The 71,864-nt window shown below is 50.2% G+C and overlaps 1 long non-coding RNA gene across 1 annotated transcript; it reads left to right on the top strand.

Annotated features, from left to right (window-relative positions):
* Nucleotides 1-1,865: 1,865 nt before the first annotated feature.
* LOC129083695 (uncharacterized) lies at nucleotides 1,866-21,684 on the top strand. Its single transcript, XR_008530494.1, has 3 exons — nucleotides 1,866-2,074; nucleotides 19,095-19,281; nucleotides 20,434-21,684. It is a non-coding gene; the product is annotated as an uncharacterized LOC129083695 (long non-coding RNA).
* The last annotated feature ends 50,180 nt before the right edge of the window (nucleotides 21,685-71,864 follow it).

Genomic DNA, 71,864 nt, shown 5'->3' on the forward strand with positions numbered 1-71,864 from the left:
TGGACAATGGGGTGAGTTTAGTAAGATCGCATCCTTCATGTGCTTGGCACATAGCAGATCCTCAGGAGACAATGGGGACTGATAACTATCAATGATTGGCCCTTTGCCTTAGAGGGGTCTGACCTATTTCCCTGATGCCACATTTCTCCTCTAAATTGCTGTTAAAGACACCATTCCCCAGAGGTCCCCCAGCTGGAAGTGAGCCCAGAGACCCCCGCTGCAGCCATTCCCACCACCCCCCCTTGAGCACGCCCTCCAGGCTTCTGGAAATAGGGCTCAACAAGGGTGAAGACCCATGAGCAAGGTCAGTGGGTCACTGTTTTGTGTAGTGGATGCAAACCAGGACCACCTCTCCCCTGCCCCCGACAGGGGCGCCGTAGGCGTGCAACTGAAGCGGAAGGAGAAGTAGGGGCTGACTTGCCCGCTCCCTCTGTCTGGGGTCCCTGGGACCCACCTGATGCCATCAGGAGGGCCCACGGGGTGGGTTGACGTGTTTTCTGAGTGTGACATGCATTGGCCAACAGAGGACAGCACATACATTTTTTATGATCTTGGAAAGCTGGGTCCTGTCACGTTCACTTGAAAAGAGGCTGGGCGGTCAAGGGTGACAAGTCATGTCTCAGTTATTTGAATCCTCTTTAGGCAAGAGGGGACACTTCTATCATGATCTGGGGGTCCCTGGGCAAGGGCAGCAGGTGGGGGCAGACTTGGGGAGGTGGCTGAGTGCAGGGGAGGGTCGCTTTATTGTTGGAACCTCATGTACTTCATGGTGGGGTGTAGCTTACAGGGGGCAGGGGGCTGGTGGCAGCGCCAGAGGCCAGTCTCTGCCAGGTAAGGAGGGCAGCCTCATGTCCCATCCCAATTTCCCAAGTACCTCCCAGAGTATGGGGCTGTGAAAGCAATAATGAAGTGACATTAAAATGGGGAAAGGGGTAGCACAACTTTATCTTTTGGCCTGAAGGTGGGTTGGTATTTTGGAGCATTCTGGGGAATAGAGGACGTCCGTTGCGTTTCAAACCTGAAGTTTCCAGGGGATTCTGATCCTCCCAAAGGAGACTAGGGGCAACCGAGGGGTGAGTGGCAGAGTCTGGGTGCCGCTCAACTTCGATAGTTTGTTCCTGGGGGTAGGGTAGTGTAGAAAATTGGAGGAAGGGCTAGACGTCCCTGCTGGAACTGTCACTGGTGTTCCCAAAAAGGGGAGGCAAATCTGGGGGCAGGTCTGAATCTTAAGTAAATGTGTCCCCATTCGGGCATCCCTGCACCCCCAGCTGAGGGATCCCCAGAACGCATTTGAAGGAATCCTGCATACACGCCTAGGATGGAGGCCCCGCCTGGACTCCCTCCTCCAGCTTCCTCCCGGCCAAGGGGATATTGGAAGTGGGGAATGTCCCTACTTCCTCATCCCCCCCCACTTTGGAGAACCCCAGTGTCTGCCCCCGCAGGTTGAGGCTGACGTTGCCGCCGCGTTTCTAGGAATGCCCCTATCCACTGACTATATTTGGCGAGGGTTTCTAGGAAGGCACCCCCGGCCCCAGCCACAGCCCCCACCCCAGGCCGGCGGGCGCGCTCGCTTGGCTCCTGGCTCTTGCCCTCTCTCCAGGACCGGCCGGGGAGGAGCCGCCCCGCCGCCTGATCCACCGCCGCTGCCTCCCCAGTACGGCCAACCCGGGGCTGGCCCAGCCCCCGCCCCAGGCCGGCCATAGGGCGTGGGGGGAGCGGGGGAGGGGGGCCGGGCCGGGCCGGGCCGGGCCGGGAGGGGGGGACGGGGGCGCGGCTTTGTGGCGGCAGCGGACCGGAGACCGGGTGCAGCCCCGTCGTCCGCTCCGAGCTCTCTGCAGAAAGGGATTTTCTAGGCCCCCCGCCCCCCATCACTTGGATCTGGTCTGGGGAGGGGTGGGATTTTTTTCTGGAAGTCTTCCCCCCACACCCCACGGAGGAGGATTTGAGCCTGGGCTTCAATCAAGGCGGAGGCTGCAGGGCCCACGGGGCACCCCCCCATAACCCCTACACACGCCTCCCCAGAGCCCTGGAAGGCGCAGCCCCGGGGGGCTGCCCCCCGGAGGAGGCAGCAGCGGTGAGTCTCCCCTTTTTCCTTCATGGCACCCCTCCCCCGCGCCAGAGCAGGGGCCGCGGCAGGTGGGTACCCAGGCCCCCGGGGCTGAGAGGGGTGCGGGCGGCTGCCTGGGGGTGGGTGGGAACGGGAGCGGCGAGGTGGCGGCCGGCGCAGCGCGTGGCTCTCCCGGGACCGTGTGAGACGCTTGTCTGGGCTGCGATCAGCCGCAGCCGCCGCCCGAAGCCGTGGGGTGGACTGTCCCCAGCCCCCTCCCTGGCTCCTGAGAGGGGCGTGTTAGGCGAGGAGGTGGAATGGGGGCAAGGCAGCCCCCCTACCTCCCCGATGCTCGCGCTGGGCAGTTTGAAAGGCAGCCGCCCTGCCCCCACCCTGGAAAGCCCGTTCGGGAAACTGACTCGCTGCGTGACCCCGATATCAATGCTGTGCAGAGAGCAGGCCGCCCGCTTGCCGGTCCGCACCCTGTGCGCCCGCCACTCCACGTGCGCTCGGGGCGCGGTGGCACGGACAGGGGCCAGCGCCACCCTCCTAGGGACATCCAGAAGAACCGGGGAGGATAGTCCCCAGAGAGTTACCACCTCCCCAAACTAAAGTTGGCTGCCCCCTTCCTCCGTCCCTCCTGTTCTCCCAGGAGCAGGCGGCCATAGCATGTTGGCTTTTGCTTTCGCTGGGCAGGCGTCAAAAAAAAAAAAAGAAAAAAACTAGGTTCCGGGGTGCGGATCGGGGTGTCAGGGCCGGGGACCAATCAAGTTGCTCTGGCAAAAGTTAGGGGTTGGGGGAAGCAAAAGGCATTTTCATTTAGGGCTGGGGGAGTAGCGTTTCTGGTTTCTCCTGCTTCCAATCCCCTCCCGAGGAGCATTGGAATGTGCCGCTCAGATCCTCTGAGGACACATCCATATTTATAATTTATTTTTAGGAGAAGTTGTGGAAAAGGGAGGGGGTTTAAGGTGGGGAGGAAAGGTGTATGTACGGGGGTGGCCTTTCAGAACCCAGAAGCTAATTGAGCTATTAAGATAGAAATAATTTCCCCCAATCTGGGCAAGCAGCAAATTTGACTTTAATGAGAGACAATTAAAGGCACAAATAACTAAACTTTAGCTGGATGGGGATGGGGGGTGGAAGTGTACAGGCGCTTCTTTTGCGCTTTGCTAAGGGACATTTTGGGTGCCCAGTGTCTTACTTGGGAAAATTTTAAGGCCCAACTCTGGGTCTGGGGGCAAGAAAGGGAAAAGATCTCCCCACGGGGTGGGCAGATAATTCCCTCTCTCTACCAGGACCCCAGCTTTTCCGTGAGGTAACTGTCGTGCCTGCAGGAAAATCCTGTAATGATTCCTTCAATTATCCAGGATTCTCCAAAATCCTGCCTCCGACACAGCCTGCCCCGGTGCTGTGAGCTGGGAAGGGGTCACTTCTCCAGAAAGGAAATGTTGAAGGCTGTGGTCCCAGAATCGGGGTTTTGAGGGCGAGATGAGTTTATGTTTTATCCAACTGGCCCACAAAGTCCCGCTTTTGGGGTCATTCTCAACAGCGAGGGATTCGGGTCCCAGGAGCCCCTGGCGAGCAAGGGAGAGAGCTGATACCCCCAGGCTGTGCTTCTGAAAGTCCGGGGCAAAAGGGAGAGAGGGTTCCTACTTTGGGTAAAAATGAAAAGCTGTTTTGGGGGATATTCTTATATATGTGTATGTGTGTGTTTTCTCAGTTTGTTGAACCTGCTGTGTTTTCCAGGGCCTCTTTGCTTGAAAGGCCAAAAAGAGATATGAGAAGGCAAAAGTACAAATTTTTTTGCCCAGTGGTCTGATGAGATGTTTTCATGGACAGGATCTGAAGGAAATGAAGGGTACACTGGTGGCGTCAAAGCGTTTGACACCCCCCAAAATCGAACATAGCTGAAATTGTGAATCATAATTATATCAGATTTGCCTTTAGACTTGTCAGAAAAGCAATGCTCTCTGCTTGCTTCCACGTGGAATCACAATATTACTTGGCAATTCTTTGCTACCTCATTCTAAGTCATTTTATAAGAAACTGCATAACCTGGTCACAAAGAAGTTTCTAAGGCAAGGGTGATGGGGGCCAAATGCCTCTCCTGGAACATTAACTTTAGTAAGTTGTACTAATTTACACACACACACACACACACACACACACACACACACACCACACCCCCCCCCCTTCCTTTGCAGCCTACAGACATCCATGTACCTTAAGTTTCTTTGCAAACCTGGATTTCAGTCAAGTGTTCACGACAGGGAATAGAAAAGTAAGCTGTCCCTGAAAAGTTTGTGAGCACAGCAGTGCTTGGTAGACAGGGCACATGGACACAGCAGACAGCTGCACTCCCTGGGCCTTAGCAAAAGCAGTTCTTTACTTTCAGAGTTTCTTCTCTTTGTTATGGGACACGATGAAACAGCACAGTTTTCAGGAACCCACACTTCCAGCGAGGCTGGGCGATGGGAAATTGTCACGTAAATAATTGTGTTTGTGCTTTGCTGAATCGGTACCGCCATCGCACAGGCTGTCTGTCAGATCCTATTTGCTCTGCTAAGTAAGGATATCTCACCAAATTAGCCTTTAATGATACTTCTACAAATACGGCGTTTTCCGTCAATTACCCAGACTGGAACACCGAATGTTGCGCCAAGATCCAGAGCTATAGTCGGGGTGATGAAGCTGTATGTTGAAATTACTGAATTGTTAAGTGTGGAAAATCAGGGAGGATTTAGTGCTAAATGTGAACGCAAGCGTTTGCTCAGTACAGTCACTGCCTAAATTCAGCCTTCTGAAACCGGGCATGTAATTATGAATACATTTAGCAAACTTCCCCCCCTCTAAGCCTGGAAACAGGCAGAGCAGTATGATGAAGAGATTATAAATCAGTACTTTGCAAGTGAGAAGTTGTCATTAATTCGGCAAAGAATCACAGCTTCTTTTCATATTCTTACCACCGTCCCCTCCCCCTACCCAATAAGAAAAAATAACTCAACCTGGAACTGATGTACACACTGATTACATTTTGCCTTTTCTCCTTGTTTACTCCTCTGCATAAAATTTCATTAAGCAGTTGCTATCCCCCCACCCAAAAGAAGTATGGATTTAGAAGAAAAAAAAAATAGTAACTCTGAATTTCGTTCTTAGCAATACACAAGCCTTAGTGAATCTCGTAGGGAAAAAATGTTTCAATAGAAAAGAATATGGTATAGTCGAAGGGTAAAACTTTTAGAGGTGCTCTGCAGCGAAACTCATACTTCCTTAAAAAAATAAAACATGCATGTATGACTCAGGCCAATGAAAGTTGGAAAAGCCCCCACGAGGGATCACTCCCTCTTTTTGTTTCCCAGGCCCCCCTCCCACCCTATATTAAGAACAGAAAGAAGATTCTTGCCAGATAACAAACTTACAGCTTCCTAATAGATTGGCTCACCCTCTTTTAATTGGGATTGTAGAGTAAATTCAGCTATTTCCGACGTAGAAATAGCAATTAGTCTGATAGAAAAGTGGAGGCCAACTCCCGCACTTAACAATCACTTGCCAGAAAATAAGTGCATGTGCAAACAAAGGAACACCTCGTTGATTAGTTATTGAAGCTGGAAGTTTCTTTCTTGCCCAGCATCCCAAAGTCAGGAAAATGTAAAGTCCTTTTCACTTCTTATTTTTGGAATGAGGTGAAAATGAACCCTGAATAAAGACACCTACACAAACATGATGTAAACAACCATAGGCTTTTCAGGGCAAGTAGCCACGCAGGCTTTCCAGGCCAAAGGGTGGGTGTTGAAGAAGAGAGTTTGGAAGGAGTGGAATTGGGGGGTCCCACAGTCCCACCATCGCCCTGAGCCCCCCAGCCCTCTTCATGGTCTCTTTTCAGAACAGCACCCCCTCGTCAGGTGCTGCTTCCTCAGCGTCCTCAGTTGTAGGGAGCATGAGCAAATATTTACAAAGCCCACAAGTTTCTGATTTTGCATCATATTCCTTATATAAAACATTTAAGGAACCACAAAGTCAGATTGTTTCTCCGTGTCCTCAAATGGCTGCACCAGTAGATGAAAGGGAGACACACCTAGAAAATGAAGACTCATGTTGGTGTCACCAGAAAGCCATTTAAAAAATGCTTTGGGAAGATGAGGGCAGATTCAGACTTTGCCTGAGGATTTGCCCCAGGCAGGGGGGAGGAGAGTGAGCGGCTGCCTTGGGCCGTCAGTCAGCTGGGCGGCCTGGCGTGAGTTTCCTCCAAGGTGCGCAGAAAGGTAGGCTGTCTTGTTGGAATCATGAGCGAGATCGGTGCCCAGGCCTGTTGGCATCTCTGCCCAAGACAGCCTGGACCACTGCCAGCGCAGGCCTGAACGTGGCCTTAGAGCCACCCAGAGCCCAAACAAGCCCCAGACAGGTGCCAGGGGTCTCTCCCCCTGGGACCCAGCCTGCAGCATTTCCTGGCCAAAAGCGAGGTGTTTGGTTCCCCAGGGGAGCCTCCTCTGAGACTCTGCAGGGTTTACTCTCCAGTCACCACGTGGGCTCGGGTGAAGGCAGAACCCACTTTGCTAAATAAGCACAGTCTCCCAAATGCTTGAAGGGAAACAGATGAGGCAGTCCTCCGGGCTCTGAGCAAATCTGCCTGTGCCAGAGCAGCCTCAAGTCTAGAAGGTTCAGGAGCAGAGCTGTACTTTTACAGCCCAAACTGAGGCTCTCTGCTCTCCAGCAACAGGGCTCCCAGGGACCCTTCCATTTGGGGTGGGCCACGAGGGAGAGGCGCAGGAGCCCGCGACAAAGCACGCACACAGCTGAGCTACCTGTGCGTGTGTTTTGTCCTGCGTTCAGCCATCTACCAGGGAGCTGAGCCCTCTTACCACTCAGGAAAAGCCATCCAGGAGGGCAGTGTTGAAGCCTTGAGGTGGGGAGAAGGCTTTGAGGGACCATCCGTGGGCCAGCTGGGCAGATGAGAGGACTTCCAACTGAGCCCCCCAGGAAGTGTGCCAAGAGAAGGAGGGAGGAAGCGGGGGAAGAGAGGGAGAGAGAACCTGGATGAGCATTCTGGGGGGAAGTGCAGGAAAGAAGTGAGCTCTGCCTCGGCAGCAGAATGAACCTGCTTGGGGACAGTGCACCCAGTCCTGACTCAGCCATTCCCAGGAGACTCCCATTGGGCCCCAGGAACTGGACACCAGGCCACCAAAAGGCTTTGTGGGTTCCTGATTGTATCTTAGAATGGCATTAAAAGGTCCAGACTGGGAACTCGCAGGCCATGCCATATTTAGCCTTAGGTTCACCCAAAGAATATTTTAGGTGCTGCTTGAAAGAACAGATCTGGTTGCCGGCTGTCACATGGTGAGTGTAGAATCGCTCCCTTGCAGGCCTGTCCCAGATGGCTGGGTGCTCGCCGGCATCTGTGCCGGAGTCCCCGCCAAAGCTCCAGTGCCACGCGGCAGGTGCCAAGGAGCCAGCAAGCGCCCGGGTGGTTGGTTCTGTGTCGAGAAGGCTTTTCACCCCGTTTTTGTTCTGCTGGCGATAAGGACGCCTCCATTCACAGAACTCACAGAGGCTGTTTTCAGCCCCTCTCTTCTTCGATGGCCCAGTGCGATATGCCAGCTTGCTGAGTGAGCAGGCTCCGGCCTCCTCCTCCTCCGGTGTCAGTGACTGTGGGAGGGGTTAACCCTTTCGCAGCCTGGGGTGCTGGAGGTAGAGACCTCAGAGGCCACATGCCCCGAGGGGGCCTCTGCCCTGGACTCCCTAATCCTTAGGTGTTAGTGGTGGGACCTGAGAGATGGCACATGACCCTTAGCAGTGAATTTCACCTTTTTGCCCCATCAGTGACAGCCCCGAGTAGTCTCCCCTATCCAAGCCTTCGGCCTTGTGTTGACTGGACAGCCGTGGAAACTGTTGCTTGCTTTCCAGATATTTTCATCTGGGTTTCCCAGTGGATGAACTTTCCCACATTCCAGAGGAGGAGGTACAGATGGAATCGTGGTTCACTTAGGTCATTAGTGAGAGTTTGGAATAACCATTTGGGGTCTAGGGGCCTGTCACAGGCCCCAGCAAGTGGCCTGGCATAAGGGAATGATCTCTGTAACCGGCTCTGGGGTTCTAGATCCTGGTTTTCTGGGCACAGAGGAAGTGCATCTGTATTGAAGCCACTGCTTGGAGACGCATTTAGCCAAATAGCAGCCAGTCATTATCAGCCTTTGGGAGCCTGGGTGGAGCCACCTTACACCATGAAAGCCTTGGCTTGTTGAAAGTTTGCTCTAACTTTGTACATTTTTTCCTATTTAGTTTTGGCTCTTGGTGCTCAGAGAGCCACCACTTCCTGCCCAGCTGGTTTATTACCGCAGGGAAAATGAGGGACTTTTGGGGGCAGATGTGTTTCCATTCCACTATCATAATGCCCCTAAAAATCCTTATTGCTCTTGCAGTATTCCTCGGGGGTCCCGGAGCGGCCCCGCATGGCTGGGAAGACGGCAGGTCTGAGTTCCTCCAGCAATTAAAGGAAGAGAGGAAGATGTGCCCCATCCCCAATTCTCCCTTTTAGTCCCCAGTAGATCTCCCCTCACACCACTTAGAACTGGTCACCACCACGAAAAAGGAAAAGACGCCATCCAAAGACACGGGTGGCCAAAAGGGCTTTCCGCCTTGCCAGGGGCAGGGTTTGGTGACTGGCCCTGGGAAGCCCCGCGGCTGTGGCTACTGTCAGCATTTGCAATGGGGGTTCCTGGGGGGAGGTGGGGAAAGTGGGAAAGAAACAAGTGCTACCTGTTTGACAAGCTGAATTTCACACTCAGCCTGGTCCCTTCCAGCAGGGCCTCTGGGACCCTCAGTTGGCACGGCCCCTGAGCAGTCCTGGAGCGCTCGCAGCCACCAGGGCTTTCCCCATCTCTGCCTCAGTTTCCCCATCTGCCAGGGGAGGGGCAATACCCAAGCTCTGGCCTCAAAGGCCTCTTGGTTGTTCCCGTGTTCTAATGAGTTCAGGTGATATCCCGGCTCCAAAAATGCTTTGAAAATGGGGCAGTTAAGCTAATATGGAAGGTATCAGCGCTGATACTTATTTATTAATACCTAACGTGCTGAGACGATTCAGACAGGAGGGCAGGCTGCAGCCCCACAGTAAGCTCTGGTTTCTGCAATGAGCCCCCTTGAGCTCTGTGACTGTCTGTGCCGGCCCACGTGAGCGCTGCACCCTCCCTGGGCCTCCATTTCCTCGTACGTGAAACCCAGGTTTAGGAATAGAAGTTTCCCAAGTCTGACGTGCCCACCCATCTACTCAGTGATTTTTAAGTCGTACCTTACTAAACTATTCTAATAGACATTTCTTTGTACAGCTAACTTCTATTCATGGTGAGCAATTGGTTTTTAATTTCAGGTAAAGCTAGAAGCCCCACCCCCTTTTTTACATCAATTTACGTAAGTAAAAAAAGGGCGAGTTGCTTCACAGAAAAAATATTAAAGAGTACAGGTGGTTTGAGAGTGGAGCAGAAATCTAGTTGGCAGTTTGTCAAGTTTCCTAGGTCCACTTAAGGGTCTTGTTTCTTTTAGGAATTTTCAAGGTGACCCCATGTAGTTGGGGTGGGGAGGGATGGGACAGAGGGGTTGGTTGCCCATTCAAATCTGTGGAGCGCTCCACCCGTGACAACCTGGGTGTCATGTGTCTTCCCTTGATGGAGTAGGCCCACCCCTTCCTTGCTTACCAGCACCAATGAGAGCGCTCACACCTCCGCCCCAACACCCACCCGTAGCTCTTATTTGTCTCTCATTTTAGCACCATGATGCCCAGCACCCCCCTTCCCTGCCAGGGCACCTCTGGGTCTCAGTTTACTCAGTGAAATGGGGGGAATAATAAACCGTCCGTCTCAGAGCAGGGGCTCACTCAGGCAGCTCTGACGGCTCACAAGCAGCGCACCAGCGGCCCTGGGATGGGCAGGGGGCACAGCAGTGCGCTTGGCCTGCAGGGGCACCCCTCAGACAGGCCACCCTGCGCCTGGCCAGGGCTCCCGCTCCCTACCCGCCCCCTACCAGCCCCCAGGCACGGCGGCTTCAAGGGGAAACAGCAGCAGCAAATGCTGGGTACCCCCTGGGCAGGGGCGGACTTCACTTTCATTTTCTGCTGTGTCATGGGGTGGGGGTGGCACCAGGGCCCAGCTGGGGCTGGCACCTAGAGGCCAGCAGACAGCTGCCAGCGCACAGCCACACCCACCCCGGCCCAGCAGCCTGCCAGAATGGGGGCTGGGCCCCTGGGCTCCCCCTGAAATGCCTCTGCCTTACAAAGTGAGGAGAACCTCAGGTGAGAAAAGCCAGGAGAGGGGGTGAGATGGTTTCTGTTGATTCTGGATGAGAGTGCTCTGATGGGACATCTGCTTCCTGCCTCCTTTCAGAGAGCACGTGTCTGTTGAGGACCTACTGTGCGCTAAGCACTGGGACAGGTGCTGAAGGTACAGCAGGGAGCGAGACAGTCCCTGCCCTCGTGGGGGCTCCCAGTTGAGCTGGGGAAGACAGACAAAAGAGTAAGCAAAGAAAAAAGAATCCCACGTTATGGGGCAATTTCCACACTGTATGCTTGGTGTTAGCATCTCAGGGAAGGGGCGTGCATACGTGCCTGTGTATGCACCTGTGCATGTCAGTAATGTGTCAACTTCTGGCACACATAGCTAGATTAAGAACACTAACCTGGGGGCCAGATGTCCCCTGTTTGAGTCTGGATTCTTCCACTGACTGGTGTGTGACCTCAGGCAAGTTCCCGCTCAGTGTCCCTGTCTAGGTGCTAGAATAAATGCATCTATGTGACAGGGCTGCAGGGAGGGTGAAATAAGCACGCACCTAAAAAACCAAGGTCAGTGCCCGGCGTGGACCGTATGCCGTGTAAGTCTTAGCTCTTACCTAACAATAATAAACGCGCACTATTCTCACAGGAGGCGATGCGGCAGTCACAGCGGGCTGAGAACACCGGTAAGGCTGGTCAGTCCATCCGCCCTGCTAGTAAGGCACTTTACATGCCTCATTTACTAGCCACAGCCAACCGTCAGCTGGGCCTTAACACCTCCTGTTCAGATGAGGAACTGGGGCTCAGGCGGGTGAAGCAATGTGCCCCGTGGCACCCAGCTGGAAAGGTGTTTGACCTCAGGTGCAGGGCCGGCTTCATGGTTGGGGGCCCTGTCCTTGAGTTAATGCTCTGCTGTTGCCATCTTGAGATTCTTAATGATTTTTGGAATCAGGAGCCCTGAGTTTTCATTTTGTAAACTCTGGAGCCCGTCTTGCCCAGATCTGACTTACTCCAAATCTGCCATTCTTAACTCCACCGTCCACATATCACACAGCTAGGTCCAGGGTCATTTTCCAGGTAGGTCGTCAGTACAGTGTTTAGTGTGGGACTGAAATTCTGGGGAGAACATGAAGGTGTATTATGAGGCTGAATTGTCCAAGTATGTATTTGTTTGTCCATTGGCCCTGTTAGCAGTCAGGGCAGTTGCCAAGATCAAGGGCCCCGACTCCTTCATTGCTGTGTCCCCAGGACCTTGCGTGTATTAGCTGCTCAGTTAGTAGTTGTGATGCAGTCACAATGAATGAGAGGCTGCTGGATCTCCAGAACCACACCTATTGAAATGGCAGCTTCCAGGGAAGCAGGTTGTCAGTGGTGCAGTGTCAGCCCTGGCCACCTCAGCAGGCTTCGAGACAGCCCCTGAGGGGTCTCTTTCCTCTCCTTGCCCCAAACCTGTTTGCCAAAACCCTGTAGCAGATTACTATTTAACAGGTGCTTGTGGGGAGCTCAGAGACACCGTGAGTATTTAAAGGCATATGGGCCTGGATCCCTGAGTGCCTGTTATTGGGGAAAGCAGAGCCTTCAGCTGAAAGAATACTCAGGTGTTCAAGTCCCAGCCAGAGGTCATGGAGCATAATTTCTTGAACTGATAGATGAAAGGGTTTAAATTTTCGGGATAAATATCCTTTTTTCTCTGAAACAAGAGTTCTGTACTCTCGAAGCTTCAAATTATAAATATTACTAAAAAGCAAAGAATCATCTCAAAAGTTTTTAAGAGGTTTATAGTAATAGTAAACATTTAGATGTGTTTTGCCAACTATTTGCACAGGCATTATGCCCATTGCTTCAGATAACCCTGTGAAGTGGGAGTTACCATCCTCATTTTCTAAATAACATTATAATCACCAACATATATTGAGTACCAGGCATTTTATTTTATTTTTTTTAACATTTTACTTATTTTTAGAGAGAGGGGAAGGGAAGTAGAAAGGGAGAGAAACATCAATGTGTGAGAGATAGATTGGTTGCCTCTCACATGCCCCTAACTGGGGACCTGGCCCACAACCCAGGCATGTGCCCCAACTGGGAATTGAACTGGCAACCCTTCAGTTTGCAGGCCTGCACTCAATCCATTGAGCCATATCAGCCAGGGCTTATTTTTTATTTTTTATTTTTTATTTTTAAAAATCCTCACCAGAGGATTTGATTTTAGAGAGAGGAAGGGGGAGAAAGACGAAACTTTGATGTGAGAGAGAAACATCAATAGGTTGCCTTCTGCATGCACCTCCAGGAGGGATTGAACCTGCAACCTAGGTATGCACCCTGGCCGGGGATCGAACTCGCAACCTTCTTGGTGTATGGGACAATGCTCCAACCAACTGAGCCACCCAGTCAGGGACCAGGCACTTTACTCTATGAAGTCATTTTAGTTGTACAAGCAACATATAAGGGAGACACTGTTATTATCTCTGACTTACTGATGAGGACACATGCTTAGAGAGAGGAACGGATTTGTCCAAGGTCACACATCCAGCACGTGATAATGAGCTGGGCTTCAAGCCCAGATCTCCCATCCCAGGTGGCAGCAACTAAATATTGTGGGCATTGCAGGTCATATATATGGCCTTTGTAGCTATTCTACTCTGCCATTGTAACAAGAAACCAGCCATAGATGAACATATCTAAATGAACAGATGTGTCTGTGTGTTCCCATAGAACTTTATTTACAAAAACAGGAAGTAGGCTGAAGTTGGCCCACACGCTATAGTTTGTCCACCCCTGTTCCAGATCCAGAAACCTGCCTTTCAGTTAGGAAGAACTTGGCCTTGGCAACATTCTTTGCCACCTTTTGTCCCCCCGCCTGTGAGGTGACTTAAGAGTTTTTGATACTTTCAGAACAAAAACCACTGGTTCTGGAGAGGTTGAGTAGGCCTCTCTTTCCTTGAAGGAATTAAAAGCTCTTGTAATTTACAACTGTTAGGACTAGCTAGTGACTGCCATAATGGAACGCCATGGGAATTTTTAAATTGTAATTTTAAAAGCTGTCAACTGAGCAACTTTTAAAATAGAAAGTGTTGTAGAGGAAAATACCTCAGTGGGGTGCTTTGGCTGTAGAAAGATCGTCTCCTCAGAAAATGGAAAATATCTTAGGCACCAAAAAAGGTAACTGAAAGTGGGGATGGCCGCTGAGGGTGCAGGGTGAGGATGGAGGGAGGCAGTGGGTGTCCCCAGTGGGCAGGAGGCTGGAGCCTAAGGACTCCTGTCAGGAGGGCAGGGGAGAGCATGATTTTTAAAAACAGTTTTATTGCAACAAAATTCACTTATCATACATTTCACCCAGGTAAAGTATATAACTCAGTGGCTTTGGGTATATTCAGACTTTTGCAACCATTATAACAATTTTAGAACATTTTTATCACCTCACAAAGAAACTCCCTACCCTGTGGTGTTGCCCTCGTCCTAATCCTCCAACGCACCCTCTTCCCTGCCCTAAGCAAGCAGTAATCTGCTTCCTGTCTCTATAGGTTTGTCTGTTCTGGACATTTCATAGAAATGGAATCATAAAGCATGTGATCCTCTGTGAACAGCTTCTTTCACTTTGCATAGTGTTCTCAAGGTTCATCCATGCTGTAGTACATATCAAAACTTTATTCCTTTCAATGGCTGAATAACACCCATTTTATTTATCCATTTCTCGGTCGGTAGACATTTGGGTTGTGTACACGTTTTGGCTTCTATGAATAGTGCAGCTATGAACATTCACGTATAAGTTTTTGTGTGGATGTATGTTTTCATTTCTCTTGCGTCTACACCTAAGAGTGGGATTGCTGGGTCATATGGTAACCCCATGTTTAACTTTCTGAGGAACTACTAGAGGCATGTCTAACATTGCCTTTTCCATTTTTACATTCTGGAAATTTCCTACCACTGAAAGCAGACAGAACACTGTAAAAAGCACCCCATACTCATCAACCAGGTTCAATGATTGTCAACTTTTTGTCAATCTTGATTCTTCGGCCTTTCCTCCTCCACTTTGTTTCCCACTAAGTAGCTGGAAACCACTTCAGTTACCTCACTTGGTTGAGAGATTAACATTTGCCTTTGCCCCGAACCTTCAGTTCAAGTCTCCTCCACCCACACACTTGTGTGGATGGAATCTGGGGAGAATGGAGGAATTGGGGCAGACTCTAGAGTGGGTCAGCGTGGGGTGGGAAGGGAATAGTTCCTGAGTGAAAAAGGACTTGCTACATAATTTGCAAAATGAAAGTGTGGAGCCCTTTATTCAAAAATTATTAATAAGTTTAAGATGACAACAGCAGAGCATAAAAGCAAATGTTGGCCCTGTGTAACTGCACAGGTCACATACCCATGAGGTCAGCAAAAGGCTGCCCAAGCAGAACTGATTCATTGGACACAGGAATTTAGAGCCTTTGGTGCCTAGGAGAGACCTAGGTATCCCTTACCCCCAATTCCTGGAAAGGTTCCAAGGAGAGTTGGGTCTCCCATGCCATGTGGGACAGGGTTCAAACCCACTGCATTTGAATCTCCAAAAATAAGATGACCCCAGCTGACATGTAGGTTATAAGTACTTTTAAAAAATAGCCATTTGTCTTAAGCCTTCTCCCCTAAGAGCCTACAGTTGTTTGACTTGGCCACACCATCGTGCCCTGGACTCTGAGTGTACTTTGATATCACAGCAGAAGACAGGGCTGCAGTCCTCAGAACAGAGGCCCGCTGGTTAGCAAACAACCAGAGCAGCAGGGGACCAGAAATGCCCCTTCGCGGCAGGTGGCCATGGCAGACATTGGCAACCAGGCACAGCACCCAGTCTGTCCCCGCACAGACAGAGCTCCATTATCGTTCTCAAAGAGTAGCCTCTACCAACCAGTTGAACCTTATTTCCTGCACTTACCTAGACTCTCAACCCACGAATTCATCCAGAGATTCAGAGCCTTCAGAGATTCAGGATGACACCCACGGATGCACTTCCACTAACAACCTTGTCATGAACGGGTATACAACACATCTGGGAAGAGGGAGGAGAAGGACTCATTGAGGAGAGAACACATGAGGATGTTGCAGCTCCTCCTTTGCTCTGTGGGACATTCAATGAATGACCGAGTGTTCATTCATACATCCAATTACTTGAGTACCTACTATGCATAAGGGGCTGTGTACTGGGCTTGAGCAATATAGTAACCAACAAGACAGACATAGTTCCTCCCCACAGAGCAGGAGCGGCAATCATAAACCAAAAATAAAACATTTTAAGTGTGATTAAAGTAATGTAACAATTACAAAAAACTACACCAATAAGGTCTAAGTGAATTCTGGCAGCTTTGGGCTTTACAGACAGCGGGAGTGATTCTTAAAGCAAAGCCCAGCTCAGCAGAGTGAATGTAGGAGCAACACCCGCAGGAGAAGGCTTGGGAGGTAGGTGGCCCTGCTTTCGTTTGTTTTCCTGCCAGCACTTTCCCCCCCACTTCCGGTAACAGACGGGATCCCCAGTGGGAACGAGGCGGAACATGGCCGCTCATAACACCCATCCCTCAGCTACAGTAATTGGCCCAGGTGTGGACACATGACCGGATACCCCCACCAATCACTCCGACTTCGGAGCCCCAACCGCAGCGATTGGTCCAGGCGTGGTCAGGTGACCCAAGCAGGGCCAATTCACGATTGTCCTAACTGGATGCGGTGGGACGGTTGCTTTTTCTCCAGTGTCCAGAGCTACTGGTGGCCCCGGACACTGAGGCCAATAAGCAGAGAGGAGGAGAAATGAGAGGAATGGAAGTGGGGGAGTACGAGAGAGACTTGTGCTGCGTTCTGATCCGAGCGCCCCCCAGTCCTGGGATCTAAGAGCAGCTCAGGCTCTCCCTTTCTTCATCACGGCCACCCGAGTGAATAAATCACCCATTTTTACCCTGATAAGATGATCTCTGATTTCTTTGTGGCCCAAAATATCCCAGTTGCAGACCTGGGGACTCTTTCTGTCTCCGTGGATTGTGTGAAACTGAAAGGAGTAGGCTGTCCTCAAAACTCATTCTCCCCTAGGGGTGCTTGCTGGACTGGAGAATAAAGGAATCCCCAGACGCTTCTCCCAATTAGCCCCTCCCAATTAGCTTCCCACTGACAAAGCGCTCACCACTCCCACCCTACTCCCGACTGCCTCCATCTCGACTTCATCCCCAACACACACACCTCTCCGGCCCTGTTCCGCACCATGGACAGAGCATGAAGCTTGCCCTGGCCTCTGCTCTGATGCCCATGGTATATTTATAATGATTTGTGGATGACGGTTCGCCCCCATGAGTGGGGAGCATGAGCATGGGGACCTGGGTCCCACTCATCTTTCCACCCCCAGCTGCTGGCACACAACAGGGAGGCAGCAAGTGTGGGAAGGAGGAAGTCAGGGAAGGAAAAAGGAGGGGAGGAGGGGAAGCCTATTCCTATGTATTCTGGTCCAATGAATGAGTCACTCAGAAGGTCAAGTTATGTGTTGGTTTCCTCTACTCCAATGTCACCTTCCCAGTAAACTGCATTCTCCCAGTCCCCTTCCTGGCCCCTTCCATTTTCTATGCTTTCTCACTCTCTTTAGCACCTTCTACTACCTTCAGTTCTTCCCTATGTTCCATTTATTTCACTTTCTCTCTCTCTCTCTCTCTGAAATGTCATCTCAAGGTGAGCAGGCATCTTTGTTTTGTTCTCTGCTGTATCCTCAGCACCTGGAGCTCTGCCTGTCACCTAGTAGATGCTCAATAAATATATTTAGGATGAATATACTAATTCTTTGTGTTTGTCGAAACCCCAGTTCTACCAAACTTGTTTCTTAAAAGTCCTAGGCACCGCATACATTTTACAGGTGTAGTGAATATCAGTGATATATTTGTTTCCTAGGGCTGCTGTAACATGACAGTTGACCCTTGAACAACATGGGTTTGAACAGCAGGGGTCCACTTACACACATTCTGTTTCAATAAGTACCTGTACTGTTTTCAGTCTGTGGTTGGGCATCCACGGATGCAGAGGGCTGACTGCACGCACTGATGGACGTAGTTTGATATGCGGGACTTGAACACCTGCAGATCTGGGTGTCCATGGGAGGTCCTGGAACCAACCCCCTGAGGATACTGAGGGACAACTAAGTTTTGGGAAGTCAAATATTATACATGGATTTTTGACGGTGCAGGAGGTCACATCCCTAACCTCTACATCGTTCAAATGTCAACTAAACTACAAACTTAGTAGCTTAAAACAACAAAAACTTACTATTTCACAGTCCTGGAGACTAGAAGTCCAAAATCTGGCAGGCCTGCGCTCCCGCCATGTGCTCCAGGGGAAAATCTGTTCCTTACGTCTTCTAACTTCTGGTGGCTTCGGTGTTCTTCGACTTGTAGCCACATCGCTCCAATCTCTGCCTCTGTCTCCATATATTTTTCTCTCTGTGTCTGTCTCTTCTTCTGTCTTATAAAACTGCATATGAGATTGCATTTAATGCCCATCTGGATAATTCAGGATAAGCAACTCCTCTCAAGACCCTTAACTTAGTCACATCTTTGTTATCAAGGTGATATTCACAGGTTCCAGGGATTGGGAAATGAACATACCTTATCTCTCTGGGGACCACCATTTAGCCCACTACTAGTTATTTGCACAAAGACCTGAAAAGGAAAGATTTCCACCACCACTCCATTGGCCTGACAGCTAATATAATGAAAAGAGTATTATTTTTGTATTATGTTGCTCCAGAGTGTAGAAGTGATTTTTAAAACACTGTCTTTGGTTTTTTTAATTACCCCAATTTTAAAAAATAATAGCATGTTTAAGATAAGGAAAAAAAGTGCAGAAGAGTAGAATGTGGGAAACAAAGGAGACCCTTTGCAATTTTTCTTTAACCCCAGTTGCACTTTCTAAACAGTGACCACTATAGGTAGCTTGCACAATCTTCATAAATTTTCTAAGCATATTCAAGTGCCTATACTTTTTTGCCTCATAACATTAAGAAAATTAGGGGGTGTTATAATATATCATGAAGACAGGATAGCCCTCCCACCCACTTCATTCTTTCTAGTGACTTCTAGTGTTGCACCTACTTAATCTGTCCCCTCAGTGGCCCACATTTCAGTTCACTCCTAGATTTCGCTGTTATATATGTTCTTTGGCATATGTCCGAATATACTCATAAGACACATTGCTAGAAATGGAACCTCTCAATCAGAGGGTATGTGCCTTTTTAATTTCTACAGCTATTGCCTAGGGCCCTTCAAACAGGTGGTTTCATCCCACACCCAGCAACAAGGCACGTGTGAGGGTGCCTGTGTCCAGCCCCCTCGCACACCCTGGCAAGGATGCAGTGTGTCAGGGGAAGCAAACCCCAAGTGAGGTAAGTAGACTTTCCATGTGGGCCTGGGTAGGGGTGGACACAGCCTCCGAGGTCATCCCTGTCGCTCTCTGAAGCAATAAGCTATTCAGAGTTCTGGTTATCTTGGGTTTTACAAATGAAGGCAGAGTTTGGGGAGGTGAGCCAGGACCATGCAGTGAGAAGTGTTGTGTAACCCACTATTTATTTCTTTAGTACAGTTAGAACTTAAATATGGTCAAAACATATTTTTCTTTTAATTTACACAAACAAATATGTTCCCGGGCTGACACCTCTGGTGCCAAGTTTCTCGGGGAAATGAAATTCTACTGTGAGATTACAAACCACTAGAGAGAAGAGGAGAATGGAAAAGCCACGGCAAGTTAGCTTTATGCATCCAGATCTGGGCTGCTAAGAGGTGTTGCTTTCTGTCTTAGTTGCAGATAAACCTGCCAGTAATTTCAGCGAGTGAAACACAGACTGTGTAAAGACCAGAGGATAGAAAACGCTCCACTTTTGATAAAAGGAGGTCTGCTCTGCCTCGAATCCTCCCTCCTGCTGGTAGGAGACGCAAAGATATATCCAGAGGAGCTGATGAATTGAGGCAAAAGAAACGAGGCCAATGTGAGTTGCCTTTCAAGTGCTGTGCTAATATAAAAACCAAACAACTTGAAACTGTTCCAAGAGGGGATTAAAGCAACATGTTATTGTGAGTGATTGCTTAATTTATTGAGCTGTGGCAAGATCTGTAATGAAATACAGCCCTTGCAACTGATAACCTCCTGCTGCAATTGAACTTGACAATTAAGGAATATTTTCCAAGGATTTTTCTGGAACAGCTTAGAATTTTTTGTCTCCATGGTAGGGTGCTTCTCAGCACTCATTTTACCAGGCAATTTTTTTTTTTTTAAAGAATGAAAGGCTGACGTTAATAAGGGAATAAGTGGCATTTTATTGAATGCCTTGAGCACCCAGGCACTTAATATATGTTGTCTCTAATCCTGACAACAGCCCAATGAAGTAACTCTTTATTAGCCTCTATTTTAAAGATATGAGGTTTCTAGGTGTTAAATAAATTTCCAGAATGGCATTGTCCAAGTCAGTAGCTACGAGCCGCTTGTGGCTGCTTATGTCTAAATTAGTTCAAAATTGAAAAATTATCTTCCTAGTTTGCACTAGTAACTGGTTCAAGTGCCCACCCACTTGTGTGGCTACTGGATACCACATTGGACATTGTAGACATAGACCATTTGGATGACTGTGGAAAGTTTTAGTGACTAGTGTTATCCCAGAGTTTCACAGGTAGAAACTGGCAGTGCTAGAATTCAAACCGAGCCAGTGGGCTTCGAAGGCAGCACTTTCCTATCATTACCCCTTGCTTCTTTCTTCACTTCCTTTGGCTGAGATGTAAAGACTAGAGCTGTGATTGTAAACCCTGGCTGCACATTCAAATTATCTGAACTGTTTTTTAAAAAAATATTGATGATAGGGTCCTGGCCCTGGAGATTCTGACTTAACAGTGATTTGGGGTTGGGGAGACAGGCATAAGGGTTTTTTATAATTCCCCATGTGGACAGCCAGGATTGAGAGCAGCTAGATAAGACGGTCCACACAGCATGAGGGAAAGAACAGATTCATCTGCCAGGAGAATGTGGTCCCTTGTGGTCCCAGATGTGGCCTTCCCCCAGGGCCACATGTAAGCCTTTCATCAGACAGCTCAGATTCATTTCTGAAGAAAAGACTTAAGTGCTTTTTCATACGTTTCCTGCTTGATAGGAGACACAATGAGGAGCTCCGCTTTCAGAAACAGGCCTTGTCACATTGTTGTGGAAGAAAGGAGATGGGGATGTACGATCACAGAGACAACGTGGGACCTGCAGTCCCAAACTGGGATTGGAAGCACCAGGATGAACTCATGTCATGATTTGCCTTACAGAATAAAGCATGTTTCCTAGCTCTGTCCACAGAAAAAGTTAGGAATAATGAACAATTCAGCAGAGAGCACTGCCAGCGTTCCGATTAGGGTCTCTAAATACCACTTCTAGCAAGAAATCAGCGTTCAGTGCAGATACAGCCAATTCCAAGTCCGGATGCGTACAAAATGAGCCCCAAACATCTGTCATCCAGGTAGCATGGAAACTCTCAAAGGTTCCTGGGGTCATGTCAGAAAAGGTGAAGAGGACAGTGTGATAGGGCGGCTGGCCAAAGACGGGACAGTTTCAGCATCAATAAGAATAATAGCTGCCCTGGACTGAAATGTGTTGTATATGTCCGAATCTATGAGTTCACAATGACACTTAGAAAAAAGACATAAACATTTGTCATCTTCAGAGGACGTTGAAAACCAACTCATTATTTTGAAAACTGTCAAAGGGAAAGAATCAAGCATTTCTCTTTCCTGGAAGGTTCTTTTGATAGAAATATTCCAGCTAACAAAGATGGATAAAATTTATTTGCCGCCATTTTGCCCCCTCTAATGGATCTGGACAGTGATCATCAATGCTGCTGACATCGCAAGACCTTATGTGCCTTCAAATGGAGATACAAAACAGCCACTCGGAAGTCCTCATAAACATACACACTCACAAAACCAAGAATTAATCCAAGTATCTTACAGATCTAACTGATGACTTACAAGAAATATAAGGGGGAGATGAACATGTATAATATTAATATAGTGACGCAATAAGCAAAATCCAGACTGTAGGACGCTCTACAGAACAACCAACCCAGTTTCTCAACAAAGACATTACAAGGGAAGAAAAAAAAGGGTGAGAGAACCTCCAGATTGAGAAAGACCCAAGAGACCTATCAACCAATCACAATGGATGAAACTTGTATGGATCCTAATTTTAACCAACTATAAAGAAAGCAATTATGAGACAACCAAAGAAATTCAAACACTGGCTAGATACTTGCTGATCTTAAAGCATGACTGTTAGTTTTAGTAGGGGTGATAATGGAGTCATATACTAAAATATTCGCAAAAGAAATGATTGCTGTCTGGATTTTGCTTCTAAAGATACGAGATGAGGGAGTGGGAAGGGATATAGATGGAAGCAGACTGGCTGAGAGCTGGTGATTGTTAAAGTTGAGTGACGGGTAGCTGGGGTTCATTGTATTTTATACTCTGTGTGTATGCTTAAAGTTTTTCATAATAAAAAGACATTAAAAAAGTGAAGACCAGCCTTTTCCCTCCCTTCTCTCAAGGGTATTGGATTGGTCTGCCCACCCACTGCTGGCATCTTTGAGGCAAACCTGGGTAGCAGATTCAAGATACACCTCAGCATGCGCACGCGCACACATGCACACACACACCCTCTTCCTCCTCCTGTCTCCAAGGCAACCAGTGAGGTGAGAGAGACAGCGGCATCCAAAAGGTCCCTATTCTCATAAGGATAGAGCCAGGCTGCCAGTGTCCTGCTAGGCCCACCATAGCTGCTTCCTTTAGCCCTAGTCAGATCTTCCCAGGGGGCACCCATCACCCTTGTCCTCCCTATGCTGCCCCTGAGGAAATGGAGGTCCATTAGTGGAGAGAACAGGACCCTGAATCAGATTCAGCTTCAAATTCTGACTTTACCGCTTACAAGCAGGACATTTAACCATCCTGAGCCTCACTTTTCTCATCTGTAAAATGGACACAGTGTGACCTCAACAAACTCAGTAAATATTATAGGTGAGGGAGAGACAGTGGCAAAAAGGATCTAATCTCCACCACATGGAACTAGACACTCAGAACATCAATCTCAACAGAGTATAAGTACCATGGTAAAGCACATGTTAAAATATTTGAGAGGTAAGAGTGCTTAGTCAAGTCCTATTTTTTTTTTAAAACTGGCAGCCTCTGCTTAGGAAATATCATACCTCTCAATCATACATTAACCAGAAAATCCACACTTTCCAGCTGCTGATTATCCAGCTATATGAGCATAGAATAATTTCACTTAACTTAGTGCTCACTCTTCCACATGGTAAGTACTATAATTCCCATTTTGTGGAGGAGAAAAGTAAGCACGGAGCGACGGAGTTTGACCTGTACCGTGGGTGCCCGGGCCCCGTCTTCTACAGTAGGCAGGCCCTCTGTGTCGATTAAGCTTTGAAGTACAACTTCAGGGCCAGGAAATCAGGAGGCCAACGCGCTCTCCAGGTCAAACTCCATTTTACAAATGAGAAAATAGTGGCCCAGAGAGGCCAAGAAATTTGTCCTGGGCCACACAGTGAATTAGCTGCTAAGCCTGTATTTAGCTTGCTTGAGGAGAAGGTGAAGGGAAGCTCCGTGCAGTGAGAGGAGCTGACTCTTACTGCCCCATTTAATCCTGTCCCAGAGCATGGTGACCAACCATTCCAGGTTGTCCTGGGACTGGGGACTTGGGAGCTAAAACCAGGAAAGTCCTGGGCTAACCAGGATGAGTTGGTCACACCGTCTCATAGTGAGGGGTCTAAATAGATGTTTTCCAGGACACAAGGCCCTGGGATGGAGCTGTCCGAGGAGAACCACCACCAAGGCCCGATAGAAGCGCGCGATTTCACAGCTGCGGTCCCTTGGGGTACCACCCACATACCATCCCAGTGGCCTCTGAAATGGCCCATCGCCAGCACCCTTCCTTATACCTCTTCAGTCTGCCCCTGCACCCAACATCTAGAGTTGTCAGTCTAGTTGCCTCATGCCTAAGTTTACAAGCCTAAATAGTTTCTCATTTTCCCCATTGCTTTTGGACAAACTCTAAATTTTGCAGGCCCAGGAGGCCCCCTTGGTGGGCTTGCCCAGGCCAGCTGTCCAGCCTCCCTCTTGAACCCACCCTCCTGCTACGAGTCCAAGCAGGACCACGGTGGCCAGAGACCTTCTAAGCGCACCCTCCCTAACCCACATACCCCTTCCCTGGCATCCCACCCTTTTCTTCCACAGAATCAGCACAGTTGTGGTCACATAGCTATTCATATAATTAACTGATTATGAATATCTAGTCTCTCCCACCCTGGGTAGACTCTCATCCCACAAGGACAGGGGTGTGTTGCTCCCTTCTGTTTTACAGCCCCTGACTCAGTGAGGGGACACATGAATGGTACTCAATAAACTGTCATCGCATGGACCAACCAGCGACACCGTCACCTCCAACCAGGCCTCCATGTGAAATTACAGAAAGCCTTTACAGCTACCCTGACCTCCAGTTCCGTCAGGCTGGTCCATGACGTCGTGTGACAGAAGATGATCCCCCAAAAAAGACTAGTAGCCAAGAGGCTCCCGGAAGGAGCTGTGGCAGCCAGGAGCGGGTGTGTTTTTCCCTTAATTATTATACCTGTCTGTACGCTCTTTCTTGGCTCTGTTGACACTCCTACCCGAGCACCAGCTCACAAAAAACAAAACAAAACCAAAACAAAACAAAGCATTAGCCCCAGAGTTTGAGACAAGAGAGCTGGCTGGTTTCCTCTCTGCTCATAATTAATGCTGAAAATGTTCATGACTCTCCTTGGCCGAAAAGGTAATAATAAGACCGTGCAGCCTGATCACTTGACTACTAATTACCTTCTTGGTTTTCCTTCCCCTTTCCTTAGATTAATTCCAGAGTTTCTCCAGATTTCTCGTTGCTAAGCTATAAAGTTCCAGGTCCCACAGCGCCCATGCCAATTGGCAGGGAGCTCCTGGGCAGCTCCAATCACGAGCAGACTGCCGAAAGACGCATCCACATCGCAGCTTGCCCTGGGGGGGTTCTGGCATTTTCTCTCTGACTAGGATCCGCAAAGATCTTTGTCTAACTGAAAAACCTGTTTTCTTGATCGCGGCGGCCTCTCTCTGGGTTGCGGGCTATCAGGGAGTGTTGGGCTTCTGTCCCCTGGAGTAATAGGGTTGCCTGGTGGGGGTCAGTGACACAGGTGCCCTGGGCCCATTCTTGGCTGACCATGGACTCCAGCATGATGCGCTGCCAGACTGGAGGCAGCTGAGGAAAAGTGGGTGCCAAAGAGTGGGGTTCTTGAGGTAGAGACCACATTTGTAAAGGACTTCAAAACACGTGGCTGGAGGGCCATTCTGGGGCTTCACCTCCAGAAGTCTAATGCAAACAGCCACCCTGCACTGAGTTCCTATTGGGCACCACAGACTTAATTTTTATTTTTTAGACCACTTTATTGAGATACGATCGACTTCCAAAATTGTATATATTTAATGTATAAAACTTGATAACTTTGGACATACTCATATACCTGTGAAACCATCACCAAAATCTATGCAATAAATGTATCCCTCACCTCCCGAAGTTTCCTCCTGCCCTTTTCATTAGTCTTATTTTTGTCAGAACATTTAACGTAAGATCTACCCTCTTAGCAAAATTTTAAGTACACAATACAATGCTAACTATCATCACATGCTGTACGTTAGATCTCCAAAACTTACTTTGCATAAATGAAACTATATCCCTTGGCCAGTGTCTCCTCATTTCTCCCTCCTCCCAGCCCCTGGTTCCGTGAAAGTGACGATTTTAGGTACTTCATAATAAGTGGAATCATGCAGTAAGTATACTGTCCTTCAGTGACCGGCTTATTTTACTCAGCATAACGTCAGCCAGATTCATCCATGTACTCACATATATGACAGGGTTTCCTTCTTCTTATGGCTGAATAATATTCCATTGTATGTAGGTACCATATTTTCTCTGTCCATTCATCTGTCATTGGATATTTAGGTTACTTCCATGTCTTGGCTATTGTGCCATATACTCTATCCCCTGCCATCCTGAAACTCCCATTGGACAGACCGAGAACGTGATGGACATCCTCTTGTTTTGATTGGACTGCTTCCATCTTAGTCACTAACAGAGAGCCATGCCACAGGGGAAAGTTGTGTGACCCAGGCCTGGCCACAGTGACTGGCTCTGGGGCAGGCACATGACCAAGCTGGGCCAATCGGAATCTTCTCTGAACAGTCTTTACTGCCAGAACTATAGGAAAAGGCACTGCCCCCCTCCCACCTTAGTGGATTTGCTGAGCCATTGACCACTGTGAAAAGGAGGTGCGTGAGGGACATATGAAGTCCTTGTGAGAATACTTGATCCTCAGATGCAGCCCAGGGAAGTCAGATCTACTCCATAGATTTCAGTTACAGAAACAGTAAATTCTTTGTCTGGTAAAGCCAATTTGTCTTGTGTAGCCCTGTGTGTATCTGACAGAGTATAGTAGAGACAGGCATTTTCTCCTCATGGTGCCTGGCTCTGGGTTGGGCAAGTTGCACACATTCCCATATAGGGTCTTCACAATCACCTGGTGAGATACTCCATTTTGCAGATGGGGAAACTGAGACTCGAAGGGGTGAGGGAGTCTTGCCCAGATAATCCTGTCAGTATATGCTCAGGGATTCAAATCTGGGCTAATTCTTAGACGTCTTGGTGGTCCCTCAAATCCAAGTTGTTAAAAATTGAATCCAAGGGACTCCCCTCCAAAATGATCTCCCTCCCAGGACCCCATATCAGGGGCAGCGCCCCCTTCAGTCTGGTAGTGCTTACTAGACACTAGGTGTCGTTCCTGATTCTTCCCTGACAACCTCCAAGGGTCAGGGAGTCCTGTCTACTGACCTTCTCGGCAGCCCTGAAAGCCGCGTCCTTCTTTCCCTGTTCACCTCTCCACCTTTGCCCAAGCGGCCCTCATCTCCCCAAACCTGCGCCTTTAAAAATTGCCTCCCCCCTGGTTCTCCTATATCCACCCTTGCCCTCCCATCCCATGCGGCTACCCCAGGCATCCAGAGGAGTTTCCCCCAAATGCCAATCTGATCCTATATTCTTGCTGAGGGAGGCTGGGTTTGAGGATCTGATGGTTCATATTTGCCTCTGGGGGTGTTCTGAGAATCATGCAACCCTTTTCTCCCATCTGACTTTTGAGCAGTAAGTGTTAAAGCTCACGAGCACTCAGGACACAGCGCCCTGCATGCAGCCAGGCCATCGTTTCTTCCACAAAGGATTTCGAGCACTCACAGGCATGGCTCACTGTGTCGGGCTCCCGAGGGGACCTGGGCAACCTGGGCAGGCCTCTCAGTGCACCTGCTACAGGCCGGGCCCTGCGCCCTGTGCTTCATGTCCACCAACTCGCTCGCTCGTCCAGCAGCCCAATAAAGCTGGGACCGGTATTAACTCCATTTTACGGATGGGAAGAAAAAGGTCACTGTTTCCATGAAGTTTAGATGTTAGTGAAAGAGAGACTGACAAGTTAAACACACACACCCCCCATATTCAGAGAGCGATGGGGCCAAGGGTTCAGATGCCTCCCTCTCAACTCAGCCTGTGACGTGCGCCAGACCGAGGCAAGAGCACAAATGCAGGCCCGTGCTCTGTACGACTACAGGTTTAAGAGTTATAAGTCCAGCTAAGAAACCAGGTAAATAAAAGATGTTCTAACCTCCCTCCCTGAAAACCTGCCTTCGCTACAACCTGCAAGGCCAGGTCTGACTTCAAAATTTTCCCAGATTCTTTGGACTTCCACAGAGCAGCCCCCTGGCCTCCCTACCCTTCTCCGCCCTGCACCTTGAAGGGCCTTGGGCACACACATACTCACTCCAGCCTGAAAGTCCGAGTCCTGTCCCGAGTCCCACAAATGGCTGCCCAGCCCCCCTTTAGGTTTAGGGGTGCACATATGGGAAATCAGTCTGCCTTCGGTCCAGCAGATCACAAGGAAGAGAAGATGAGCTCATGCTAGGTTAGGGTGGGCTCAGAATCCAATGACTAGTGTACTAAGAAGAGGAAAGGACGAGGACACACAGAGACATGTGCAGGGAGAGGGCCATGTGATGACAGAGGCAGAGACTGGAGTGAGGCATCTACAGACCAAGCCACACCAAGGATTACAGGGAGCCACTAGAAGCCTGGAGGAGGAGAGGAAAGAGTCTTCCCTCGAGCCTTTGGAGGGAGCACAGGCCTGCTGACACCTTGATTTGGGACTTCCGCCCTGCAGAGTTGTGAGAGGGTAAGTCTCTGGGGTTTTATACTACCGGGTTTGTGCATCTCTGTCATGGCAGCCCTAGCGGACAAATGCACCTCACTGCTCCGTCCCCACCCCCTGCCCACCCCTGCCACGCCCACAACCAATGTCAGGCTGCTGCAGGAGGCAATGTCACGAGCAGGTGGCAACATTCCCCACCATCTCACAATTCACCTGGCCAACCCCAGAGCCAAAATGGTCTCTCAAAGCCCATATTTTCCAAGAAGGTCACCTCCACACTTGCCTGTGGCAGCCCTCTGGCTCCGGGCCTGTATGCCTGGTCCCTGAAACAGGACCTGGAAGAGGCAGACTCTGCTCCGAAGCGCCAGCTGGGGAGCCGCCTCACTGCTGCCCACCCCAACCTCGCCCAGCCAGCAGCCAGCGCCTTGAGGAATGTGTGTCAACAAACTCTCTGTGCTCCAACCACGTGTGGTTTGCTGCTTAGCTTTCCAGTGGGAAACTTGTATTTGCCACAACTATTAGAGTTTGGTTATGTTTAACCAAGGCCTTGGGGGGCGGGGGCGGGGGCGGGGGCAGGGGCGTGTGTGTGTGTGTGTGTGTGTGTGTGTGTGTGTGAGAGAGAGAGAGAGAGAGAGAGAGAAATGTTTACCATCTCTTGTTCACAATGCCTGCAACAGAATTGCCTGACCCCCCTACTCCCTTCCCAAATACAAATGAGCAAGAGGTAGGTCTCTTTAGAAATCAGAGTGTTTGAACCCAATAGCAAAGAGCTGCTGTTTATTCTAAACTCCATGAAATGTGATGATTTTTCATCCTGAGGTAAATTATCAGACTATGTGCTATTTGAAAGCCAAAAGCCGTTTGTCTGTTCATCCATCCATCTATCCATCAATCCAATATTTGCTAAGTTCCCACTATAATTACTGTAATAATATTAACAGCAGTAATAACAGTAGTTCCTATTCAGTGGGCACTTTCTAAAAGACAGATTGTGTGCTAAGCACTTCACATGCATCATCTGTTTAATTCTCACAAACAATTCTATAAAATAGATGCCAACAGACCCAATTCACAGAGGTGAAAAATGAGGCACAGAGAAGTTAGATCACTGGCCTAAGACTTCATAGCCTACTCTGGTAGATTAAATATAGCCAGATATTCTGTTGTTCCTCCCACTAAGAGGTGGAATTTATTTTTCACTCCCCTCAGTCTAGGCTATACTAATGACTTGCTTTGACTAATAGAGTATGCCAGAAGTGTTGTGCAAGCCCCAAGTCCAGGTCTCAAGAGCCCTGGCAGCTTCTGTCTTTGCTGACTTGGAATGCTGACCTGAGGCCTCCATGAAAGGAGCATGTCTCACCCCCTGGAAGATGAGGGGCCAACTGAGGCCACCCAGCCAACAGCCAGCACCAGCTGCCGCACATGTGAGGGAAGCCGCCTGGACCTCCCAGCCCAGCTAACCCTCTAGCTGAGGGGGCCAAGGTGCAACCAGCAGTGGAACAGAGACAGGATAAGAAGAAGCTGGGAAAATTCCTTGGCGAGTGGAAGAGAGGAAGTGAGACAGACAGCTGAACACAATAACCAAGCAATTTATGGCCGGGTGCAGGTAGTCACCAGGGCAGAAGTCCTCCAGTGCCTGGCAGGGGGCAAAAACTGGGAAAACAAGGGCCCCACCCCCAGGATAACCTCTTCTCTCCTGGCCTTTCCTCCCTGGAGATAACATCTAGGAGATAAGGACTAGGACCCAACTGTATTTCAACTCTAGACCCAAAAAAGCAGCAAACCCAGGTAGGCAGCACTAGAAAGAACTGCAATAACTAAAGACCCCCTGTCCTGCCACTGACCTATCGGTGGAGACCCTGACCCTGAAAGGGCACACCTGGCGAACTGATGACTATTCTACTGAAACCCTCCCCTGAGACCTTGTCTCGCGCAAATGCTTCTCAATAGTCTTTCTTATAAGTCAGCCCTTGGTCCCTGCTGAGGTTGTCTGACACAAGCCTTAAAACCCAAAAGTGCCAAGCCACCTATATGGCCACCAGCCCTACGGGAAACGCCGGCACCAAGGAATAACAATGAGTCAACACAGGTGACTATGCTATTTATTCAGATTTTATTAACGTAGATTCAGTTCAAATCTATGATAACCTAATAACAATAATAATCACTCAGAAACACTCAGCAATAACATCACTTGAGAAAACTGGGGGATAACAAACCCGAATCCCAAGAGTCCAAATCAGGTCCAGGTCCATGTCCAGGTCCGGGAGGCAACCAGGGCGGTTCGTGTCCTGCAAGAGAGAGTCAGAGGGACGGGTTGCAGCGGAGCTCTTTCCCCAGAGGCGGAACGTGCAGGCTGTCTCGGGATGACTCGTTCTCTGGATGTGTAGTCCGTGGTCTGACATTCTCTGCTTTTATGCTTCTTTTTGTTGCAAAGTCATGTTGTTTTGGCACAGTCTCTTGCAAACATATTTTTCTTAATTTCGATAAACACGTGTTGTTTTCCTCAATCCTGATAGGCAAATATGTTTACTTTCTGAGAGGGTGGTGTTACCCTTCAGATAAGCACATGCCTACCACGCTGTACTGTGCATGCTGAGGGTTTGCATATCCCTCAGAGTTATTGCTCTGTTGTGCATGTTCTAAGCGTGGCTTCAGGTCCTGCTCTCCACAGACCTCCTCTAAGATTCCCACCTCCAAGAGAGAGATAAAAGCCTCAAGACAGAGGACCCAGTGTGTGCGTTCTCACTCTGGGGAGCAATTTGAACCATTCCCTTTCATCTCTTCTTCCCCCACTTCTTTCGTCACAGGCGCGTGTCTCCTAAACTCTAGCAGGGGTGTCCGACCTGTGGCCCACAGGTCGCATGCAGCCCAGGATGACTATGAATGCAGCCCAACACAGAATCATAAATTTACTTAAAACATTATAAGATTTGTGTGTGTGTGATTACGTGTCACAATATATTTAATGTATGGCCAAAGACAACTCTTCTTATTCCAGTGTGGTCCAGAGACGCCAAAAGGCTGGACAGCCCTGCTCTAAGGCAATGGGTGGCAGCAGCTCATCCCAGGCTGATCCCCTGAACCTGTCCCCCAAGGTTCCCTTTTCTCTGACTTGCCAGTGATCTAAGGCAGACCAACCTGGGCTCTCCTGTTGCTAAGCCCTTCCTTGTTTTACTGTCCCCAGGTTTAATAAACATTCCCTTATAGTTACCTGGGCTCATGTGAAATCTTTCCTACATGAAGTTGAGAACCCACACACTACAGCTGGCCCTAGGCAGATCCACTCCGGGCCAGGCCCCTGTCCAGTAACATAATGACCCAGCTAACCCTCAGAATCATGAAAGATGGTTGCTGTTTTAAGATGCTATGTTTGGGGGGTTGTTTGTCACGTAGCCCAGGTTAACTGAGACACACTGTAAGAAGCCAACCCGGGTCTCCCGGTTCTAGAATCTGGACCTCTCAGGCAGACACTTGGCAACAAAGCGAAAGAGGACACAGCCTCTGAGCATGGGGAACTCCAGGAAAGAGATTCTCCAACAAAAACCCTGCTCAGTCATCCATGAGAAGGGAGGTGTGACCCAGTGGGTGGGTCCTAGGACTTTGATCTATGTGTTTCACTTGTACAGCAACCAATTGTTGCACACTTACCAAGTGACGGTCACTATCATAAGTGTTGGGTACGTGGCAGCAAACAACAGACACGGTCTGTGATCTCAGAAAGCTTAAAATTTAAGAAAGAAGATGGACAAAAGTAAACCAGTAACCAAGCAATTACAAATTGTGGAGTGTTGTAAAAAAAAAAAAACCAAGAGGCCCTGGGGAGAGAAAATGATGGGGTGGAGCAACTCTAGGTTTGATGATCAGGAAAGATTTCTCCCCAAGGGTGATATTTAAGTGGGTCCACCAGCATGACAAAGAGACATGCAAAAAGTTATAGGAAAAATAATCCAAGTCCAAGGAACAACATGAGCAAAGGTCCTGAGGAAGAACAGAGGCTGGAATTTCTGGGAAAGCAGGAGCAGAATGGGTCAGGACAAGAGTGAATAAAGACAAAGAGGGGAGGGTGGGCCGGGCCAGATCATGCAGTCATGGAGTCTGTCTGAGTTCATCTGGGCAGCTATAACCAAAATACCACCGACTGCGTGGCTTGTAAACAACTACATTTATTTCTCACAGGCCCTGGAGGCTGGGAAGTCCAAGGTCAAGGTGCTGGCCAATTTGGTGTCTGCGAGGACCCACTTCCCAGTTCATTGACTGCCATGTCCTTGCTGTGTGCTCACATGGCAAAGGGAAGGGAGCGCTCTGAGGTCTCTCTATTATGAGGGCACCGATCCCGTTCACGAGGGCTCCACTCTCACGGCCTAAGTACCTCCTGAGGGCCCTCCCTCCTTATACCATTACACTGAGGACTTGATTTCAAAGTCTGAATTTTCAGGGGATGCACTCAGTCCGTAGCAGAGAGTACGGGAAAGAATTAGAAGTTTTCTCCATCTGTGTTGGGAAAACAATGGGAAGTTTTGAGCAGAAGGGCAGTATGATTTTATAGATTTGAATCTATAGCTCTGCTGTGTGGACATTAGACTGAAGGGAGGTCATGGAAGGAGGGGATATTAATCAAGATGTCATTGTGCTTGTCCAGGTAGAGACATTGGTGGCTTGGACCGGGGTGTTTGCTATGAGGTTGAGAAAAGGATTTGTGATGTGTTTTGGAAGAAGAATTGATAGGACTTAGAAATCAGATTGGGGGTGAAAGAAGTATCAGATGTTATTAGCTCGAGCTCCCCCAGCAGCTGACCCTGAGACAAGGGTTCGAGGGGTGGAAGTATCTGTGTGAAGGCCCAGGGGTAGGAAAGAGCTTGATGCATTTGAGAAGTGGAAAAATGCATGGGTGGAGAGGAGGAAGGGAGACAAGAAAGGAAGTAAGGGCCTGCCATGAAGCAAGCTACGTCTGTGGGCAACCGGGGATCTGTCCCACTGGGGAACCTGGGGCTACCAGGTTGAATACACACCTCAGAGTAGGTCCATCTGAGACGTGAGGGAGCTGGGATATTTCTATACCAGGTCTTTCCAGGTGCTGGTTGATGGCTACCCGGAAACATGTTAATTCCCCACACTTTACTGCCATGTAAGAGGGCAGAGCAGGCTCAGGAACTAGAGAACGTCCTCAGACAAAGAAATGCAGGTGCTACAGTTGGAAGCCAGGACAGGGCCCTCAAAGGCAGGCCAGGATATAGGTGGGTCACCAAAAACGTCCACCACCATCAGGAACGTTGTGTGAATTTTTGGCTTGAATACATGGAAGTAAATACTAGGTTCATGTAGTCCTCAGATGCTATTAGACAAATGGTTTACTGACATCCTTCCCCCACTTCAGTGGCTCTCTCTTCCCCTACTACAGGCCTGCTGTCACCAGACCCCTGGATTGCATTGCTTTGGACGCCCAGCCCCAAAACCTGCTCTTCTCCCAGGCAACGGCTCCATCGTCCATTCAGCACTGTCATTGAGACCGAAAACCCAGGAGTCATTCATGAATTTCTTCTCTTTCCAGTACCCCAACAACCAATCTATTGAGTCAAAATATCCTGAATTCAACCAAGTTTCTCTGCCTTCGTTGCCACCACCGTCGTCTAAGCCGCCACCACCACCTTTGGCCTGGAGCAGCCTCTCAGTTCCCCACCCTCCCTGCTTCCACCCTTGGTCTCCTCAATCCATTCTCTGCAGCACAGCTGGTGAAATCATTTGTGGAGAACCGAACTGTGTCACTACCATGCTGACTACCTTCAGTGGCGCCCCCCCCCCACCAAGACAATAAAATCTAAGCCCTTACCTTGGCCCATACGTTCACAGGACCAACCCCTGCCGCTCTCCTCTAGGTCACTCCCCCTGCACTGGTGCCTGTCTGTTTCTCAAATGCATCGAGCTCATTCCTGCCCCAGGGCCTTTGCATGTGCTATTCCTCCTGCCTGGAATACCATTTCTCCCAGCTTCCTACAAAACTGATTCCTTTTCATCGTTTAAGTCTCAACTCAAATACCAATTTATTCATTTGGCCATGCGGTGCTTTTGCCTACCCGCATGGGGATGTAAGATTCTGGTCTCCTCCACCACCGTACACCATAGGCAGTGTCTACAACGTGTCCGAGGTATAGTAGGCACTCAAAATAGTGAGTGAGTTATTATAGTGATGGCCAAAGACCTTATTTCTTTATATGGTTTCCAACCAGGGCTAGATATTTCCAACCATTTTTGAGAACAGCCAAGTTCTAATTTTGCCCCATCTGAAGTAAGCATGTTGGCATGGATCTTGCACATGACCCAGCCTCCTTAGTGCCATGAACATCCAATACCATTTGCTGAGGCTCTAGAGAGAAGTTGACCCCAACCACCACCACCAGAGCTCAGTTCACTTCGCTGCCTTGCCTGGTGCTGCCACCTGTGGGCATGGCCCCCCCAGGCAGGCCCAGGGCACTGGGACCCTGTGGCTGTGTGGGGGTGGGGAGAGAGGGAAGCTCTGCCTCCCAGACCCTCATGGCTTCTCACCAAGGGCTTGGAACAGGGGTGAGGAAAGGAGGGGATTGCGCACTGTGGCTTTTTCTCCCCCTCACCGCATGAACACTGACGCGCTAAGAGACACTAAACTGAGTGGGAAGGCTGGGACATTTACGCCTCAATCAAATATGAACAGCCACTCCCTTCCTACCACGTGTGGGCAGCCTGGCCACAAATGCAGGTGCTGGCTCCCAACCCTGATGTGGCCAAGGCTGTTCTCTCATCCCAACCCACTGTGGCCCCCCAAACATGGCAACTGGATAATGGGATGTAAGACCTCTCTCTGTCCCCAGGCACCGGCTTTGACGCTTGCCAGCTATGTCCTCTTGGGCAAGTCACTCATCCTCCCTGATCCTCAGCTTTCTCAGCTGAAAAATCAGGGTGATGATAGGACCCTCCCCACCCCCCCGCCGCCCCACAGTTCTCAGAACGCTCTGTGAGCGCGGAGTGCAGCGCCGGGCGCAGAACGCGCTGGACAAGTGCAGCCGCACTGCTGTTAGCATAGAGCCCAGCTTGGGCAATTTCTAAAAATCCTTTTTACTGGATTTTCCTTCCGAGCTTCAGAAGCAATACCTGCTCCTTGAAACACGCCGCACAGCAGAGGTGAACAGAAAGCAAGCTGAATCTCCTCCTTCCCCTGCACTTGAGTCCCTCCCATATCCCCACGTGTCCGTAGACCGGGGAGCAGGTGGGCATTTTTCCTTCCAAACGTTTCTCCTTGAACAGTCAGGCATTTCCCCATAGGTGGTTTCCTTGTATCATTTTTACAGAAATGAGGTAATCCCATCCATATTTTCTTTCCCAGGCCACTACAACAGAAACCAACCTCACTCTTTTCAGCACCTTCCTAATCTTCCCCATTGGCAATGAGTCGCCATGTATTTCAAGATATCACCAGCCCACCCCTCACTGAGGGCTATGGAGGCTGTTTGCAGTCGTTCCCTCAACCAACCACGCTGTACTGACACCTCGGATGTGTCTCCTCACTTCTGTAGGACGGTTCCCCAAAGTGTGGTCAGGCGACCAATGGGCACAGTGTGGTTTTGTGTTTTTAATTTTAAAAAGGTGCCACCAAGCATTTATTCCACTGTCTCCAGAAGCCCACTAGGGTCTCAGCATTAGGCAGACATCCCCTCCAGCCAACAAAAGGGACACAGCTTCACCCACCGAGGGGTTGGGGGGCAAGCCCTGTATTCCACTTTGAGAAAGAGCTGGAGAAGCAGGGAAAACCGGGAGCACAAGTGGGCGTAGGAGTTGGCCCCACCCCTGGATTTTCACGGGCATAAGGCTGGTCTCAGGGCGGTCTCCAGGCTGGACAGGAATGAAAATAAGCATCACCGTTCCCAGTGCTCCGGGGGACAGGCGGTGGCTCCAGCAGCGATGCACGTGAGATCAGGGGGTCCTATGAAGAGGGCAAAGGCAAGCTGCCCTGGGGAGCCGGTGGCCAGAGAGGCCTCTGAACAAGATTCTTTGACCCGAGGTGTCAGAAGATCTGGTGCAGGCCAAGCGTTTGTAGCCCCGTGGCAGGAAGAAATCGCAGCAGAATTTTACAAAGTGAGAGACTGAGGTGTGACCTCAGGCCAGGTGCCAGATGTACGTGTATCTTAGTCTCCAGTAACTGTGACGGGGGAGAGTAGTCGTGTGCCCCGCCCTCCAAGGCCTGCCGTAAGGATTCAGCAAGGGGGGCCGGCTGCAGCTGGCGCTAAGAGCTCCAACCCACCTCTCCCCCCACCTCCGCTCCTGCCATCTTCCTTGTTGACCACCCACAAACCTCTAGAGTCTTTGCTCTCCTTGTCCCCAGCACACCGACCTTCACCCTTTCTCAGCCTGGGATACACCCCAGTCCTTCCTATGACCAACAACTGGAAGTTATAGCCCTGGCCATCCCCTCCACCTCGGCCCTCTCATTTCCAAGCTTGCCCTCTGTAATCACCACACCCTTCCCCTCGCTGCGAGAAGCTCGGCCCCCAGAGCAGCAGCTGACGCGTAATAGGCCCAGAGCAAATATGTGTGGCATGGATGAATGAATGAACAAATGAACAAAGGTTTGGCAGCTACACCACAAATTGGGTTACAGCGCAAGGCACACATTCCTATAGGAAGTTGGTGGGGAGGTTAATTAGAAAGCGTGCGTCTGCCCAGGTGAGGCGGGGAAAGCCCCTGGCTCACAGTAGGCGTCAAGGGGCCTGTATGGCTCCATTCCTTCATTCATTCCAAACACACGAGGTGCTGGCGAGCAAAATAAACCTGGGACTTGCCCGGGCAAGACAAGGCAATGAGCCACTGGAGGGGTGGGAAGGCCGGGGGGTGCAGCAGAAGTAGGCAGGGAGGGGATGGCGGCAGCGGTGACATTGGGCACGCACCACCTTGTCGGTACAGGTGAGCGGAGCGTCACCGCCATCCCGGGCCCGGCCATCCTGAGCTCCGGGGGCGAGGCCGGGGTGGCCAGGGTGGCCGGGGTGGTCGGGGCCCTTCAGGAGGTCGCTGGGGTGCAGCTCTTAGTCAACAGTCTGAAGAGTTTCAACATTTAACAAGAGTGACCCAAGCCAGCAGTGTGGCAAGACAGAGCCAAGAGGGCGGACTGCCGTGGGCAAAGGCCTTCTGCTAGAGGCCTCTAGCCAGCCGGTCAGCCAGGAGCTGCGGGACACCCAGGCCAGGCCCTCCTCCCAGGTCAGAGCTGGGTGCCGACCTTCGAGTTTGCTCCCTGGTGGGGTCCGTTGCACCCTCCTTGGGAGGTTTATTTTGGGCTGATGGGTAAGAACAGCTGATGCTGGGGGTCACTGGGACCCCCCAGAGGGGAGGTGTCTCTCGGAGTTCCAGGTGCTCAGAGGGGGTCCCCTGGTGCTCTCTGTCTACTCAGGGTGAGCCCTCTCTGAGCCCATGGCTATCAATGTCCCCGGAGCATCCGTTTAAGGGACAAATGGTTTTGAGAAGGAGGTGGGAAGGGATGGAGGGGACCCAGGTCTCCACCCTGACCTGGGACAGTGGACCCGCTTTGGAACGAACAACTGATGTTTCCCCAGTGCCAGCACTTCCCAGGCTGGAGAGGGACAGGTTCCTGTGTCACACCCCACAGGCCTAGCACTGCCATGGGGCCCGGCTGGAGGACCTGAGGCGGGTGACTGGGGGTAGGGGGCGGGGGGAGCAGGCTCCCACCTAACAGTCCTGGTGAGTCGGCTTCCAGAGTGTGTTCTAAATGAGCCCACCTCCCCAGCCACCAGGAAGTCTTCCCTGCCCCCTCCTCTCGGAGCTCAGCCCTCCGGCCTCTTCCCCATTCCTGCTCCTTGCGGCCCCCGGGCCTTGGCCTCTGCCTGAAGCACACCGGGCCTGCTCAGAGACACCTGGGTGAGCCTGTCTCAGGTTGACCCCTCACCCATCATCTTGTGGTCACTTTTTCACAGCCCTTTGCTCTCTCTGAGAGGACCTCGAGGTGAGTCCTGGCCTCATCCTTTCATTCTTGAGATGGGCCATGCTGAGCGTCCCCGCCAGGAGACTCAGAGGGTCAGGAGTGCAGGGCCGCGCCTGGCCTTTTCGCTGCGCTGTTCCTGGACTTGGCACGGTGCCAGGCACACAGTCGGGGCTTGGCAGTGAATGTAACCAAAAGAAAAACCATCCTGCCACTGATTTGAGGAGAGGGCCAGGGCTTAGGGCATGACCTCAGAGCCACTGGGTTGCCACGTCGTTACTGCGATGACACAACTCCCTTGGCAGTACCTCTGAGAGCAGGGCGTCGCCCTATCTTGGTTGCCTCACTGGTCCTGCCCCCCACCCACATGACAGAAGGCAAAGGAGGGGTGACCCTAGTGAAGAGAAGGTGACTGAGGCCAGAGAGGACAGCAAAGGTCATGTGCCCTTTTCTTAGGCAGCCAAAGGCATTCGAGACCTTCAGGAATGCCGGGCCCATGAGGAAAGGTCAAGGACTGCCACATCTGGCCCACAACAGGAACTGGGCTCTGTCATGTAAGGCCAGCTTCTTGGTGGCCACTGCCCACACCAGGTAAAGCTCCAGCCCAGCACGGTGACTGTGTAGGCCTGCTGGAGCCAGTCTCCTGCCCCCCAGTCCCCACATAGGCTGCTCCAACCACACGCAGAACCTCCGTTCGTTCGTTTGTTCGTTCATTCTTAAATTTCTTATCGAGCACCTACTCAGTAAGCCAGGGCCCTAGATCAGGAGAACACGGTGGTGAGCAGACGAGGACCTGCTCACCCAGCTGTCACAGTTGTGACGGACTGAATAATAGCCTCACAAAGACGTCCCCATCGTAATCCCCCGAACCTGTGCATATGTTACCTCACATGAAAAGGGACTTTGCAGATGAAAACAAATGAGAGATTTTGAGATGGAACAATTATCCGGGATTATCTGGGTAGGCACAGCCTAATCACAAGTCCTCACTGGAGGGAGGCAGGGGGGTCAGACTCAGAGAGAGGTGAGGATGGAAGCAGAGGTCGGAGAGGAGAGAGGATGTCAGCTTTGAAGGTGGAGGAAGGGGCCAAGGGGCAAGGAATGCAGGCTGCCTCTGGAGGCTAGAAAAGGCAGAGAAAGGGACTTTCCCCAGCCCCGAGCCTCTGGAAGGAAGCAGCCCTGCAGCACGGAAGGCCTGCGCAACTGTGAGGGGCTACCATCTGTGTTGTGTTAGGAGCCTAACTTTGAGGTTATTTTGATGGGACTCAAAGGTTGGAAAACTTTTAGCTTCAGATAATAGCTAATAAGCTTGGTAATCAATGTATGTAAAAAGCTATTGTTTCAGGAACTGGAGGTATGACCCACCTTGCCTCCACAAGATGTAAGCAGTTCCCCCTTCGGGCCTCGGGAGCACTGCAAGCAGGCAGCCAAGATGGTATCTGCGGCATTGTGCTCCAGGGGGAGACGCCCACTGCTCAGGATGCGGGTAAAGAGCACCGCCCAGGGCACAGATGAAAGAATGCTGAAGCTTTTTATCTGATTAACTTTTTCTCTGAATTCCAAACCTACACTTTTTTTCTCCTTACAAAAGGGGTCAGTTGAAAATGGAATTTAAGACGGTCCATTAGGGTACAAACCCGCCGCCTTCTCAGACCACCAGCCATCTGAGTAAAACGCCCATCGAGCATCAATCCCCGCCTCTGCTTATTGGGGTCTGGTGGGTGACAGGCAGCACCAACACCGGCTTTTCCAGTTTCCATTTGTTAGAGCAGCCACAGGAAACTAATGGAATGATCTAGCAGGGGTAGACCCTCGGCCCTCGAAACCCACCAGCACTGGCTACATATCTTGTGGGGGGCCCTGGTTCAAAACGTATTAAGATTTTCAAAACAGCAACAACAGAGCATGCAACGCAGTGTGGAGCCACGTGGGCTGCACGGGTTTTGCACCCGCAAAGCCCATCCTGAATCTCCTACGGTACTAGTTCATTACAGGGGTGACAGGGGACCCTGAGAGTGTGTGAGGGCAAACGGGACCCAAGAGCTCTCTGAGGGAGGGACGCTTGCTTTGGACCAGATTAAGGGGAGGTGGCGGGTAAGGGCGCCCCAGGCCTCGGGAACCGTGACTGCAGAGGCCAGGAGTGGGGCGGTGACTGGCGCCGTGGGTCCTCCCTGGAGGGACCCCCTTTTCTCCTTTTCTCCGCCAAGACTCAGCCTTCTGCTCCCCAGGACACCTTTCCCAAATTTCCTGAGCTGGACTCAGCACCTCCCTTCCTTGATTAACTACAGCATTTTGAGCGCATCTACTTTACTATTTGTAAACAAACTTCACTTGGGAAAAAGTTTGGGTTTACAGAAGCGTTACAAAGATAGCACAGAGAATTCCCGCACACCCCACACCAACTTCTGCTGATGCGGACGTCTTGTGTTAACTATGGTGCTTCTGTCCAACTGAAGACACTAAGGTTAGTACAGTACTATTATCTGCACTCCAGACTTTATTCGGATTCCCCCATTTTTCCACCAGTGCTCCTTGTTCCCCACCCAGCACCCAATCCAGGGTACCCATGGCCTTTAGCTCCCCTTCCCTTCCCTAAAATTAATACCTGAAGATCACGACGGGCCAGGCCCTGCACTTGGCCTCAATGATTCCCATCATCACCGCCGCCCCCATTTTGCAGGTGAGAAAACTGAGGCCCAGAGGTGGTAAGTAACTAACAGGCCCTCAGGCACCCTCCTTAAATCTGGTTCCTGTGTCGCCCTCCCTCCCTCCACCCCAACCGTGTGACCCAGGTCTGCTGCCTCCTCTACTCCAGGGCTTCCCAAGCCTGAATCATGTATGATTTTTCCTCTTTATTTTTTAAACTCATTTCTGTAAACAAACAAAATTATTAAAGGAGTGGTCACGCATCAATCATAGCGGACAGCCTGGGCCACTGGCCCTAAGTAGAAGGCAACTAACTGTTCGAGTAGAGAAAATGAGAATGAAGCAATGGTATAAATTCCAGCAGAGCCTGGTGCCCAGGCTCCAGGCGAGGGATGCGCCAGCGCGAGCCCTTCTCCCCGAGTGATCGGAGGCGTGGAGCAGCCTCCCTGCTCCGCCCAAGACCCAGACCCTCAGGGGGCCACTGGCTGGTGGGGACACTAGTGAGTCAGCATAAGCACAAGGCAGTGAAGAAGGGACCCAGCAGAGGTAAACACTAAACGGCGCCCCATTTATTAAGCACCTACTGCCTTCCAGGCACTGCACACTCTCTGACTGAAGTGCTCAAAAAATTGTTCCTACTTATTACCCCTGCTTCACAGAGGAGGAAGCTGAGGCTGAGAGAGAAGTTCCACAGCTAGCCTGTGAACACAGAACGGAGCGGCATTTGAACGACTCCGCTCGCCCTTTCTGTCTTCTAATCAGCTGTCGGGTGGTTTACCTCAAGTCTCTCCCTGTGATATTAGAGTGTGATGCTGGGCTGTCAGTCCCGGTCCGTTCAGCACCCATGTCTGACAGGCCCGGTGCTGGGCACCTGAAGAACTTTGTGTCATGTGAGCCTTGTGGCAACCCTGAGCACGGGCGGTGTGAGTTTTCCCTGATTTACAGAATAGGCCACCAAAGCCCAGAAGTGAGGAATCTTTCACTCAAGGTCACACAGGCTGAAAGTGGCAGGACCAGGACTCCACCCCTGATGGCCTGGACCTCCGGGCAAGAGACCTCAGCCCACGTCTCAGTGCTTGGGAGGTGAAAGAGCTCTGATGTTCACAAAAGAGCTGTTGAGAATCTGGTGACCCTGGCAGCGTCCTGGGCAGGAGCTTTAGGCAAATCCCTCTAGGGAAATGTATCTTCCCCCAAAGGTAAATAAGGCCGTGAGATTTGACTTACAAAAGTCTTTGTGAAGGAGCAGTATTAAGGACGAATGTCTGATTCGCTTTTCCATCCTCTGGGCATCTTCTCCTTTTCCTCCTCACACACAAAGAGCTGGCCCCTGCCCACTGCCCCCAGGACCGGGGCTCCAGGGGGGAGGGAGGCAGGAACACACTGGGCCTTTGCCTTTGCAGCACTGGCTCCCAAAGGCCTCGGCCTGGGTCTGCCAACTACACCCTGGGGGACAAACTCAGACCGCTGTCCCTCCTTATTGTTGTTTCTGTTGCTATGAAAAGGACACTTAACATGAGATCTATCCTGCAAACAAAATTTTAAGTGCGTTATACAGTATCGCTAACTATCAGCACTATGTTTCACCGCAGACCTCTAGAAGGTCTTCATCTTGCATAATTGAAACTCTCTACCCTTTGAACAGCACCTCCCCATTCCCGCCCTCCACCCCCGCCAGCCCCTGGCAACCACCGTTCTGCTCTCAGTTTCTGAGTTTGACTATTTTAGATTCCTCATATATGTGGAATCATACAGTGTTTGTCCTTCTTTGACTGGCTTATTTTACTTAGCATATTGTCTTTAAGGTTCATTCATGTTGTCACAAATAGCAGGATCTCTTTCTTTTTAAGGCAGAATAATATTCCTCTGTGTGTGTATATATATATCACACACACTACATTATCTTTTCATCCATCAGTGGGCACTTAGGTTGTTTCCATGCCTTGGCTATTGTGAATATGCTGCAATGAACATGTATCTTTTCAAATTAGTGTTTTTGTTGTTTTGTTTTGTCTTGTTTTTCAGATACATACCCAGAAGTAGGATTGCTGTACCATATGGAAGTTCTATTATTAATTTTTTGAGGAACCTCCCTGCTCCAAGTTGATCATTTCTTTTACTGAGCTATTTTTGTAAATAAAGTTTTATTGGAATACAGCCATGGCCAACTATTTACATAGTGCCCGGGGCTGCTTTTGACCTACAATTGCAGAGTTGAGTCATTGCTACAGAGACCATACAGCCAGCAAAACTTGAAATACTTACTATCTGGCACTTGACAGAAAGTTTGCCAACCCCTGTCCAGGCCCTCAGGGGCTTTGGGGAACTGAGGCCAGGGAGCCATCTTTGGGCCAGGAACACACTGGAAGCCAAAGAGTAAAGGTTACATTGAGCAGGGGAAGAGTGGGAGGAAGGGGACAGCCATTCTGAAATTACATGAATTTACACAAAACTCTAATTTCAACACACCCAAGTCCCGAGCTCTGTCTTACACGCCTGCCTAAGTCTACCTTATTTTAACGAACAATCATGTGACAGGGTCACATTGACTCATATTTCAGGAACACTTCCCCTGGGTAAAGGCGGACACACAAACTAGATTGCACATCCCTTGGTCTCTATTCCCTGCAAAGTGACTGCCAGCCTCACCTTGTCCTCATAGGGGAGAAGGCGGGATGGTTATCACCCCCATTTCACAGGTGAACAAAGTGAGGTACAGAGGCTATTTATTCAGTAAAAGCAGTCCCCAAAGCCACGATGGGTAGAACCTTCTAGAAAAAGCCCTCGCTGGGCGGGAAGTGAGATGGCCCATGAGCTGAGTGCTGTGGTCTAGCACGCTGTTGTTCACTGCTTGGCTTTGGGCAGGCGGAACCCCTCTGTTAGTGTCAGCTGGCACGGCAGGAGGGCTGGGGGCAGTCATGAAGGGTGACATCATGGACTACACACTGGGCTCTTCACTCTTGGGGTTTCCAAGAAGTGGAGCCAAAGGATCAAAAAGAGCAGAAGGCCAAAGCTGGCTAACGGGGACTCCCCATTCTGTGCCCTCACAGAACATGTGCCCTGGCCAAAACGCGGAGCCCCAGCATCTGATGTTCCTGTGCCTTTAACTTCAGCCCTTCCCCCGAGCTCCCAGGCCGCACACTCAGGACTCAAGCCCGGAAGTCCCCCTACACTCCCCACCTTCGCTGAGCAAGGGAACACGGAGGGGGCGACCCCACTGTTGCGTCGCAAGTGGCTCCCTTCAGGCCCAGGCCCCTGCAGCAGAGCAAAGACACACCCCAGGCAGAGAGGACGCAGAACAGCTCTGGGGGTCACAGCCTGCGGCCTGAGGCCTGTGCTTTCAGGAAGCGCCCCCCCGACGCCCCCCACCACCCCGCAACTCACTCCTGTTGCCTACCTACTGCATACCAGGCACTGAGCACAGTTGATCTCATTTAATCCTCCCACCACCCAAAGTTGGAACTCTCCCCGCCATTTCATCAATGTAGGAACTGAAACAGAGAGGTTGAGTAACTTGCCCAACATTACACAGCCACAAGAGGCGGAAGCAAGACTCAGTATGACACTTGAGCCCACGCTGTTGCTTTAAAACACGCTTTGTTTCAAAGATACTATATACTTTTTCAATCTGAGATTTTGAGAAGTATTAAGTTCACATGGGTCCAAATAAAGAAAGAAGGCAATGAACAAATCTGTCCCCTCCCCTCCCTGTGTCCGCCAGGCACTAAATTTCACCCCACTTCCTCAGGTAATATTTAGTCATTCGGTGGGCGACCACAATTTATATATGTAAATATAAGCTAATACAGAAATATATATATATATTCTTTTCCTGTCCTTTTTATGCAAAGGTATATACTGTTTGAGCCTTGCTTTTCTAACCTAAAAAGCTTAGAGATGGTTCCTCACCGTTCTTTACATTTCCGCACACACTAGTCCATTACATGGGTTGTGTCAGTTTCTCTAATCAGCCCCTGACTCATTGGGGTTTAGATTGTTTTTAATCTTTCGTTTTTTACAGTGTTGTAAAAGATAACCTTGGACTTAAATAATGTCCCAGAAGTTCCAGTTTATCTGCAGGATTATTGTTGGGCAGCAGCCCAGCTGGGACAGAGGGTTCCTGCATTTGTAATTGGGACAGTGACTGCCAAAGACGACCAGGCTCCAAACGAGTCACAGCCCAAATTCCAAAGCCGAGGGCCTGTGGGGAGGAGCAGAGACTGGAGAAGTATCAGAAGTGTTGCCTCCAAAGGCCGCGGTCTTGAGAGGGGACCGGTCAGGGGGCGGGGCCAAGGCAGGAGCCGGGTCAGGAGGGCAGAAAGAACACCCTCCCCTCTTGACTGTCTTCTCCAGTCCAGCCAGCAGCTCACCATCTCACGCCCACCTGCTTCCTCTAAATCTTCCAGTGATGGCTTAACCGGTCTGGCAGCACATTGCTTTAACCACACACGCGATGAACAACACACAGACACACGGGTGAGGGGATCAGTGCCCAGCTGTATTATTAAAAGGGACCAAAGTGAGCAAACAGGCCGGGAAAGGACAGCCTTGCCACCCCTGTCCGTTCCCCAGTGATGACCATATGCAACAAGGAGAGGTATCATTTACTGGACTTTCCCCGACTAGCTGAACCATCAAACTGGAATGCTGAGATGCCTGCCACGTACTCTGGGCATTTTCTAATCAGGAGGGTATTTGTGGCAGCCCGTCCCTGTGCCAGGGCCCCACGCAAAGGGTTTCATGTGCATTATCCCAATTAAGTCTGCCAGCCACCCATGAGGTCAGTTCTATTATTACCTTCGTCCTCCATCCTCCTGAAGAGGACACAGGTGAGGTAACTGCCAAGCCCACGAGCCACAGAATCCTCAGGGCCACAAACCCTGAGCAGGGTGTTTGAAGGGGGTGGGTAATGTGGCTAAAAATATTTGTTTGGAAGGGATTCTCAGGGCAGGTCAAATTCCCATTCAGACCCTCACCTCCTGCTACAATAGCTTTGGGGACAGGGAAGGACTGGTGAGTAGGGTTCCATCCCAGCTCTTCTTCTATAATATGCATGGATTTATTCCTTGATACAGGTAACTCATCAAGTTTTCTGCTTATGGCAGAAAATTTGGGACTTTGGAAAATGAAATCAATCCATAAACCCACCACCGAGGTGAAACCTCTATTAACATCGTGGTACAATAGCTGCCAGTCTCTGTTTTCAGCATATGTAAATCTGTTAATAGGTTCATTGAAATATAACACATGTACAGAGAAGTACAAGGATCAGAAATGTATAGCTTGATGAATTTTCAGCATGAAATCTCTCACATAATTAACATACAGATTAAACAAGAGAACATGACCATGCACGTGGGTTTTAAACATAATGAGGATCCTATGGTGCTGTGGGTTGAATTTTGTCCCCAAAAAAGACTTCTTGAAGTTCTAATGCCAGGGGGCTGTGAACGTGGGCTTATTTGGAAAGATGGCCGTTGCTGATGTATGGAAGCCGAGACGCGGTCATACTGGATTAGGGCGGGCCCTGACCCGTTGACTGGGGTCCTTTTCAGGAAAGACACAGAAACACACAGGGAGGAAGGTGGTGGGATGATGGAGGCAGAGATCAGAGAGATGCAGCTGCAGAGTCGAAACACCAAGGGTGGCTGGCATCTTCCGGAAGCTAGAAGAGACGAGGAAGGAGTCTTCCCTAGAGCCTTTAAGAGGGAGCGTGGCCCTGCTGACACCTTGATTTCAGACTTCTACCCTCCAGAGCTCTGAGCAAACCAGTTTCTGTTGTTTTGAGCCACCTGTTTGTGGCAATTTCTCATGGCAGGCGGAAGAAATGAATAAAATGGTATATGCGGTTTAATTTTTTTCTGATTTTGAAAGTCATGTGAGCTCATTTCTCATCTGGAGATACTCCAACTCCTGGACTAACCTAAGAATGTCACCCCCTGTAGCCCAGTGACCACTGCAGACACTCTGGATGATGTCACCACGAAGAGCACTTTGCTCCCCCAGTGTCTGTGTGGTCTGGCTCCTGCACCCTCCAACTCACCTCACACCTTGCTCCCTGTCCAGCTCCACGGGCCACTTTTCAGCCCCTTCTCCTCTGTCTTTGCTGCCACGGCACCACAGCTGTGCCATCTGCTACACATGGCCTCGCTCTCCCCGGATGTGTGACCAGCTCATCTTCATCCTTCAGATCTAAATTCTTCCCTGCCACATCCCCCAACCGTGTACCCTTGCAACACCAGTGATCTAGTGACCTCTCCTTACGGTGTGTCTGTGTCGGGGAGGGGCTCCCAGGGAATTCTCCCCAGTGCACCGTCACCAGGGGGCCTGGCTCTGCTTTCCCAGCTCCTGGAGAAGCGCCTCCTTCTGCACCCACCGCTGGCCAGCGGTCCCTCAGGGCTCCCGCTAAACGGCTCCTGCTAATCATCTCCCGCATCGCATTCCTCCTCAGCACCATGGCCGCCTCTGGCACTGCAGTGGTGTCTCCCATCCCTCCATTCTCTGCACGTGGCTTAGGGCTCTGTAAAACACAACCACCTTCTTACTAAAAACCCTTTCACTCTCCATCGCCATCAGGCTGAATTTCTAACTCCAGCTTCCTGAGCCTCCTCCGCAAGGCCATTTTGATCCAGCCTCCAGCAAGCACTTACTTACTGCCTGAGCCTTACTCTCGCCTCCAGGCTCTGTCCCCAGTGCCAGTTCACCTCTGTCTCCTCGTGCCCAGCTGTCCGGGAACCATTGTGCTTCAGTGCCTTCTCCCTTTGCATCTACTGTTCCCTGTGCCTGTCCCCTTTTCCCTTTCACCTTCACCTGGCTAAAAGCTCACTTCATCCTTCACAACCCCCGTTGAGACACGTCATCCCCTCCAGGAAGTCCTCCCTATGCCTCAGGCTGCACTTTCCCCAAGGCAAGAATGGTGGTTTATCAATGGAACTCCAAAAGTGGGTATACAATGAACATTTATCAGACATATCACATTCTCAAGAGGTCACTTCTCACCTGCCCTGAGACTTTGCTGCCCTGGGCCACACCCCTGGCCCAGGATGGATTTACTCTTGGCTGAGTGGCAGGAAGCTCACTCCCTTGTAGGAAGCCCACCCCTCCCACAAGGAATGATTGGACCCTCCCGCTAAAGCAACGCCCATCATACTGGGCCCCAAGGCTGTGACATCCGCACACCCTCAGTCGCAGTCACTCAGGCGCACTGAGCACGTGTGGGCGGCGGCCATTGTTCCTTCTCACCTACCCTGTACCAGCTCAGTCCCACCTCTCTGCACACTGTTCTCCTTCAGGAAGCCGGGTCCTGGGGAGTCCACGCTTCATCTGAATAAACAGCCCTGCTGGGCCCCAGCCCGCCCCAAACAGGCAGGCAGGCATGGGGACACAGTGTTGGCCCATCCTCCCATTTTCAGGAGAAGGCAGGTGTCCAAGCTTCTGTGAAAAATGGCCCTACTTTAAAACTGGACTCATTTCCCCACCCCCCACCCCCCAGATCTCTAAATGGCCAGATGGGAGCCCAAGTCATGGACCATCAGGCTCAGGACACCGGCAGGGTCCACAGTGAGGTTAGTGACCGCTTTTGCTTTCCCAGGCACCACCAGTGGGGACTTGTTTTAAGTTGCATAACTTAAAAGGCCACCGGGAGGCTCTGGGACAGCTGGGAATGAGCTATGTAGACGCTCAATGGGCAGTGTGAACGTTTAGAGAGTTTCATCTGGAAACCCACAAGCCTGGGGTGGGGAGACAGAGCTGTGACTAAGTGTGCCCAGGGTGGGGTTCTCAGCAGGGGTGGCAGGAGGCCCACATCCTGGAGAACCTGTGGTCTGGGTTGATTTTCTCACCCTCTGTCTGGCGGGGTAATGCTCTCAAGAGCAGATTGATCATCAGTAACAGTTTCCCAAGCTGAGAGGCGAGGGCCACCTCCCTCCTAACAAGACCAGACAGCCCAGGAAGGGGAGGGACTCCAGGGCAAGCCTGTGCCCGTCGTGGGCAGGGCCCCAGCAGGGAGTGAAGCAAACCTCAGCCCATGTCTGCTCATCACCTGCCCTGCATGTCCCCAGAGAAGACTCTGCCCAGCAAGGCCTGGCCATCATCAGCACTCAATAAATACTCAGTGAAATGACTGACTGGCTGGCGGAATAGAGGGCCGGCTGGTGGGACGGTTGAATGGGTGGATCAATGGACAAACAGATGGACGGATGGATGGACACATGGACAAACAGGCGGAGGCATGGACGAATACATATATGAATATACTTGGATGGGTATACAGATGGATGAAGATGAATAGATGGATGACTGGAGCTGTAAATGTTAAAGGATAGAGAAGGATACTTTGCCAGCCCAAGGCACAAACTGGGAATGGTAGAAGCAGCCCAGTCTTTGGGTGAAGTTCAGCATCCAGCACAGAGAGCACAGTGGCAGGTGATTTGGGCAATCACACAGCCGGGGCACATGGAGAAGGGGGTGGGGTGCGTGACTGCATTCACAAACCTCTGGGCCTCGGCCTGTGCTGTTCCTTCTGCCTGGAACGTCATCTCCACTTCTTTGCCTGCCCAATTCCCATTCAATCTTTCATGACTCAGCTTGGGCTTCTGTGTCTCCAGGAAGTCCCCTCCAAGACCGTCCTCCCCTAGCCTGGCCGGGCTGGGGTCTGCCCCGCGGCACCCCTCCACTGCTGCACAGAATGCCCTGCACGGTGACAGTCCGTTCACTCCTGACTCCCCGGTGGGCGGCGGGCCCTGGAGCCAGGACCACACTTGGATCCCCTCTCTGTCCCCAGCGCTGAACCTGGGATACAGCAGCGCTCAGGAAATGCCACTCCCCCAGTGTACAGATAATATGATGTGATCAGAAACACACTTACCCAACTCAACGTAATGAAAGAAAATCAGAGCCGTAAAAGAGAAGCAGACTCAGAAATGAACGCATAGATGTCCAAACCTGGGCTTGACGGAACTGAAGAGCCCATATTTATGGAGTGCCTCGTGGTTCACAAAAAGCTGTCACAGGGGCCAACTCAACAAATCCTATCATAATAGCCACCTTTGCTAAGTGGGAACAGAGGCCCTGAGGTAGAGCAGCTTGCGCAGGGTCGCAGGGGGTGTTGGGAACAGGGCCAGAGCTGGGATCCTGGTACAGGGACCTCACCCGCCAGTCTGCTTGTCCTCCCTCTGACCACTAGATATTTTCAAGTTTAGGGATCTGCTAATAGCTAGGCCCTGCCCAAGAGGGGAAAGACTGATTTTTCCCATATGGAGGCAACAAGGAGGCTCAGAGAGCCCAAGGCACCTGCCCGGCTTCACACAGCTGGGAAGGTCAAGTGTGAGGTGAATGGTGGCCAGCTGGCGAGAAGGGCAGGCCTGGAACCTTGGATGGGGCAGAGACTTCATCTCATGGATGAATGGACAAGAGATGGACGGACAGACGGATGGACAGATGCCACCAGACCGACAAGGACTCACAGCTGGGCCGCCTGTGCCAAGTCTAGATATCTCAGGTCCTAGAGCGCGCCATTCCAGGCGCGAAAAGAGTGTTAGTGAGAGGCCCTCCTAACTGGCTTCGCTAGGAGACACCCAGGTTTCTGTCAAAGCAACACTTTCAAACCCCAGCGCTGCCACTTGCGAGCTGGGTCGACCTCTGAATGCCTCTCTCTGAAGCTGTGGTAGTAGACCTGCCTGCAGAGTGGCCAAGCCAATCACCTGAAATCATATATTCAAGCACCGGCCACAAGGCCCAATAAATGGTAGGTTTTAGTGTCTGTGCCACCAGTAGCACCTTCATGACACCAAAGCACAGCCAGGAGGGTAGAGGCCCGGAACCGGCTGGTCGAGCGGGACTGCAGGTTCCACGTGCGCTTGGGGCTGGGTGAGCCCGCACTGCCTGCAGGGTTTTTCATGTGCTAGGAACTTTGAAGGTCTACTCTCTTACACAACTTTCAAATACACAATACAGGAGTATTAACCATAGTCATCATGCTGTATGTGAGAGCCCCAGGACTTATAACTGGAAGTTTCTAGCCTTTGTACCTTCAAAACAAAAAGCTTTAACACATGACATGCGCGGTGTGATGTCTGCAATTGGCTTTCAAACCCTCCAACCAAATGAGGGAGAAACCAGGAGAGGGAGCTCACAGGAGGTGGCAAAACGAGATGGCAAAACATCGGGGATGATGCCGCGGAGGGGTGGGGAGGCCAGAATCACTGTCTGGTCCTCTCGACTTCTGCTCATTTTTGAAAGTTTCCATGGTGAAGAAGTTAAATCAAAAATGCTGATATGCAGGGGTGGGTTCACATCTGTCCAGGCACCCATGAGCAGGCATGCGCCCAGAGCGCTGACTCACAGTCGCTATCGGCCCAGGAATCCTCCCAGACAGCTGGATGCGTATACGTGTGCATTACAGGAGACAGATAACGCTCAACTGCTGCTGTGGAATCCAGCCGCGCCAGGTCACACGTCTGTCAAGCCAACTGTAGGGCGGGGTCAAAAGGAGTCCAGGGTTGTTTGTACTCTCAGAGAGAACTTTCTGGAAATTGGGGGGGGGGGGTGACTGAGATGGCTCCAAATGGGAGAGGGTGTTGGGAGGGGAAGAGGTGTGGTGCACAGCAGTTTCCCCCGGTGGCCCCGGAGTCTGGGAGCTGGGGAGGAGCTAGCTTCTAGGCAAGGAGGGGCTTGGCAGGGGGAGATGTCACTGTTCGGGGGGGGGCGGTGGCGGGTGGCTTCTCAGTGTGCCTGGGAGGGAGCTTATGCCAGTCCACCTCACCTGATCCCCTCAAAGGCATAATTACTTCAAGAGATTTTAAAATGATGATTTGACCTTGGGGGAACTCACTTCTTGCTCTGAACCTCAGTTTCCTCACCTGGAAAACGGGTCTAATGATAACATAAGTGTCATAGGGTTGCTGGGAAGGTCAGGTGAGATTGCCCCAGCTGTGCACAGAACTGACTTAGCGTCCAGCCTGGCACTAAGGACTCTGTGAGTACAAAATCCTCCAACACGTGGCGTTGTTACCACCCCCATTTGCCAGAAGAGAAAATAAGGCAGAGAGGTTGAGAAACTTGTCCAAGGTTGAGTAGCTGTGATTTAAACCTGCAGGTAAAGCACTAAGTTTGAAGTCCTCAGTAAATGTTACAGTGATAACGATTTTAAGTTGTAAAGCATGTTCATAGAGGAAGCACATGTTGGGAGGGAAATACAAGGTAGGTCTCTCTCTGGTCCCACTTAAAGACCCACGATTAGCTTTGTTCTGATTGAAAAAATTGGGGGCTGAAGGGCCTGGGCTGAGGCTCCAACCGCAAGGCCCCAGGCTGGGCGAAGACCGGCGCCCCCACTGGAAAGGGCTGGTGAGTTCTGGGGAATGAGGGGGTGAGGGAAGCAAGGAGGGCGCCCCCGCAGCCCCGTCACAGTGTCTGGTCCTCTCAGTGTCACATGCCACAGTGAGGCTTGTCGTGGTTTCCCCTCTACACAATGCACCAGCCCAGCCTACCCCCTGGGTGGTTTTGAGATTTGTTTAGTGCCCACAACTTTTCCACAGCCACCTGTGACCTTCCTTCCTTCCTTCCTTCCTGAAGAACAACTTCCTCACAAAGAAAAGAAGGCCATACCCCGCAAGAACAAAAGGGCCCATGTGCAGGTGGATAAGCAGCCAGAAGCAACCAGAAGTGACATCTCCAGCCCCCAAGGTGGCAGGGACATGAGCTCCATCCCCAAGGCCAGGTGGGGACAGGCATATGTGTGCTCGGGTGAGACCCACTCATAGTGCTGACCTCCGCGCGGCGCCCCGCTGCGCCGCCCTCTGCAGTGGTGCGGGGCGCACACTGGACTAGCAGTCACGCCTCGGCCCTCCAGCCTCCTCCCTCGCAGCCTGGAGGAGCGTGGGTTTGCACGGGCACCGTCCGCGAGAGATGCTGCTGGTCGGTGGTTTATGACTAAAGGAAGTGGGGTGCATGCTGGCATGGAGCAAATACAAGGACAGCCATGCCCTGGCAACCATACAGAGGCTTCCCTGCCACCCGCAGTCCAGGAATGAAGGCTCCCCAACCAGGGGAGCCCCGGAGTTGCACGAAAAGCCTTCCATTACTGCTGAGGACAACGTTTCGGCCAGCTTAATTTATGGAGGGTCTGATCCAGACACGAAGAAGTTTCCTTGTGGGATAAAAGGTCAGCTGGAAGGGTGTGATGGGGCAGGGGACAGAGACAGCCTGAGGAAAGGAGAGAAAGTCTCAGAGTGTCATCATGAGAAACCCAGTGAGACCAGTCTGGTGTGAGCCATCTTTCCATCCCGTACCCCACTGTCTGGGGTCAAGGACTGTTGGCACCTGGGGGTGGGGTGACTATAACACCCGGGTTTCCTGGTACCCCTTGTCCCCTCTGAACCCCCACTCCAGCCTCAATGGTCCATCCTAATGTGTTCCCTCAGCAGGAACTATAAACTCACATGCCTTCAAGAACCAGCCTGGGGACAAAGGAGCGATGAAGGCTGGTGGGAGACAATAGGGAATGGTAGAGACGGTGGCTACCAGGAGATCACAGGCCCCAACACTGGGCAGCTGTCGTGCTCCAACAAGTGCTTGTCATGTGGGAATGTGGGTCCGGGATTGCTAGAGTTTCCTCAAGTCAGAAATATGGATTGTTTCTTAATCCTGATTTCTAAACATTGCAATTCCCCTCAAAAATAGAAATCTAGGTGCTATACAAGCCATACAAAGCTCATCTGTGGCCAGATATGCTCTTTGGACTCAAATAAAGTAGAGCCCTGGTGGCCCAACCTCTGGCCACCCCCCAGCTCCCTCTTCTCTTTCTCCTGCCCTCAAGGAATCCTGAAGCAGCAGCATCTCCCTGAACACACCAGTGATTTCCAGCTTTCTCTGCTGCCCCATAGAGATGTACCCTGAGCTCCCCAGGGTGAGGGAACTCAGTTCCCCAGGGCCCCCAGAGGACCTCTGCTAAAAGCATGTAGCACATGGGACTGAATTAACTCTCTTTCTCCATACTAAGCCACTGTTGATCTGGTAACAGCATCTAGGGAGACTTTATGAGGTCTGTCCAGAAGGTATCCAGCCAAGTAATATGAAAAACAGAGACATATATTGAAGATACAAGAAACATACATAGGACAATGACGCCTCAGCCCCCCTCAAAGTACGCACCTTGAGACCTTGCAAAGTTCTCCCAATTGCCATCAGCTGCCCTGTCATATTTTCCTGAATCTCATCGATGATGGTCTGACATCTTTTCTTTATCAAAGGTGATTTTAGCTCGGGAAAGACCAGAAGTCTCAGGGCGCCAAATCTGGGCTGTAGGGGGTGGGCAGAGTCACTTGGGTGATTTGATGTTTCACAAAAAAACTGCACAAGACATGATGCATGAGCAAGCGCATCGTCCTGATGAAGTTGCCAATCATCAGTTGCCCAAAGGTGTGGCCTTCTGAATTATCTGAATAGTTTTCACCGAGTAATGTTCCAACTTAACCAAAGTTTGATGCAGATTTGTTGCTCTACTTGTTCATTTTGAATGTGAGCCACACAGTACACACACTCACTCAATGGCATCTACCATCCCCACTGACTAGTACAGTGAAGTCGTCATTGTTCACACCTGCACATTCCAGTCCACTCTCCTTGGCTGCCAGGTTACATCGCTGTCACACCAACTGTTCTCATTATATTAACAATGGCTGGACTTTTCCAGGACAGTCCTCATATATACATAGTCTCAGTTCATCCCGAAGGCCTACAGGTCCAGTGTGATGTGGCCCTTGTCTCTGAATTTTATCTCCTCCCTCATTTCGCTCGGCAGTAGCCTCACAGACTTTCTTTCAGCTTCTGAATGTGCCAAGCTCCCTCCCACCTCAGGGCCTTTGCACATACCTTTCCCTCTGCCTGAAACACCTTCCCAGTGGGCCTTGCCAGGGCTTATGTGCGGGGTGTGTGAGGCAACGCACATCTCTCTGTAAAGTGACACCTTCATGGGCTGCAGGCCACCCAATCAAGCCACCACCACAGGCCATTTCATAACTCAGGGCCTTTGCCCAGAAATTTCCCTCAGCTGGGGATGCCTGTCACTTTGTCCCAAGACCAACTCCTTCTCAGACATTTCCTCTCCCACATCCAGTAAAATGAACGCCTTTGGACCCTGTGTCCATTCTCCCCCATCAGGGCTCAGTTCGGAAGTCACCTCCCTCCATACTCCCCAGGGACAGGTCATCCTACGACCCCTCCCCAGTCACCCTCCCCAGTGACCCTCCGTCCTTCTGCGTTATTTAATTCCTTCTGGCATCCAGGGCTCCCCGACATCCTCTTGTTAACACATTCCTTTCCCTCCGTCGTCCCCCTTGGACGAGGGTTCCACCAGGCAGGGGCCTCGTCTGTGCCCCTTCCCCAGCCGCCCCAGACCCGTGATCACCTGACCCTCAGGGAGCACCAATAAACACACATTATGCCAATGCCCATTAAGCAGGCGCACTATTTGGGAGGCTTTCAGATTTTGGAAATTGTTCACATCTGAGAAAAAAATACATCTTAGAGGCAAGACAATACTGTGTCTGAAGTATGTGCCTCCCCGGCGCCCCTGCACCGGCGAGGACACGCCTGTGTTGTTTTCCTCTGGGTGCCCGGCGCCAGGCCTGGCCAGGAGGCATCAGTGCCTCCACTTCACGGCTCCAGTTTCCAGGCCATTCACTCCGCAGAGGTGGAAGTATCTACCCCAGAGCCAGCTGCCTGGGCTCCCAGTCCAGCTCTGTGGGCTCCGGGCAAACACTGCCTCGTTGAACACTTGCAACAGACTCAAGGAGGCAGGCAGCGCCATCCTCATTTTTAAGCCAGGAACCTGAGGCTCATCGGGCCAAGGTCTCACACCCAAAGTCACGCAGCAGCTTCTGAGGGCAGAGCTGGGACCCCATCCCCGGCTTGGGCAGCAGAGAAGGCTCAGGACCCAGCCCCCCATCGGCATGGGGGTGGGGAGAGGGGAGCAGAAAAGAGCCAGCTGGAAGCCAGGAGCCCTCAGGCGGCAGCTCCGCCCAGGCCAGGGAGCAGCTTCTGCCCTGCCGGGTGGCCCCAGAGGCTGGCCGCTGCCATGCTGTAAGCCACACGCACTGGCAGGGGATCTGCAGGGTCTGGCAAGGGGACAGCCAGCTTCTAGGGGACATGACCTCTGCTCCCAGACTCAAGAACGGACTGGCCTTCTGGCTGGCTGGTCTTTAAATGCAGGAAGCATTAAGAGACTCCATCGTCTCTTCTTTAGAATACAGATGTGACATTCCTCAGCGATAAAGAAAGGGGCTGAGACATTTTCTGTAGAAACCAGCAATCTTGTAACTTGAGCTGGGAGCAGAGAGCTACACAGTGCCCAGCTCTGAGTTAACCCCAGCCTTACCCCATCTGTAAAGCAACACAGCTCAATGGGCTTCAGACCCCCTGATGGGGCCAATACCGTGGGCTCTCTTCTACCCCAGGGCCTTTGCACAGGCTTCTCCCGCTGCCTGGAGCACCTGTCTTCTTTGTCCCAAGACCAACTCCTTTGGAGACATTTCCCCCCTGAAACTTTCTGACTCCTTTCTCCCCGCTTTGCCCTGGTAGAATTAGACCCTATGCACACAGTGTTGATTCCATCTTGGCACCTCTGAAAGTGGATCTCATTCAGCAGTGCAACTGTCTGCCGCCCTCAGCCATGCTCCTGACGTGTGGAAGGACTAATTTGTTATCAAGGAGACACTCCTGCAATGGAAGGACTGCACGCTGTGCAGTGGCCAGGGCACGGCATACAGGTCTTCACACACCCCAGGGTGCGCCCTCTGCCCCCACCAAACCCACGGGACAGGCCCAAGGAGGCCCTCCGTCCCCCGGCCTTTACCTGGGGCTCTGTTCCCCACTAGCAGAGGCATCTCCGACCCTCAGAGTGAAGCGCTGACAAGGGCGGGTCCTCCTCCTGGCCAGTGGGCCCGCGCTTACAGCAGTGCTCAACCGCAAGGGTCTCTGTCTCATTTCCTTGGCACCGTATCCCGTCACCCAAGCTTGGCACAGGCCAGAGCAAGGAAGAGACTGAGGATGGGCAGAAATGCCCTCCTGTCACGTGGCTGTCTGTATACATTCACTCCCCAAACAGGTGTGAATGAAGAACAAAGGAAGACCCTCAGGCTGGGTGTCCAGAGGCTGAACAAAGCAACACCCAAAATATATACTTATTTGGCACTTACTGTATGCCAGGCCCTACTAGAAGTGCCTTTCTATTTTATCTTGTTTAATCTGCACGAGGCGTCAGAGAGATCTGGTGAGGCGGTAGGACTGGGACCCCAGTCCCTGGTAGTCCGAACTTGACCCTACTTTAGATGCACCAGCGGGCCAGGGGCCATCTGTAAAATGGGTGACAGCTTACACCCCCCTCCCCCATTCCCTGGGATCCTGCTGAGAGGATGACATGGCTATGCACACAGCGGGGGGCCCAGCCAAGGCTACGCACACAGTGGGGGCACCCAGAGAGGAGTCGACGCAGCCCTGAGGGGCTCCTTGGTCATCAGAAGTGGGAGTATGTCTGTTCCACGGGGAACCAGTTCAGGGATGGGGAACCCCAGGCCCCTGACCCACATGAGGGCCGTGGGGATCAAGCTCCAGGGGCCATGGGAGCTGCTGGCCAGGCTGGGTGGGTGTGTCTGAGTGGCGGGCGTGGGGCCTGGCTCACGGTCACCCTGACCTCTGAGGCAGGCCAGCTGGGAGTCACTCTTTCCAACCCCATCAGCAGAGCTTGGCTGCGGCCGCAGTGGGAGGTGCAGGGTGGAGGAGACTCTGGGCCTTCGCTTCCAGCTGCCTCCACTGAGGCTGCGTTTGCCAAACCTCATCTCAGGCTCCCCAGCCCCTTGATACATGCTGTGTCCGCGTGCATTGTCTCCATCATCACTTATATAATACCCTTCGTGATCAGGCCACTTCAAAAAATATCCATCATTCATGTGAAATGGAAATATTTTATCACTACCTGGTGAAATTATAGTCCAAAGGGCTACCATATTTCCCTTCACCCCCAATGGCTTTATGGTAAATAAATAACTATAAGAATATAATGTGGCTCACCAGTGTACCACAAAACCATCCTACAAGGGGGGACCCCCCCCAAAAAAAGGAATTATGTTCTGGAGGGTGGGCCCCTTAGAGCACAGGCTTCCCCAGCTAGATAAGTGTTCTAGGAACCCATCTGTATCCATGTACCACCTGATGTTGAGAGAGACTGCGTTCAGCTTCAGTGAATTTTTTTTTTGAAGACTCAACACGTTTGCCCATTTCATGATGGGTGATTTACGAGCGCACCTGTCTACACCACGCTGCGTATTCAGCAGTTTTTGACCAAAAATGGCATGACCCCCCGGCCCCACCCTACCTATTCACCCAGTCTCGCCCAAGCAACCTTTTTTTTGTTTCCCTGGGTGGAAAAAGTCCCCAAAGGGGAACATTTTGCTGATGTGGAAGAGGTGAAACAAAAAACAGCAGAAGCACTAAAAGGCAACAAAATCGTTGGGTTCAAAAACTGTTTTGAGCAGTGGAAAAAAATATTTCAATAATATATATTGCATCAAATGGAGAATACTTGAAAGGTAATTGAAATTTAAACATGTAAGAATACGCAATATTTTATAGATAAATTCTGGTTTTATGGGGGGGGATCCCCCCCCCATACATTTCACCAGGAGTACAAGTGCCCCGTTCTGTCCAACTTCCAAGAAGAGGGTATCGGTTGCTCCCTTCTCAAGTCCAGATCTAGGAGGTCCCCTTTCCAGGCTTTCAAAAAAGGGGGGTGGGAGGGTTCCAGCACATTCCTTCGACCCCCCTGTAGCAAGCACAAGATGTGGGGTTACAATGCTAAGTAATCACATACTTCTCCTTGGGAAGTCTTCTCCTTGGGAAGACACCTTGACACCAAGGCCTGCTGGCCTGGACTGTTGAGTAGAAAGAACCACACCTGGGTTACAAGCCAGGAGACCTGGGTTCAAGTGCCAGCCTGTGGCTAATTCTCCATGTGGCCTGCGCTGGTCATTCTGCTAGTCTGGGCTACCACCACAAGCAGGAACATCCCTCCCAAAGGGGATTTTGCTTCCCTAAATCCCCCAGGGTGGCTGGCAGCCTACCTTGGGTCCCCAGTAGGGCACAATGGTGACTCCCCGTCCTAGACAAACGTGGTGGTTGTTCACACCCTGCTAGTCGATGGAGATAAACAGCACCATTCCAGCCCCGGAAAAGTCTCAGACACTAGCAGACATGTCAGACAGGATACCGCACCACCCATTCGGCTCTACCACTCTGCCTAGGTTTCTGCCTCAGTCTCTCTAACAGTGAAATAGATGAGACTCCTGTTTAAGTGGGGACAGGGAGGGACTAAGATTCAAACACTGCCTGGGCCTATAGTGGCCTGGCCTAAATGGCTCAGCCCTGGGCTGACCCCAAGCCCAGGCTGGGGGTGGAGGGTATCAGGACTGGATTAGGAAACAGAAATACAGAACACTGAGTTAAATTGAATTTCAGATCAACAAATAATTTTTGCAGTGTGTTCCACGTAGTATTTGGGGCATGCTTATACTAAAATGTAACTTGTTATCTGAACAACTGGTGCACTGTATTTCAGCTGGCAACTCTACTTAAGACTCTTCCAATTGTTGGAAGAAGTTTCCCCACCCTCACCCCAGGACATGGAACAAGAAGCAGGTGGCCCCCTTGCTGCTGGCTAACACCTCCCATTTCAGGGTCAGGCAGCTGAAGGCAGCAGCCAGCACCCAGGAAGGAGCGGCAGGCTCCGAGTTCAAGGGCTCTGCCGGGGCCCCTCCGCCGGGCCGGGTGTGGCGCCCCCTGATATACTGAGCACTCGTGGGCCAGGTGCCACACCAAACATGCTCTCATTATGCCTTTGCACCTTCACAAGGAAGTCATGGCAGGTGAGGAACTGAGGCTCCGAGAGTCACTGAGGCTAAGTTCAAATCCAGGCAATTCCGTGGCTGGGGGGACAGCCTTAGCCACTGCAATACCCTTTGAAATGTTTGCGGGTCCCTTATCTTATAGGAGTGGGTACAAGGGGAAGGGGTGCTGGCTGCTGGCAGTTAACATGTGTTTTACCTCAGCCTCGTGGCTCAGGAAACACCCAGAGTATAAAAGGGCTCTTGACACCTGTTGAGTTTGGGCTGGGAACAGGGACTCTGGGCCATCACCTGAGGCCCCACAGAGGGGCAGCCAGGTCTAGGATGCACGCAGCCTGTTTTGACCCCCTTCCACTAGATTCTCTTCCTTTTAGGAATGGAAGAGTCGTGACAGCAAACCGCACTGTGGGGCGGTGCGTCCCCATTGGGAATCTAGTCTGCCAAGGAGGGGGTGCGGGGCTGTGTGAGAAACCCTCGTTGGTGATGAGCCAGGAAGGAGAGAGACCCAGGCCCCAGAGGAGCAGCGGGTCCGAGCTATCAGCGTTGGCTGGCCTTGTTCTGAGAAAACCTAACACAAACATGTGCCACATTCACACATCAACAGGGCCGCAGAGCAAGGAGCTAACATGCAGGCTCCTCTGCTGGTGCGGCGCCCAGGCCCGTGCCAACCCAGCGACCTGAAACAAGGACAAAACCCACCCACACTGAGGCTCGTGTCCAGCCCTCTGAATCCTCAAACCCAGACTCGCCCGCTCCGGGGCAGTCCCCATGAGGAGCTGGGGACACAGAGGTGGATGTAGGACACCCCTGTCCCTAGGAGCCTGGATCAACCAGGGGAGGCAGACACAGCAGGGCAGCCAGCGTGACCAGTGCTGCAACCTGGGCCACACGTGGGGCCGCAGAAATCCAGAGGGGAGCTCCCTTGCCCCACCTGGACAAAGCGACAGAGCTGGTGCCCAGGGGGTCTTAAGGATGAGTTGTTAGGTGATGAAGGGGGACATTCAGAACTGCCTTGTCCGTTCTCTCTTAGCCAGCTGGACCCCCTAACCCTTTGACCATGGCCAGTGCTGTGAGAGATGGGTCACGTCCCCTTTGAACCTGGGGCTTCTGACTCCATCACTCCGGGAAAGGCCTGTGCCTTCTGCTCAGGGAGCCTCTCGTTGCCGCTCTCAGCCGGACCACATCAGACAGCAGAGCAAAGCCAGGCCTTCTGCTCAGGCTGCAGCAAGGCCCTTTCTCTGGCGGGTTTTCCAGCAAAGGGTCACATGGTCACAGGACCCGGCCCCAAAGTGGGACGGGTGGTCTGCTGGCCTTGGGGGGACAGACACACCCTCTTCTCCCCAAGTTTGTTTCTGGGTAAACAAAATGAGGTGTGGTTGCCTCTGGGCTCATGCTGAAATCTTTAAAGCAGCAGCTGCTAATGCTGGGGGGCGGGGGGTAGGAGGGTGATGGAGGAAAGGATGCCCTGGAGAGCTGCTGGCTCTCCCCACCTGGGGCTCTTTCGGGGACATGAGCTCCAAAGGCCACTTTGAGGCCCTCTGGTGAGAGCCAGGGGCAAGTCAGGCTGGGAGGCTCTCAGGTGGACAGCGCCAGGGTTCTGGAGTCCCCGCTCTCAGAAGGGAGAAGGGTGAGGGGTCAGGGCCCAGAAGTCAGGATCTCCCCTCCCAGGGCAGCTGTCGGAGGACAGCCCCACCCTGCTGCGCTCTGACTGCCCTAAATCAGCTGGGGCCCAGAGTGGGGCCCAGGGAGCCCTGAGGTGCCCTCTGCACCCTCTGCAGCCGAGTCAGCACGGGCCTCCGTCTCCGGACAGAGCTTGCTTGGTGGTCCAGGCAGAGACCTTCTGGGGGTCTTACCAGCCTCCAGCCTGGCCCTGCACAGGATACAGAGACATTTGATGCCCTCCTGGGAGTTGTAACTAGAATATATAGAGAGCTCTTACAACTCAATAAGAAAACAAATGGTCCCATGAAAAATTAGCAAAATAATCAAACAGATATTTCTTCAAAAAAGGTACACACAGGCGAACAAGCACTCAAAAAGACACTCAGCATCATTCACCATCAGGGAAATGCAAAGCAAAGCTACGGTGAGAGGCCCCTTCACGCTCATTAGGATGGTCAGAAACAGAAACACACACAATACAAATGCTGGTGAGGGTGTCACTGGAGCCCCCATGTGAAATAATGGCTCGGCCACCCTGGGACACCATTTGGCAGTTCGTCAAAAAGTTAAACAGAGACTGGCCATATGACCCAGGAATCCTATCCCTAGGTATATGCCCGAGAGAAACAAAAGAGTATGTCCGCACAAAACTTGTATACAAATGCTCATTGCAGCCCTGTTCATAAAAGCAAAAAACAGAAATAACCCCCATATCCATCAACAAATGAATGGGTAAGCACAATGCAGTATATCCATGTAACGGAATGTTAGCCATAAAAAAGACTTAAGTACCATTACACACTATGACATGAATGAACATTGAAAACATTATGTTAAATGAAAGAAGCCAGACACAAAAGGTCACATATTCCATGATTCTATTTGCATGAAAGTCCAAAGAGGGAAGCCTGTGGCACAGAAAGCAGGTGATTGTCCAGAGCCATAAGGAGGGTGGGGCAAGAGCGAGGTAGGAGGGCAACTGCTAACAAGTGCCAGGTTTCTTTTTGAGATGTTGAAAATGTTCTAAAATTGATTATAATGGCAGCTGGATGTACCTATGAATATACAAAAAGCCATTGAATTATACTTTAAATGGATGAAATCTATGACATGTGAATTGCGTCTAAAGAGAATTTTTTTTTTGAGGGGCCTGGAATTTGGCCCCTCAAGGACCTTCAAAGCCTCTAGATCTAACTCTGTCCCTAGAGAGGAACAAACTGAGGCTGGGAGGGGAAGAGATTTCCCAGGGTCCCTCAGGGCTTCCAGCCCTCACCTTGGGTTTCCTGTTGCCTGCTGGCCCAAAGGGAGGGGTATGGGTGAGTGTGAAAGGCACTTAATCTGGGCAGGAGGGTGCGGGGAAGACAGGAATGGGGGGTGCCTCTTGGTTGAATATCTGATGAGTTCTTTGCAGACTCCCTGACCCCCACTCAATTCCTTCAGTCAGCCCAGGGTCATCCATCTCTGCCACAATAAATGGGCAGGAAGAAACCTTGTGGGCATCCCTGTGACTGGCCAGAAGGTGTCCAGGGCAGGTCCACTGTCCTCACATCTTACAGAGGAGGGAAGAGACTCGGCAAGGGAAGGGCCTCACCTGGCCAAGGCCACAGAGCAGGCAGAACACCACCCCAAGTGGAGCTGCGTTTATGGGATCCCAGAGCCCACAGATGGAAGTGGTGCCCTGCTCCCAGGCAGTGTGAAGGGAAGCGCTGATTCGGCCTCCCTGTCAGAAAGGGCCACTCACCATGGGCTGCTGGGTGGGAGGGGCAGGGGATTTCTCTACTGAGCTGGCAGGTTAACAAGCCAGTGGTGGGACCGTGAGTCACAGGGGCCCTGAGTCCAGGAAGAGCCCAGCAGCCTCTCTGCCCAGCTCTGGCCCACTGTGGTCTCTCACGACAGACATTTTTGAAGCCTGGTAGCCTCCCACCTCTCCTGTCCATTCCTACTCAGAGGTTTGAAGCCAGTCTCATTCCACCCTCACTGTCTCTGGGGGTCCTGAGCGAGTCCCAGGCTAAATTCCCAGCCCTGCCCACTCAGCCTCCTGATCTTCTTGAAAGAGCCACAGGGAGGGGCTCTGGGCTCGGACGGCCCCTCCCACATACTCTCCCAGTGCCTGCCGGGCCTGGAGCCATGCCCTACCCCACTGCGCTTGCCCCCTGGAACCCATCCCAGGACACATGTCAAGGCTGCTGCCAAGGTGTGAGCTTGAAGGCCAAGGCCCTACAATTGGGCCTAGATCATTCTGGGGGGACAGGGAGGCTCTGGGGTGGAAGACGCAGGTAGAGGACCTCAGAGCACAGGATGGAGATGCTGCCTAACCCATCCCAGAAGCAAGAGGGGAAGGGGAGGCCCCAGGACACGCCAGAGGTACCCTTGGCCCAGAGGGACTTTGGGGAAACAGGGGCACATCTCAGATAGGCCTTCACTGTCCCTCTAAGCAGCTGCTTTCGAGCCCTGGGTACATCTTACCAAACTAGATCCACCAGGTCATTCTGCTGCTATAAAACCTTCAGTGACTCCCTCGCACCCAGCGCTGGGGACACTTCCCACCCCTACCTTTGCCTCAGCCTTAGGGATTTGGTCCTGAACCCCATCCTTGGAGGCCTCTTTGTTTTGTCACACACTGTGCCCAACTGCCTTTTCCTCTGCCCTCTTCTCCATCCAGAAAATCCTATTGAACTTTCAAAACTCAGCTCCAACCCCATAGTAATCATCCTTGATGGCCTAGAAGAGGTTTATAGTACATTACTTTTTGTCTCAGACAGGAACAAATAAGAATATCTACACTTACCTATTATGTTTATTTTATAGAAAGAAACAAAAGAAAATGAACAGAAACTAAAGAAAACAGTCACTCAAAGGGAGTTGGTTGAGATTGTATTATTTTATGATCAATAAATAAAAAGGGAAAAGAAAGCAAACCCCAAAGCTGAATACAAAAGAGAAACAAGCAAACTTAACTGTATAACAAATTGATAACATAACTGCACTGAACAAAAAGTATTTCACATAATTCATCTGCATCTCCTCAGAGTGAGGCATTTAAGGACAAGAGAAATGCAAAGAAATCTTAAATAGCACCCAGGAGTGATTTCTTTTTTTTCATTGAGGTAAAATGTACAAAACATAAAATTAACTGTTTTGAAGTTTACAATTCAGTGACATTTAGTACATTCACAATGTTGTGCAACCATCACTACTACCTAGTTTTAAAATTTTTTCATCACCCCAAATAAAACCCCATAACGATTAAGCAGTCACTCCCCATTCCCCCTTCCCCCACTGCTGGCAAACACCACTCTGCTGTCTGCCTCCGTATATTCTCAGAGGCCATTGCTATTATACCTCATTGGTCCTATCTTATGCATACTGTAGGGTAAAGCAAAGAGTAAATACTAATGTTTTTAGAAAACTAGATCTTCCATGTAAGAGAAAAGAGACACAAACATAATATAAAAGTTGTTAAGAAGAAAAGATATTTGTGCACCCATGTTCAGAGCAGCATTATTCACAATAGCCAAAAAGTGGAAACAACCCAAATCACTATCAGTGAATGAACAGATAAACAAAATGTGGTATAAACACACAATGAAATGTTATTCGGCTTTGTAAAGAAAGAAAATTCTGATACATGCTATAACATGGATGAATCTCAAAAACATGCTAATTGTAAGAAACCAATCACAAAAGCACAGAGTATATTATTTCACCTACTTGAGTTACCCAGAGTAGTCAAATTCACAGAAAGTTGTATGGGGGTTACCAGAGGTTGCGCAGCAAAGGTAATGGTAGTTATTGTGCACTGGGTATAGAGTTTCACTTAGAGATGGTAAAAAATAATGATCTCTGGAGACGGATAGTGATGATGGTTGCAAAACAATGTAAATATATTTAATGCCAATGAATTCTGTGCTTAAAAATATTTAAGATGGTAAATTTTGTTATACTATATATTTTACCACAATAAAAAAGGTAGTTAAGCCGGCCAAGATGAAGCTATGGGTAAGTATGCTTGGCTTTCTCACACAACCAAAAGAAGGATAACAACCAATTTTAAAGCAAAAACAACCAGAACTGCCAGAAAATCAAACTGCATGGGAGTCCGACAACCAAGGAGTTAAAGAAACATTCATCCAAACTGGTAGGAGGGGCGGAGACGGGTGGCCAGGGCAGAGAGGATGCACAGCAAGGTGGTGGCTGGCTGATCTGGTGGTCCCACATTTGCATGCGGATAAACTGGGAGGAACAACTGGGGAAAGAGACAGAGCAAGCAACCCAGGGTCCCAGTGCCTGGAAAGATTCAAAACCTCTGGCTGTAAAATCCTTTGGGGGTTGCAGCAGTACGAGAACCTGCTAGTCTCATAGGAGAGTCTGTTGCAGGGGCCCAGGGAGTCCTAGAATGTACACAAGCCCACCCATCTGGAATCAGCACCAGAAGGGCGCAACTCGCTTGTGGGAAGCAGGGGAAGTGACTCAAAGTGGGGAGAGAGCTGAACAAGCAGCATTGTTCCTTCTCTGACCCCTCCCCCATAAGCAGTGCTACAATGCAGCCAAGTGGGTTGCCCCACCCTGGAAAATATCTAAGGCTCTAACCCTTATAATGTAACAGGTGTACTGAGTCAAAGAAATATGGCCCAAATGAAAGAACAGATCAAAACTCCTGAAAAAGAGATGAGTGACAAGAAGACGGCCAACCTATCAGATGCTGAGTTCAAAACACTGGTAATCAGGATGCTTACAGAAATGGTTGAGTATGGTCGCAAAATAAAGGAAGAGGTGAAGGCTATACAAAGTGAAATGAAGAAAAATGTACAGGGAACCAACAGTGAAGAGAAGGAAACCAAGACTCAAATCAACGATATGGAGGAGAAGGAAGAGATAAACATTCAACCAGAACAGAATAAAGAAGCAAGAATTCAAAAATATGAAGAGAGGCTTAGGAACCTCCAGAACAACTTTAAATATCCTAACATCTGAATCATAGCAGTGCCAGAAGGAGAAGAGGAAGAGCAAGAAATTGAAAACTCATTTGAAAAAATAATGAAGGAAAGCTTTCCAAACCTAGAGAAGGAAATAGACTTCCAGGAAGTCCAGGAAGCTCAGAGAATCCCAAAGAAGTTGGACCCAAGGAAGCACACACCAAGACACATCATCATTAAATTATCCAAAATTAAAGATAAGGAATCTTAAAAACAGCAAGAGAAAAGGAGAGAGTTGCCTACAAAGGAGTTCCCATCAGATTATCAGCTGATTTCTCAAAAGAAACCTTGCAGGCAAGAAGGAGCTGGAAAGAAGTATTCAAAGTCATGAAAGGCAAGGACCTCTATCCAAGATTACTCTGTCCAGCAAAGCTATCATTTAGAATGGAAGGGCAGATAAAGTGCTTCCCCAAATGAGGTAAAGCTAAAGTTCATCATCACCAAACCCGTATTATATGAAATGTTAAAGGGATTTATCTAAGGGAAAGAAGATCAAAACTATGAACGATAAAATGACAACAAACTCAAAACTATCAACAACTGAAGTTAAACAAAAACAAAAACTAAGCAAACAACTAGAATAGGAACAGAATCACAGAAATCGAGATCACATGGAGGGTTATCAGCAGGGAGAGGGAGTGGGGAGAATAGGGGAAAAGGTGCAGGGAATAAGCAGCATAAATAGTAGGTACAAAAGAGACAGGAAGAGGTTAAGTATGGTATAGGAAATGGAGAAGCCAAAGAACTTATATGCATGATCCATGGACATAAACTAAGAGGGTTGGGAGAATGCTGGAGGGAAGTGGGGTGCAAGGAGGACAGGGATAAAGGGGAGAAAAAAATGGGACAACTGTAATAGCATAATCAATAAAATTTAAAAAGTAGTTAAGAAAACAGTCTTTAAAAAAAAAGAAAAAAAGATTTTCCCTGGCTGGTGTGGCTCTGTAGATTTAGTGCTGGCCCATGAACCAAAGGGTCATTGGTTTGATTCTCAGTCTAGGGCACACGGGTTGCAGGCCAGGGTCCCCCATAGGGGGTGTGGGAGAGGCAGCCACACATTGATGTTTCTCTCCCTCTCATTCTCCCTCCCCTCCTCTCTCTAAAAATACATACATACATAAGAGAAGGGAGAGAAAGATGTATGTACATACATACATAAGAGAAGGGAGAGTAGGGGAGGGGGACAAATGTCAATGTGTGATTTCCTCTCCCACACCCTCCACCAGGGACCTGGCGCACAATCCAGACCTGTGCCCCGACTGGGACTCAAACTGGTGACACTTTGGTTCATGGGACGATGCCCAACTGACTGTGCCACAGAGTCAGGGCAAGAAAACACTCCTGATATATGAAATTTGAGTTGGAAATATCACTGTGTACACATATATAAATTTATCAATACGCATACATGATTTTTACAAACAAGTGTCCTATCTCTGTCCACTGCGATGTGCAAGGAGCAATGACACCAGCCTTGAGCACAACTACTACTCTGGCCTTGGTTTCCAAACACCATTTCCTCTTAACTGAGGCTCTTTGTAGAACTGATTGATTCCAGGTGAGCTTAAGATACTTTGTATAAAAAAGTGAGAAAGCTATCAAAGACAAAAAGAATCACCCTAAAAGGATACAGAAGCCAGCTTGAAGGAACTCCCTTTGGCCATATCGGGGCTTTTGAACATCTGAAAGGATATTGACTATAATGAACTGCAATACAGTCAATAAATAACAATCCCTGTGTACATACTGATACAGTTGATCCTCATTCTCAGAATCAGTATCTACAACTTTTCTACAATTTATTTGTAACTTCAAAATCAATACTTTAAGTCATTCTCGGAAATGCACAGTGCAGTAAAAAATCTGAGTCACCTGACACATGTCCCCAGCTGAGGCAAACAAGGCAATGCTCTGCTTCTTCTTTTAGCTCTTATACAGAAAGCAGAAAGCAAAAGTCCTTTCTGTGGTCTATTTACTGCCATGATTTTTTGCACTTTTTGTGGGTTTTTAGGTGATTTTGCTGCTTAATATGGCCCTCAAACACAGTGCTAAAGTGCTGTGTGTATTCCTAGGGTAAGGAGGCTGTGATGTGCCTTGTTTATTTAGGGAATATATGTGTTAGAAAAGCTTCATTCGGGCACATGTTACAGCGCTGGTGGCCATGAGTTCCATGTTAATGAAATCAATAGCACATATTAAATGTCTTTAAACAGAAACACACATAGAACAAGATTATGTATTGAATGATCAATGAAAATGTAGTGACCAGAGGCTCTCAGGAACCTAACCCTGTGTTTCCTCTAGGAGCAGTAGTTCACGGATCACAGTGACTCTCCAGAACACAACTAATGAGAATTCTCTGTATTTCAAAAAATAAAAGTGGTGTAAAAGCTCTTTTCTATAGAAGAATGCCAGCTGAAAATGTAGTAGGAATGCTAGCAAAATCAGTTTTGCCAACATCAGTGCAGTAACTGACCCAGGCAAGGGTAACTAGGGGCTGTGAAGGTGCTGGGGGAAAGGCTGTCTGAGGGCAGGATACTTGCCTGGTGCTGAGACGTCACTCCACAGGTTACTTATTATACAGGGGACAGACAATAGAGTTTACAATTGGTGAAACCCAGCAGGTAACTACTAAACGACATAATAAACACAGCATCACTGAATGTCATAACCTTCCAGGGCATTTCCTAATGTGATGTAACAATGTTACCCAGGCCTGAAAACATATCAGAGTCTAGTTCAGCCTCTAGGTCTAACTCCCCGGTTTCAGGACATATGGGGAGAGAGGAACATTAAACAACCTCATGAGGAAATAATTAAACAAACATAGAATTTGAGATTATCTACAAGATAAAAGACTTAGATTCTTGTCAAGGTCGATGTCATGAGGGGAGAAGGTGGCAAGATGAAAATAGTCTAAAAGGTAGAAAAGAAGTAACCAAGTGCAAGGAGTGAACTGTGTGTGACAGGATCCTGGTTTTAAAAGACAGCTATAAAATATATATTTTTTTATTTTTTTAAATTATATATGGATTCATTTATTTATTTCCTCACCTGAGGACATTTTTCCACTGCTGTTTGAGAGGAAGGGAGAGAGAGAGAGAAACATATCCATTGGCTGCTTTCTCATATGCGTCCTGACCAGGGGTCGAACCCACAATGCTTCAGTCCACAGGACAATGCTCCAAACAACTGAGCCATACCAGCTGAAGCTATATATATATAATATAAATATTTATATTTATAATATAATATAAAGGTTTTATTTATTTTTAGAGAGAAGGGAAGGAGGGAGAGAAACATCGCTATGAGAAAGAAACATTGATTGGTTGCCTCTTGTACGCTCCCTGGCTGGGCGCTGAACCCGCAACACCAGGCACGTGCCCTGACCAGGAAACCAACCGGTGACCTTTTGCTCTGTGGGACAATGCCCACCCAAGCCACACTGGTCAGGGCTACAATATATTTATTATAGAATGGGAAAAACTGGGAACATCTGGATGTGGACTGGATACTAGATGACACTAAAAATGGTATTAATTTTCTTGGAGATAATAACCTATTCATCTCCCCTTTGTGTCCAGATGGATTTGGGTCCAACTCCTGGTCAAAACATGCCAGGGCCCATGTGAGGAGCGTTGTGAACACGGTATCCAGCTGCCCAGGTTTGCATCCTTCTTGCTGGCAATGTGACCACAGGAAATTTACTGAACCTCTCTGTGCCTTATCTGTAACACATTGATAATAGTACCAAACTCACCGGGCTGTTTGAGGACCAAATGAGAAAATCTGTAAAGGACTTGGCTCAGATTGGCACAAAGCAAGTTTTCAATAATGTAGATTTTTAGATTTAGAAAGAGCAGGTCGCCTTTTCATAGGCTGCTTCTGATTAAGGAGTTAGTGCAGCAGGGTCACTGAGGCCTCTTCCTAACGGGGTGGATACCATATGTAGTTATGTATAACACATATTTATACATACCCTATATATATGCACATATATGTACACCCATGCAATCAATCCTCATTATTTAGTAGCAAATTCTGTATTTGTAAAACTGCATACTCATTAGAATTTATTTACAGTTCCAAAGTTAACACTTGTGGCGCTTTGTGGTAGTCCACAGACATGTGCAAAATGGCAAAAAATTTGAATCACCCCATGTGCACATTCCCAGCTGAGGCCGAACAAAGCCACACTGTTTTGTTTCAGCTCTCATACTATAAACAAAAATCCTTTTATTGGTCTATTTAGTACCACGTTTTTTCACATTTTTTTGTGTATGTTTTTAGTTAGTGATTTCAATATTTAAAATGGCCCCAAACCTAGTGCTGAAGTGCTAAGTGCCAGGAGGCTGGGATGTGCATTTCAGAGGAAATGCATGTTAGATAAACTTCGTTCAGGTATAAGTTACAGTGCTATTGGCTTTGAATTCAATAGAAATAATCAACGATGTATATTAGTGAACAAAGTGTCTTTTAAACAGAAACACACAGGTTGTGTATTGATCAGTTGGCAAAAATGTGGCCAGCGGTTCTCAGGAACCTAACCCTGTATTTCCCCTAAGAGCAGCAGTTCAGGATTTGCTAAGTCAGTGTTTGCAGTAACTTTATAAAATATAATTAACGGGAATAACAAGAACCAACTGTGTGTGTGTGTGTGTGTGTGTGTGTGTGTGTGTGTGAGAGAGAGAGAGAGAGAGAGAGAGAGAGAGAGAGAGAGAGACCATTTCTAATATGCAGAGAGAAAACAGGCTTGGAAAAGTTCAGTCCCTTTCCAAGGTCACAAGGCTAGCTGTCCTCAGAGAGGGGATTCAAACTCGGTTTGCGGATGCCAATTCTGCGGATGCCAATTCTGCAGATGCCAATTCTGCAGATGCCAATTCTGCAGATGCCAATTCTGAAGTCCCCTCCCCCAGAGTGCAGGCATCTGGAAACTTTGGGGGTAGGTTCCTCTCGACTGCTCAACCATGCTGCTGTCTCTTCTGGAAACACCCACAAGGAAGTGAGGAGACTTGTTCCAGGCCTGGCAGATGAACAGTGGGGACTGGGGTCAGGGGCAGGACGGTGTAAGAGGAAAAGCTGTCTGTTGCCTGGAGAAGCAGGTGCCGGCAAAGGGAGGCTCACAGGTGGCCAGTCACATGTCATTGACATACAGAGGGTGGCCCAAGGTCAAGGGAGGCCCAGAGAGGCCAGGTCTGAACCTTGCCTTGCACCGGCTGGACGTGACCTCAAGCTGGCTCCTCAATCCAGCCCTTCAATGCCCCAAATCCCTGTTAACTGGTTTATAAAAGTGGTGGTAATCCCACCTCTACCTCTGCGAAGTGCCCAGAGGCACGCCCGGGACAGTGTGCCTTGAATTTTAGAGGCCAAGCTGCCCCAGGGCTTCATGCGCGCCTGTAAGCAGGCTCCGGGAGAGGTGTGGGCCTGATTTCCACCCATTTCACAGATGAGAAAGCTGAGGCTTGGTGATGAGGGCCCACTGTGCACCTGGCTAGGGTCCAGGGTCAGGCTCCTTCCCATTGCCTGCTTCCCTGCAGAACTCTTGTCATGTGAACACGGGGCTCTTGTCATATGAAGGGATCCTGCAAAGATCCCCTAGGGGCAGGGAAGACCAAAGGGGGCCAGGCCCTAATCTGTCACAATACCCTCCCCCGCATTTTTATTTTTGCCAGTTTCTAACTAAAGTGAAGAACATAGAGAGAACTGGGCACAGCCTTGAGGGTGTCTATTTTACAAATGTTCGGCCACCCCCGGCAATGTCCCGAGCACTAGGCTGGACACAATGACATGTGGATTCTGCTGCCCAAGGAGGCCATGGCTCAATCTGGTCCATAAATCCCAACACGTGCGGGGCTTGCGAGGCCAACAAAAAAACACTTTTTCATTTAAAGTAGTGTTATAGCAGTTGTTACCTGCAGAACTAGCAAGCCACCTGGGAAGTGAAAGTTTCAGGAGAGCCGAGCTGGGGAGGTGTGTGTTAGGCACAGGGTAGAGGGCGAATGAAGGGAACCAGGTGTGGATGGAGGCTTCTTCAAGAACAGGGGTCAGCAAACTAGGGCTCCTGGGACAAACCTGGCCCACCTCCTGATTTTTATAAATAAAGTTTTATTGGCACACAGCCACATTCATCATTTACATAATGCCTATGGCTGTTCT

The sequence above is a fragment of the Pteronotus mesoamericanus genome, unplaced genomic scaffold, assembly GCF_021234165.1.
Source record: "Pteronotus mesoamericanus isolate MK-2021 breed Mesoamerican mustached bat unplaced genomic scaffold, CSHL_Meso_final scaffold_167, whole genome shotgun sequence".
Lineage (NCBI taxonomy): Eukaryota > Metazoa > Chordata > Mammalia > Chiroptera > Mormoopidae > Pteronotus > Pteronotus mesoamericanus.